Source organism: Carassius auratus, chromosome 32 (genome assembly GCF_003368295.1).
Source record: "Carassius auratus strain Wakin chromosome 32, ASM336829v1, whole genome shotgun sequence".
NCBI classification, from domain to species: domain Eukaryota; kingdom Metazoa; phylum Chordata; class Actinopteri; order Cypriniformes; family Cyprinidae; genus Carassius; species Carassius auratus.
Genome location: NC_039274.1, coordinates 27219765 through 27280712, shown reverse-complemented (window position 1 = coordinate 27280712; position 60948 = coordinate 27219765). Strand labels below are relative to the sequence as shown.

The window sequence follows — 60948 nt, the reverse complement described above, 5'->3', positions numbered from 1 at the left end:
CAGTTTGTTTGAAATAACACACCTGTTCACCTGAAGGAAAACTCGACGAAGTGCTATTAGAAAACATCCTGTCAAAGCTTTTTGGTACATATCGCCTACCGTAGATGCAACGCGCATTTGAAAAAGCGAGGCGCTGGAGAGCAAAATTAGTTTGAATGCAAAATACAATTTCACCACTAGATGGGAGTAATTCCTACTCAGTGTCCCTTTAATTAAAAGAAGGCAGGGTCAAGGGTAATAAATAGAAAGCTGTGGTAATTCTCAGAACTGCAGCGGATCCGCACCTGGCAAAATTCATGTCAACCAAAGGTCAGCTACAATCTTTGTCACAATAAAAAAGTTAGACTTAATTTGTTGCCCTCCTCACAGTGAGGATGTTAAGAGAGAAATGCAATATGGAGCAGGAGGCGGCAAATGGCATTTGAAAACAGCATCTGTGTCAGTCTTCAAATGATTTTATATATGTGCCATTTAAGACAATCTGAAGTTAATTTCATTAAGTTAATGAATACCAGATATGACACAATTTTTTTCATGTCTATATTGTTTTTTCCTTACAAAAATATTTTCGAGAACCCCTAATGCAGCTTTTTAGAAACACTGTGCCCCAAATTATCCATAGGCATGTCACAAATAAAAACAATTCACTAATGAATATTATTGTGTGATTATGATTTAAATTCGTCCTCCAGAAATTTAAATCAGTAACTAAACATCCTGAGGCAGGTTAAATTTGCTATGCAGGTAAGGAATATTTTTTGTATTTATTCTATGCTTAAAGAAGAAAAAGTGCCATTAGTTTCATTATTTCTTCTCACATCAAAGACATTCGAGACGAACCTTTATCCTGGATCCTTGTGGTTGTTTGATCTTTTCTGAAAATACAGTTCAAGGACAAGTTGGAAAGAGTGAGCTGAAAGGCAGAAAAACTCTCAAAGCTTCAAAAGCTGTCCAACAACAGCACATTACTTATTATCATACCATCGTCAAAAATTCAGACATTTCATACATCATCAGCAATTCAGATATTTAATTGCATCATATGAGTTCAGCCCTACATTCATTAGAAACAGTATGATGGGATGCATTTAGATTTTGTTTCAAGTGGATGACATAAATGTCAGAATATGAAATTAATGATCACAACCAACAAAATAAAAGTTTACAGTTTAAATTTGTCATACCTTTAATTCTTCTGAATTAGGTTGTATAATGTTTGAAAACTAGATACTTTACATAAAAGGAAGTTTTAACCTTTTTGTCATCATGCTTATATATGAGATGCTTGGAAATAAAATCTAAATTAGTTAGAGATGCACTGATATTAAAATTCTGGATGATAGTGTAATGCTGTTATTTTATTTTATTTATTTTTTTACACTGAAAAAAATATGTTGAAAGTACACTGCTAGTACATTTTACAAACTATTACAAAAGAGGAAAGGAACACATGTAATTAAACATTTAAAATAGATTTTAAAAAATCAATTGTATTTTTTGTAGAACTCCAATTTAAAAAAAAAAAAAATATATTCAAAGTGTACTATTACCGATAAATAATAAATAAATGGCCTACTATTTTGTCAAAATTGTAAAAAAAAAAAAAATTGAACGATAAAAACTCAAGTAAATAATTTCATAGGGTACTAGCGAATTACAACATTGCAACATTATAATGTGGTATAATGATATTTGCTAAAGCTTACATTTAAAGGGATAGTTCACCCGAAACGCTACTAACCCTAATGTCATCTTTTTGGAATAACATGAGTGTGAGTAAATGATTGAACTTTCATTTTTGGGGTGAACTTTCCCTTAAGTGAATATTAGATGACAATAAATCTAACCTGAAATGTAAAAAATGGGGGTAATGAGAATACATAATTAAGTAGATATCAAATATTTATAAAATCTTTAAAATTCTTTATTATTAGTCAATGACAAATCTGTATACTGTGCATCCCTAATGACAGTACCAACATTACATACACAGATGTACCAGAAATGTCCTTGAAGCCAAACATTAAATATTAAGTTAACATGACAAAGGAGGAATACCACTTACCAGCCTAACACAGAGAACAAACACTGAGCCAAATATTGCATTACTAATAGCCAAGAGAAAGATGAATGTGTTCCAAAATACCAGAGATTGAACACACCGCCCTCTGACATCAACAACAGAAGATCTGAGAAGTGCTTTCTCCTCTCTTATAACAGTTGATAAGCTATAAATTATATTATAAATGTGAGGTTTGAAGCCGAAGGCTGTGCAGTAAGAATTTATCAGATAGAAAAATGGCATGGCCTATTCTTTTAAGATTCCCCTGAGAATTAAAACTACAAAGTATCCCAGTTTTCAGTCATAAGCCAGCACGATTTTGTGATCATTATGCTATAATTAATTTAGAATAATTAATGGGGTGGATCGTGCTGTAGCTCCAAGGTGGATTTGAACTTTGGGCATGAGACTTTGAGATTTGCCAAGAGGGCAGGCGTCCAGCTCACCGAGCGGAGAGCAGTTTAAAGCTCCAGAGAGATGCACGCAGTTACATTAACACTAATCAGAGTTTTGTGATGATGTCATTATGCATATTTTCTTAATGTGGGCTTTTATCATTGGAAATATATGTCATGTTAAACCGACATATGTTGACTCCTTTCTGTTTTTTAGAATTTGTCCAGCCTCCAGTCTACTGTCATTCAAAAATGACAGTAGAATTTTACATTTTTACAATATATATATATATATATATATATATATATATATATATATATATATATATATATATATATATATATATATATATATTTACAATATAATATATATATATATAGAATATATATATAGTTCTATATATATATATGTAATATATATATAGAACTTGCCAACACAATGCAAATCCATGAGATTTTAAGTCTTTTTATGAATTATTATTTTCAAAAATGACAGTATACATACATACATATTGTAACAATGTAAAAGTCTACTGTCATTTTTGAAAATAATAATTCATAAAAAGACTTAAAATCTCATGGATTTGCATTGTGTTGGCAAGTTCTTCATGAGCAAAGAAAAAATACTTACTTCCTTTATTAATATTTATCCCCCAAATGATGCCTAATAAAATTATATCTACTTTCATGTTGATGTTCCCAGTGAAGATGGTGCGAAAAGCATCAAAAAGAGAGCAGAATAATTGTAGTTATTTACAATCCCTGTTTCATGTTCTATGAGACATGTTTTGAAATAAAAAAAACTGTCTGAAAAACATCAAGCGCAGGTGTTTTTTGTCAGTAAGGGTAAATAATGTGGGATGAAAGTGCCATCTCAGTTATTGTGTATGTCACACAATGGCAGAGAGAGTAGCGCACAGGTGAAGATGCTGCTGATCAACAGAAGTAAAGGGAAGAAGAGAGATATGTGAGAGGAGAGACGTGTGTGTGAGGGGTGATAAACATGAGAGAATCTGTGTTAGCTTGGAGACCATGTGTGAATGATGTTTTCTGTCACCTTTCTCAACTCTTGCACTTAGTAAAGGTAAAGACAGAGAGAGAAACAAAAAGAAAAAGATCTCAAATCTCAGTCTTCCATATCTGCATAACATCTCTGCCAGCCATGGTTCATATGTTGAATCTATACATACATATATATCTACTCCAAAAATTGACATAGGGGAGTATGGGAGTAAAAAGCCATTTCCACCATGTTCCACAGGTATAATGTTACAGTTCATTAAACATAAAGACAACATGCCTCAACAGCATAGCATAATGTAACGGTATAAGGGTTGTCACAATAGGAAACTGATAACAAATTGAATTTATTGTTTATTTATTGCTTTTTTTTGAGCAAAACAATATAAAATAATTACAAAACATTAAACAGAAAAAAGTTTTTTTTAAACCATTCTTGTTTCATTTTGAATAGTTGTTAGTATTCCTGTTTTTTTTTTTTTTTTTTTTCGCGGCTATGGAAATTGCCGCTCGTTTCATTGGCCTAGCTCGCCAAGATCTCCTGCTGGTGGAGTATTCATGGGAGTTCTGCAGGCTTGCCATGGCCCTCAACAACGGCACCATATGCTCACTCTTCTGGCACATGGCCAACTACCATCACCCCTTGGACACCACGGGACTAAGCTGGAGGGAAGGAATCCTCCAGTGTCTGGAGAGCGCACTCTCCTTAGCCAGAACCAGCCTGCCGGCCATGGTGAAGTCAAACCCGCCACCATCTGCGGCTCACCCAAGTCAGCCAGCAGTTCTCGAGTCAAGTCAGCCTGCAGTTCATGAGTCAAGCCCGCTGGTCGTTAATTTGTCAAGCCCGCCAGCCCCAAATCTCCATATTCAATCTCCCTCCAGTGCCTGCTTCTCGAAAGCGCCTACCAGAGTTCCCTCAAGTACCTGCTCCACCAGAGTTCGCACCAATGTCTGCCCATAGCCCAGAGTTCGCTCCAGTGTCGGCACAGACCACGTCTTCATATATATATATATATGTGTGTGTGTGTGTGTGTGTACTGTATGTAAATCATTATCAAGGACTAATCATCTGAGCTCCTTTTTTGGACATTCATTAAATGAACGAATGCGCTGGCTTGTACATGTGGATGAGTCAGGGACCAAGGCTTGTGTTTAATTTCACAGGTGTATCAGAGGCCTTGACAGTCAACAAGTGTAGTCACAGAGTGCTACCGACTTTTCCCCTGACACTCATGACACCTCCAAGGACACCATTCAGTTCTGCTCTATTACTGTGAAAATGCGTCAGCCAGCAAAGCCAAGTACTGAGCAACTTCCTGTTGCTCAAGTCACGATGATGAAAAAGGAAATATTGTCACTCCATTATTTGCCATGGAGATACAATCAATTGAAATAAAAGAGCGGAAGCAGCCACTCCAGTCCATTTTTGATGTCTCCAGAAGTGAGTCATCTCTAAAATGTGATTCACTCACTGAGACATACAGCAAATATTATCTGTGTGAAACAAAGCGACTATTTGACCAGCTCTGAACCCTGATTATCTGGTGCCTTTTATTAAAAGAGAATATAATTGCATAAGCGGTGCATCTTCATTTTTGGTATCACTAGGTTTTTTTTTTGTTTGTTTGTTTTTTCACACAGACATATAGATGTAAAGTCTGATCAAAGGCAGAGCCTGCAAAGTATAAAGCATTATTTTATGCAGGTTAAGGTCATATCTGTGGTGGAAACGCCGATGCATTTCTTAAGTCTCAAAGCACTGAATGGAAATGTTAGCGAAGTGCTAAACAGACAGAAATCAACCTCTGTCACTACACGGTCAAAGAAGCAGCACATTTTGTGCTGGGAGAAATTCTGAACACCTTATGTGCCATGCGGACCAGGAGAACATTACCATTACTATTTATGGAATGTAATGCATTATATTACTTTAGGGTTACTTTTTCTCATATGGACTGGGCTTGCTTGTTCATCTCATTAAGTTTTCATTCATTCATTGTATATCTCTCTGTACACTCGGGACAATTGGCAAAATGTTTCAGTGATTTTTTTTTTGTCATGGCAATTTAAATGATTCAAGGGCAATAGCAGAAGAGTACAGTACTTGCACACTTTCTGAGAATGGTTTACTGTAACCACACACCCAAAACACGTACACATAAAGCAGTTTCTCAGATAGCACGCAAGTACAGAATTGAATTATTTTCTAGACTTATTGTGTAAATGTTCTGATACATATAAAATTATGTCAAAATGCCCGTCTATATATACGTATTGTGCTGAATCGGTTGATTATCTGATCATGCTCCTCCCAAACCTTGTTAATAAAACATAATTTAACCCCTGATGACAATGAACCTGTTACCTACACCCATATATCCCTGTTTATTTGTCAGCAAAAGTCCATCGGATGATGCAAAACAGTTTTTTGTGATCATTTAAGATGTTTCTAATATTTGAATATTATTCTAATTAACTGTTACTTTAAAGTGGATGCACAGGAGGTTATTGAAGCATTGCAGAGCTGTGATACAGATTCAGAGCTTCAACAAAGGTAGACCAATCAAATCAAATTATTTCTATTCAATCTTTCAAGCTTTGATCTTCAGGCAATGCCTAGAATCAACAATTCTCAGTTTATTTCATAAACAAGAATAGGAAGGCTTTCAGCTGCTGCGAGAAATGTTGGTTGCATTTCAAGTAAGGTTATCATGTCAAACATCTCATGAACTGATCCTGGTATAATAGACAGCAGACATATGCAACAACAAACCATGCATTCTGATATTAGATGTTAATCTATGGAGTAGAATTCAAAGATGAGCCTGATTTTGCCACCTAATATTATCAACACAAACAAGACATGACATTTCATAGATAACAGTTCACTATGCATTAAACATGATTTCACAGATCAGTTTGTATACATATCCATCAAAGCAGCCAGTGCACATACAAGAAAGATGTGATTAAATACAAATTATCGAAGATGAAGGAACCAATAGATAGGCAAAGAAATCCATTATTTGTTCTCCTCTAATGTTTAATTAAAAGGCTACAGCAAGCTACTAACAATTAGCTCTGTGGATTATGCTTGCAAAGCAACGCTGCATACCTATTAGTGAGGTCATTATGGTTGTTCAAAGACCTTTCATTTATATGAAATTTTATTAGCCAACTAAACCACAAAAGAATACAAATGATATATATCTATTTTATTATTATTATTATTATTATTAATTAAAATTAATTCATAAACAACAAATTGTCCTGTGAGTGCATCATGATGAAGTAATTATAAAAATAGACTTTTAAATAAAATGTGCTTTCACTGGGGCTTTCATTTATCAAAAGCCTTTCTAGCAAACTTAGAAAACTCATGGCCATGTCATTATGTAAGAGGCAGTGAAGGTTGAGTTGTGCTGGTCTGCAATGCTAAGACATGAGATGATAGATGACCATCCAGTAAGATGACAGTATAAACTGTTTGCTCATACCAAAGGCTTGAGGAAGATAGATGGTAGACTACAAAAATGCAGCAAAAGCTTTCAGGTCATTCATTCATAGCTCGATTCCCATTTATGACACAATCTTAATGATTTTAGACATTTTCATATGCATATATATATATATATATATATATATATATATATATATATATATATATATATATATATATATATATATATATGCATATATATATATATATATATATATATATATATATATATATATATACACCAATGGAGAATTAAAGAATTTCCTATGAATGTATGACACTTCATAGCCACTATAGTTAAATAAGAACAACACAGTGCAGTAAACAGTAAATTATTAAATGTACATGTAAACATCATTATACAGTGTGCAATATATTTGTCTTTTGTAATTCAAATTATAATTTGACATCAACAACACTTTTAGCTTAATGACATTTACCTAAAATACAAAAGAATCATTCCGTGTCAAATCAGCCAAATTTCAGAAAATTACCCAGCTAAACTTTTGTATTTTGTTAATATATTTTTTTTTCCTAAAGAAAGACAAACATAAAAAGTGAGGAAGGGGCAAAATAGTTTGTCCACTGAAAAATTGCCAATTGAGCCACATTTAGACCTCCATAACTACTTAGATACGTCAAGTCAAGTCAAGTGTGCTTTATTGTCAATTCTTCCACATGTTCAGTACATACATACAGAGAATCGAAATTGCGTTACTCACAGACCCCCGGTGCATACAGATAGCATTAACTGTAGAGCCTAAAAATCTACATCAAATATAAAATATAAGATACAGCTATACAATAAGGGAATCTAAAAAAGACATGTAATAAAATTAAAAATAAAGTTAAATAAAGCAGCGCAAGGCACATGGCAAATAGAATGCAAACTAGTGAAATGAACAAACAGTGCAGATAAAAAGATTTTTAGTGCAAAAAGAAGCTTATTCAGTCTAATTAAAGTGACAAAGTGACAAAGGGCTCAAGAGCAGTTGTTTCGTTTAACTGACTGAAGAGGTAGTAGAGTGACATCAGTTCCATGCTGAGTGATGTAGTGAGCAGACCAATGCTGCACAAAGTGACAGGTGCATGTCAATGTATGTTAGTTGGGGGGGAGGGTGTAAGGACCAGGGGATGTGGGATCTGGTCCGGGGTTTCATAGTTCAGTGGTCCCTGGGGCAGAAGAGGGAAGGGAAGGGGGGGGGCAAAAGCCCTTGAAAAGTCTGGAATACATATGTTCTCGGGGGGGGGGGGGGGTTACTGCCTATGCATAGGGCCCGGGATCTTGTGCAGCGCCCCTGTTCCCAGCACCCTTTTAAAAATTACTTGTAGATCTCTAATTATGCTATCTCCAAATCTTGGATTCAGTCTTTTTGTCAACTGTTAATTCCTTCAATTTGAACAGGTTTTGATTCTCTTTTTGGAACTGACTGACTGTAGGCCTCATTTATCTGAGTAGGTTTTAGTCCAATGGGAACATTTTCAGGAAATAAGAAAATCCTCCAAAGGTCAGAATGAGGACTAGATATGTATCTCCTTCAGTGCAAGTCTTCTTTTCACACCAGGTGAAAACCAGGCCACTTGAAAGTAATATCACACCTTTCCTCAACAAGCCACACAATTAATCATCATGACCATTCATGTATCACTCATGTCCATAGCACGAATCCCTAACCAGCAGATAGTAACAGTGATAGATTAAGTACAAAACAGCATTTTCCCTGAATGCTTATAAAAAAAACACCCATTGTAATAAAAGTTTTTGTATTGAATATATCTCGTAACTATTCTATTGGACAAAAAAATTACCTACAGAAGACAAATAACAGTACAACCAAAACTACAACCTTCAGAAACTTCTAAACCTTAGTCTACTTAATTGTTATATTATGTAAACCACAATTGTCTCATAAAATCATTAAAAGAAAAAGGTGAAAAGTATAATTGCAGAATTGTTCTTTTCAGAACATCTCTTTGCTGGCGTCCACTTTACCACCAGGGGCCGTAAAAACACCTAACAGAGCAATAAATCTATCCAGGTCAGACACACAGACAAATCTGAGGTTCTCGCAAAAGCTCTTTGCCATACACAAAAAAATGGAAGCCTTTAAATGTAAGGTGTCTCGTTTAATACAGTTATGAGACACATTTTAACACTACTGATCATTTCTCTCGAATTACTCTCCAGACAAATGGTTTCCAGTAACCAAAACAGCCTTTATCAGCATTTTTCAATCTGATCAAAACCATTAATGTGAGTGTTTTGCATGCTATTGACTGCATCAGTAAGTCTGTAAGTTTATTAGGTTATGTTAGGTGAAATATATTTGTAGTAAGTTAATCTTCCCCTCTCTAATGTGTTTTGGTACGTCTAATGTTTGCTAAAGTGCTGAGTTGCTGTTTCCTACTTTAAAGAAAGGCGTTAAATTGATTACAAATATATTGTGTCACCATGGCATCAATTAGTGGTTACTTATTTGAGGAGACAAGGATATTTATGGTAGCTGTGTAGATTTATGTTGGACTCCAAAGCAGATGTTGTTCTGAACAACAAAAAAGAGACAATATGTTATATGTTTGTACAATAAATTATATCCAAATATTAAATCCTGTGTATGTCATGGAAATCCTGAATGATGCTCAATGTCTTCAACAAAAAACTGTTCCATTGTAATAAAAATTTTATTTGTTATATTGTTGGAAATGTATCTGTGTTCATGTACTCAAATTTGTAGCATACTTACAAGATAGTGGCTTAATACTAACTTGGCAGTAAATACAATGTTGCAAAAAATCCCTATGCTGTGGAAACTGGCCTAGCCACTGAAGATAAGCCCACACACTATAGAAGCAAAAAGGTTAAATCTAGGATTTTTTATCCTCATGTTTGTGGTCTATCACATTTTCAAAATCTTATAAAATGTAAAAAATCTTTTGGTGTGTACCCAGCATTACGGTGTAAATGTTTTAAAACCCACACAAATGCACACAGCAATCTACAAATGTTCAAGATGCGATTCACAAATCAATGTGTTTTGTGACATAAACAGATTTTTTTTTTTTTCAATTTATTTGTCAACATTTTTGAAAACACCTTTACATTAAGGCTATTCAGGATCATAATCTATTAAATTTAGAATTATGAATCAATCCTATCGCCATAGTCCATCTAATCCTTTTAAACTGAGGACTCCAGCAGGACTCAAACCTGCAGTCTTCTGATCTGAAGTCAGACACCTTATCCATTAGGTCACAAGGTCGGCGAGTTACTCAACTGCCTTTGATTTTGGAAAACGCACCCTCGGGACAGTTCACATAAGCACATTAATGATCATTTAGAATGAACGGAGGATTTTATTGACGTGGTAATGATTCATTTTTTTTATTAAATGTGCTTACAGTAAAAATCATTTGAAAGAAATTTCACTGTTGTTTGATGATTAGGTTGTATTTAAGTTATTAATACTTCGTGTTTGAGCTGAATCCTGCACCAAACTGAAATTGATCTCTTGAAATTGCCATCTGAAATTTCAATATAAACTCTTCCAGTGTTTATTATTTGTAAAAGAATTAAGATGCTGGGCAGAGACACGTAACAACGCTGTCTTTGTGCTGCTTTAGGAACTCTGGGGCAAGGGCCGACACCCTTCTATAAACCCCAGTTTCCACTGCTAGGTGGCATTGTAATTGAGACCTCGTGGCCTAATGGATAAGGTGTCTGACTTCGGATCAGAAGATTGCAGGTTCGAGTCCTGCCGGGGTTGTGGTCTTGTAAAGTTATTGGCTGCAACACGGCCCATTAAGATGTCCTGGTAGTTATACGGTAAGTGATCTGTGGAAATAGGTATAAGTAAAGCTGTGGCTATTAAATTAATCCCTTGCATAGTAGCTGTACTTGTTCACAAATCACTCTGGACTAAAGCTGTACTAAATAAGCAGATGTAAATTCCAGTAGTGCACTATACACATAACCGCCTCCAGCATAACTTCATTGTTTGTTAGTCATGCAGAGTTCTGTTCCCCGCATTCGTGTGATCTATGACGGAAGCATTTTAGCAGAGCCTGCAATGGCAAAAAACAGCAAATTCTCATTTTTAAGAAAAAACTTTTATTCATCGACATAAATGTGACCCAGAAAAAATCTGAAGGTTTGTAAATGAATAAACAATGCAAAAATATAGTTTATTATCTATAGGATGTCCTTTATGTTGATTCTGCTCATTTAAGCAAAAGATTCAATGATATTATATAGGCCTACAGGCCTGTGAATGTAAAATAAAGCAGATGTTATGTCAATGAGATCGCTCTCAGCTGAAGTGAGAGTGGATCATATAAAGACATCACTGCAGGATTTAGGATGCCAGACATTGAGATTTAAATAATCTATAATCTGAATAAAGCCATTTACATGAATTAAATGACAATAAAATGTACCATCTGGATTCATTGCATGATTTTGTTCAAAATTCTTCTGTAGGGAATACATCAGCATTGACATTCAGATATGACCAGTTTGACTTATGTGTATATAACATATGCACATTTCCCCTGGCTTTAAAGTTAATGGACAGTGGATGGTGCCAAGCTGCAACTCATCCAGACTTGTGGGTTATTGATACCTGATTCCATATGAAGTCAGTTCGCTACCTATGGATCATTTGTATTATCTCAGTAAAGTAAAATACTTAGTTTAAAATGTCCGTTAGGTTATCTGTTAACTGAAACATAACACCCATCCACATGATATATTCTCGTTTTCAGGAGTGTCAATATATTTAGAAAAAATTGCTTAAAATGTACCCACCCTAAGACCAGCCAAGATGTAGATGAGTTTGGTTCTTCATGGGAACAGATTTGGAGCAATTTAGCATTTCATCACTTTTAGTTATATCAACTGAAAATTAAAGCAATACTTTGCCAACAAATTACAATTTGCAGCAAATTTACTCTCTGTCTAGTCATAGATTAGTTTTTAACAGATATAGGGGAATTTAGTGTTTCATCACTTGCTCACCAAAGGATCCTCTGCAGTGAATGGGTGCCGTCAGAATAAGAGTCCAAACAGCTGATAAAAACATCACAATAATCCATACGTAAAGTATTTTATTTTTATCGGCTGTTTGGACTCTCATTCCGACGGCACAAATGCAATCCAAAGGATCCATTGGTGAGCAAGTGATATAATGGTAAATTTCTCCAGATCAGTTTTGATGAAGAAACACATTTACATCTTGAATGGCCTGAGGGTGAGTAAATTTTCAGCCAATTTCCATTTTTGGGCAAATTATTTCTCTAAAACTATAAATGACAATGATTCAGTAATTGACAGAATGTAGAGTTTTATGACACATAATTGGGTCATTAGCTTGTCAAAGATATATAGGCCTCAGGAAAAAGCTGACACAAAACAGGAAGAGCGCCAGTCCAGTGATGCCAAAAGACAATCTGCCAGAAAGAGATTGTCTATATTACATTGGAACTATATTATTAATCTATCTACAGTGTTATTACACTGAACAAAATTATAAACGCAGCACCTTTGTTTTTGCACCCATTTTTCATGAGCTGAACTCAAAGATCTACGACTTTTTCAATGTACACAAAAAGCCCATTTCTCTCTAATATTGTTCACAGATCTGTCTAAATCTGTGTTAGTGAGCACTTCTCCTTTGCCGAGATAATCCATCCACCTCACAGGTGTGGTATATCAAGATGCTGATTAGACAGCATGATTATTGCACAGGTGTGCCTTAGGCTGGCCACAATAAAAGGCCACTCTAAAATGTGCAGTTTTATCACACAGCACAATGCCACAGATGTCGCAAGTTTTGAGGGAGTGTGCACTTGGCCGTGTGCAGGAATGTCCACCAGAGCTGTTGCCCGTGAATTGAATGTTCATTTCTCTACCATAAGCTGTCTACAAAGGCGAGAATTTGGCAGTACATCCAACTGGCCTTACAACTGCAGACCACGTGTACCCACTCTAGCCCAGGCTCCACATCCAGCATCTTCACCTCCAAGATCATCTGAGACCAGCCACCCAGACAGCTGCTGCAACAATCGGTTTGCCTAATCAAAGAATTTCTGCACAAACTGTCAGAAACCGTCTCAGGGAAGCTCATCTGCATGCTCGTCGTCATCATCGGGGTCTCGACCTGATTGCAGTTCGTTGTTGTAACCAACTTGAGTGGACAAATGCGCACATTCGATGGCATCTGGCACTTTGGAGAGGTGTTTTCTCATCATGCTGTCTAATCAGCATCTTGATATGCCACACCTGGTGGCATGGATTATCTCGGCAAAGGAGAAGTGCTCACTAACACAGATTTAGACAGATTTGTGAGCAATATTTGGTTGAAATAGGCCTTTTGTGTACATAAAAAAGTCTTAGATCCTAGATTTCAGCTCGTGAAAACTGGGGGCAAAAAACAAAAGTGTCATGTTTATAATTTTGTTCAGTATAGGTAGTGCATAAAATTAAAAAGTGAGTGCAAGTTTTATTCAAACACAATGAGTTTAATGAAATACAATACATAAATGCGACCAGGAATGTGCAATGATGAAAATCCTACAAAATCAGTAGCAGTTCAGTACTTTTATGATTTAATAAGGAGTGTGTTCATACCAGTTCCATCTTTTCCCATTTCACAGTCTAGATTGAAACACTGCTTTCACACCAACTGATCTTACTGAAGTCAAACACACTGCTCTGGAAAGCTGTAGTGTGAAGTGCATATTGATTCCATGTCACCTAGAAACAAGGCCCAGCAGTTTCAGGCAAAGTGATGGAGCAGTGGCTAAGAGAGCTACACAGCAATCATTCAAATCTATAGCAATCTATTGACTCACAAATGCCACCTAATCGATAACACCGTATGGGAAAAGGCAGGAAAAGAAGACCACAAAAGAAAATAATCCATTTAAAAAGACACCAAGAAGCACATTCTGTGATTACGTGTACACAGTTTTAACACCTCATGCCATCTCTATCATGAATGCATTAAGACAGATCTAATTATGTGATCTCCTTCTAGTGAGAGTGGATTTCTCAAGGACTTAGGGACAAGATGATATTGAAGTGAAAAGCGGTTATTAGTGTTATCACAGTAGATTTTGGAGGTGATTAAAAACTAGAATTGTACATTAAATTGTAGGAAGGGTAATGTCGGTAAACTTTCAATTAACCTGTGAAATTGCTTTGGTCGTTTCATATTCCAGTATTTACTGATCTATGACAACAAATCCAACAGTAGTGGTGGGTAATCACACCTTCAAAGAGGCTGCATGTGATTTGATTTAGTTTCAGCGGTGCACTATTGTAACAAATCATAGGTTGCAAACCTTGTGCTTTGATGTCTAATGTTCCATACTGAGTACTCATTATATCATCCTGACCAGCAAAATGCATTAAAATTCATAAAAGCATATGAGGGTTTAAACACCAAGACCAATTGCTTTCATTAATCCATGTGGGCTGTCAAATTATGGATAACAGTACATAATACCTTTGTTAATGGCTCAGTCATTTGAGGTAAGGCATGATTTAAAACATCGTATCAATCTGAGGTGAGAAGATTTCTCTTTTTGGCAGCTGCTTTTGTTCAAAGGTTGCTTTAAAAATTGTTATCTTAGAGACCCAACACAACATCGAAAAACTCTTTCTCTATACCTCTTATTTAGCCTCCTTTACGAGGGAAATGCGTGTACATCTTTACAAATGTGCTTATTTGGCAATCCACTGGGTGTGTGGGAGGATATAAGGAAGTTAGTTTAAATTAAATGCAGATTTTTGCAGGTAACCGTATCGCAAATTAAAGCCAACAGGTTTTTACTCTTTTTCATGAATCTACAATTAGGAGAAGGAGTGCATGTATCAGCTTTTTCAGGAAATGTTGGTTATGTGTTAAAAGGCAGTCTGATAATGTAATAGTTTTACTCGCCACAATCAATTTTGTAATTTCTACTCAACTTTATTCATTTAGTGAGTTTCAACTTGAGTTCACAGGTACATTCAAACTGATTGTGTTACGTATGATGAATGTATCACTCTAAATTGTACTACTTGATTTTACAGCATGCACATATGTGTGATGGTGTATTTTTCACAGTTTTTACTATCTGTGACCCTGGCCCAAGAAACTAGTCACAAGAGTACATTTTTCGAAATTGAGATTAATATATCATCTGGTAGCTGAATAGATACGCTGTCCATTGATGTATGATGATGATGATAGGATAGGACAGTATTTGAAAATCTGGAATCTGAGGGTGCAAAAAAATCGAAATACTGAGAAAATCACCTATAAAGTTGTCCAAATGAAGTTCTTAGCAATGCATATTACTAATCAAAATTAAGTTTTAATATATTTACAGTAGGAAATGTACAAAAAAAATTCATGGAACATGATCTTTACTTACTATCCTAATGATTTTTGGCATTAAAGAAAAATCTATAATTTTGACCCATACAATGTATTTTTGGCTAGCTAAAAATATACTCCAGTGCCTTAAGACTGGTTTTGTCTTGCTGTTATATTTACCTTCACATTTATATTTGGTACACACTTTTATCCAAAGTGACTTAGATTGCATTCAAAGCATACAGTTTATCAGTTAATGCATTCCCTGGGAACATGCTGTTTCTAGTACATTGCCCTACTGTTTAAACTACAGGAACACTGTAGTTAACCTTGTCTGATAGGATAGACCACCTTGGAAAACACTCAGATGTCAGAGTCATCAGAATGAGAGTTCAGTCAGTTGATAAAAGCATCACAATAATCCACAAGCAATCCACACGACAGGTTTTTATCACCTGTTTGGACTCTCATTCTGACGGCACCCATTGACTGTGGAGGATACTTTGGTGAGCAAGTGATGTAATGCTACAAGTGATGTAAAGCTTGGATGTACTGTTCAATATGGAGTTCAAATAATGAAAATCAAACCATTTTCACTGAACTTAAATCTCGGGTTTAAGGGACTTGACTCATGTTGTAGCTGACCGTAAATTAATTGTTCTAGTGTTTCTTCCTTTCACACTAGTGCACTTCCAACCTTGTACTAAAAAGCTAAATTCAAATGAAGTTAGTTTTAAAGTCTATTGGGTCAAATGCAAAAGTTAAATACAATTACTAACTACTTACATTACCTAAAATGCTTTCTCCTATTACATGCAGAAGGAAAAATGCTGTGTTGCATTAGTTGAATGTGTTCGGCTTCCCAAAAAGTGTACGTAAACATTTCATATACTTATTTCCTGTGGAGGGACTAGACACAGTAAGCTGAGCCAAGCAAAGTCATACATGATGAAGCCATATGTTTCTCACTAATTATGCATTTTTTTGTTGCACCACAGTGTTTTTGAATGGTAATGTGAATTGCACGTTAATTGATTAATGACCCTCTGTGCCTTTTCCTGGCTTCTATGGCATAATTTAAACAAAACAAACAAATGCAAAAGAAATTGCTTCATTTGGCAGGCCAGTGTGGAGCAATTGCTTTAAAAAATGTGCATCTATTGTGGTTCATAGTGTTTTAACAAAGTTCATTCCTGCAACGCTGACACTATTTCAACTATTTCAGATGCAAACATTTTAAATCTACCAACAGTTTTCAAAATAGCATCTGCTATTAACACATTATAGATAGATTGTCTTGAAAGAAGCTTGAGAGGGAGACAACGAAGCAGTAAATAGATGGTAGGGTATCAATCAAGAACATCGCATGGATGCTATGGAGATAGATAATAAAGGGAAATGTCCTAAAACGATGTAAAATGTAGTTCTCGCCTTACAGGGACTTCTTCAACCCTCTATTTCCCCCAAAGGGATTTCAGTCTTCCCATTCTCCGAATCCGTGCCAGGTCAGAAAAGGGGCTCGCTCCCCCTGTCTTCCTTAGCGCTGCCCAAAAGGTGTAATTATGATGGATGGGGCAATTTCCAGTAGCTCTTTTTTTGCCAAGAGGGTCATACCCATCTTGGTTTCTCACAAATGTAATGACTCTTCAAAGGAGCGCACTCACAAAAGTGCATCCAAAGCACAGTGTTTGAGAGCTGACCTAAGGCCAGGTATGAAAAAGCAACAAATCACTGACTGTAACTGGTAATGACACTTAATGACACCATTTGCTTTGTGCTCAAGGAACCCATATTCAATGACACGTTAGTTTTTTTCAGTGAAGGATATTCAGTAGCACAAGGGACACAAAGGGGTGCTAAAGGATCTGCGGAAATTTTGAGAAGGAAAAAAATGTGTATTCATATGGCTGTAGAAGTTAAAACATATATGAAGATTATATTAAAAAAAATAAAAAATAAATCCTAACTCCTATTATTATTATTAAATTAAATTATTAAAATATAAAATGTTATTCGCTTTTTACAAAATTTTAAATCTATTTTTTTATTATTATATTTTTATAAGACAACAATAGTGTAACAGTGAAAATGGTTCTAAAATATTTTCTTATACACACACACACACACACACACACACACGCACACATATATATATATATATATATTACTTAAGCAGTGACAAGGTCACTGAAGGTCAGTTATTTAATTTGCCTTACACTTCTCACACAGTAAAAATAAAGTTTTTTTTTTTTTTTTTCTGAAGTATTATAGAGTTACTGCTTGTTCAGTAAAATTTGCTTTTCCGGATAAAAAAAAAAAGAACACACATGGAAGCAGTGTTAGGTTAACTGGGGTTAAATTTCTCCTTTGGGACTTCAATAAAAATATTTTCCATTGTACTCTGCACTTTATAAATGGTTGATTGTTTGTAGGCTTTGTTTTTTAGCACAGTCTTTCACTTTAATTTGAAATGGGACTTGGTGTCTAAAACCAAACAAATATGAGAGGACAAAGTGCAGAGAAAATATCAATTCTAATATCGTCAAAGGGTGTTTAATCCTTTCAGACATGACAAAGCATTGTGATAGAGATGTGAGACGTGAGCGAGGACAAAACATGCTGATCAGCTAATTGTGGTACATGCCCTCAATAACTTCACCTGATCTCATACAGCTGAGCTCAGCACTGTAGGTCTTTGAAGGGAGGGAAGGTTTGGACTCGCACCCATTTATTTCTTTCCCAGCTCCATTTAGCTGTCTCCGAAGACATCGGAGCCTCCGTCTTAACCTTCAATTATGAATTAAGCTGTTGAGGTAAAGCATGTTTATGGGATAAATGTGGCCAATTTAATTTGAAATGGGATTTGGGTTAAAGTGTCTTAACAGCAAACATGCATAATGTTTTTTATTCGCACCGTTATTAGGTTAGACATTAGCGTATTGAGTACGCTTAGGTGCAGAGAGCACTGTATGTTTACATGAACTAATAAAACTAGAACAATATGCCAATATCTGGATTAATGTTAGAGTTGAGATACAGTTCCAATAAAATACTTTTGTAGCTTTACAGCAATGAATCACAGCAGACTTCCTTTGGCTTTTTTGACACTAATCAACAGAAAACACTCTATAAAGGGATTTAAATAATATGGAGTATAAAATCCAAACTAATTAACTTCATAAGTATTCACCCCCTTTAACATGACATAAATAATCTTAAGTTGATAGTTAATTTACTTGTAGTCAGAGAGTTTCAATTGATAGTATAAAAATGACTCAATCTGGGAGATCCAACTCCCAATATCATTATTAAGACAAAAAAAAAAAAAAAAACTCCAAACAATTCTGCAGAAAAGTAACTGAAAAGCTAAAGTCATGGGACGGCAACAAGAAGACTTCAAGAAGTCATTAAATTTCCCTTGGAGTATAGTTAAATCAATAATTAAGTAATGGAAAGAGCATGGCAGTACTGTAAATCTACTAGAGCTGGCTATCTTAAAAAAAAACAAGTGACCATTGAGGACACTAGTGAAGGAGGTCACCAAGACCAGTTGGAAGACGTGGTTTTGAGATGGAGACCAAAATGTTTTTAGCCATCAAACTAAATGCACGTCAGACAAGCAAAACATATATTTTGGGAAGCATGGTGATGGTAGTATCATGCTGTTGGGAAGCTTTTCTAGAGCAAGACCTTGAAGGCTTGTGAGGGTATGAAAACAGCTGAATGCAGGAAAATCCTGTTGGAAAACTGCAAGACTCCTGTGACTTGACACAATTATTTGTTTTCCAGCAAGACAACAACCCAAAGCTACACAGGAATGGCTTAAATAGACAATGCAATGTTAATGTCCTTGAGTGGCAAGATCAATCTCAATCCAGTTGAGAATTTATGGCTGGACTTGAAAATAGCAGTTTTGCTGAAAGAAAAGCATTGCATTGCAGTAACCAAACTATCCACATAAAATCAAGTCAACTATTTAATGCCGACTTGACTGGGATGGATATTCATGGCTAAAATGTATGGTGTTATTGTCCTGGAATGACCAGATCAGTCGTATTGAGAATTTATGGATGGAAACATGAAAGTGAAAAGGATGAAGAAAGATGAATATTTATGAAAAGCACATAGAAACATTCAAAAATGTCAACGCTGTCCCTTAAGGGGGTCAGGATGTCTCTAAAAAGAACATTATTTTGTGTATTTGGTGTAATGAAATGGGTTTTTGCGGTTTAAGGTTAAAAAAAAACATTACTTCCCACATACTGTACATTGTTGTTGCTCCTCTATTTCCTGCCTTTCTGAAACTCATCGATTTTTACAAAGCTCATTGGTCTGAAAAGCGAGTTGTGCTCTGATTTGCCAGCTATCCAGTGCATTGTGATTGGGTGAATACCTCAAGCGTGTGACGGAAAAGTAACACCCCTCACCATAGTTTGATGCAGTGTGTCAGTGCGAAAAGACAAAAAAAATTAAACCAATTATAAACGAGGAATTTGTTGCATCCAGTGGGGACATCATTAAAGATTATAATGACTTATACTGTATTTTTACACGTTGCATCGCATTGTGCAAACATAAAACCATTTGTGATTGAGAAACGACAACCACCAAACGCTACTGTACACTGCTCAGAACTCACGTTTGATTCATCAGTGGCATCTTTGAACATTTGGGCAGCGTTATGCAAATCTTCCCACATCGTGACATAGATATGTCAGTCTGCACAGTCTGACAATAAAGTATAAAGTAAGTAAGATATGTAAGGACGTGTTTAAACAAGGCATTTTAGGAGGACATGGACAAGGCTGAACTTTTAAAAAGAAGATCTCTTTGGGTTTGAGACATTAGTCTTTACAACTTCATGGATCTTATCTATTAACGAACAGCTTGAAACACTCCAAAGAGAAAGAAAGACTTGAAATTGCATTATATGACCCCTGGAAAAGTTACAGCATATTCTTTCTGTTTCTGAAGTAGGTACAACCCTCAGCATCACAAAAGTAGAGTAACGCTGCACAGACAAGTGAGTTAAAGTCAGTTAATATAGATTTGGACTTATAGTGTTCCAATAAACCACGTTAAAACTTTTCTTGAAGTATTGTGTATTTATTTTTCATTTAATATAAGTTCTAAACTGAATCACGATGCCAGCTCAACATTGTGATGTCTGTCAGCCATCGGCAATTGCATTATCTATCAGCCAAACCCTAATACATAGAAAATCTGGGTCATATTTTATTCCCAAAACAAAACGAGAAAAAAAACGTTGGATAAAGAAAAATAAAGTCTGTTTTTAGTACCACTGAGGTTTTTCGAAGAAGTCATACATCACTTATCCTTATGAAAACTGGCTAGGCCCTTTCTCAAGTGAGTGTTCTTTAAAAAAAAATCTCCCTCTGCAAAGCCCGAAGCCCACAGCTGCACTATTTATGAGGAATTTCAAAAGTAATTTCTCTTCCAAATCCCAAAACGCTGGCAGAAATGACTGTCTACAGCCAATTTTCAGAGGCCTACATAATCAAGGTGCCTAAATAATTCATAGTATTACTAATCCCCATTTCCACCAGCACAGCACAAAAGTCAATGACTATTTGACAACTGTGCATGCGGGAGAGACATAAAAGAGCAGAAGAGAAACCCCAAGTACAAGGCATTTAAATTTGACAAGACAGCAATATACCGGCCAAAAGCATAATTGGAGATCCTTTGTGTTTTCATAAAGGGGGATGAGGGTCCGTTGGATTGTCTGTCCTCCATTCTTTGTCCATCTACTGCCCTCAAGTGGTAGTATTTTAGAGGACAAAATATTTGCACGCATAAAGAAGTGAGGGTGAAGTATAGGAAAAGCAAACAAATATACAATTTCCACCCTGCTGGAAACATGATTTCATGCTACATTTAAAAATACTTTAAAAAAGATGAAATCACATGCTATAAAGCCAAAACCGGACCTTTTTATAGAAGTTTTCATTTACAAGCAGGATAAATACATAATGACAGGTGATAATATAGTGTATGGAACATACTGTATAACATCTAAATGACAATCTGAACGTCACTCATTGCATTTTACGGTCATCAGGTGGATTAGGGTCCAAACTCATGGAATCATAGTCCAAAAAAATATAAAAAACATAAATCTGTGCTCTGTTTTCCAACATATTCTCCATCATGTCCATGTCTTCCCATATTAAAGTGCCATAATGAAGCGTCTGACTTGTTTCAGGTACTCTGGCTTCAGGAAGTCCTGGAGTTCCTCCTTTTTAACCCAAGCAAATAAATTCTTTTCTAGGGGTAAGTGCTTATGGCTGGGCAGCACAGCTTTGAAGAAGAACACCTTGGCTCCAACACTGCCCTCTTTCTGAATGTGCTTTGGGTATTTATACTTGTAAAATCCACAGGGTGCATTGCCAAGGAAGGTGGCCTTTATATCAGCCCCTACAGAGGACAAATTAAAGAGAAGCGTAATCATGTAACCTGCAGAGAAGTACGGTCTTGTTATATCATCACTGCCATGCTGAATGATGCCTAATGTGATTTTGTTAGGGAGTAAGAAGAAACTTACAGTTTTTAAACACTGTGGACCAAATCTTTCCACTAGTCCTCAAAAGCATAAACCAAAACATAACTTTTCTTTTACCAGAAAATGGTTTCTTTCCCTGATTGTGATGTGGGGTTAAAACAGCTTTTTTATATATATATATATATATATATATATATATATATATATATATATATATATATATATATATATATATATAAAGCTGACATCAACTCCACAATAAAAACAGACCGACCTGAAGCTGTCTGAATGGATATTACAATATAAGCATTACCTGGAAGACTTGCAAGGGCACGTTCGGCCGTCTGTCGAAGCGTCTCTCCCGTCTGCCACTGTATCTGAGGCAGGAGCCAAAGCTTTTGACTGCCAACATCCTTCTTCACCAACAAGATTAAGCTGTCTGCTAAACAACGCTCTGAAGAACCCATGTCTTTCTCATCAACACCTGTGGAGTAATTTGTGAATATTCTACATGTTTTATAACTCTTAAAAACATGACTAGAATCAAAAACTATATCACTGCCTAAATAATGCTTACCTTGTGACCTCGGAGCTGGTTGAAATAGCTTCAGTTTCTGTTCCCAAATATCTTCCAGATCTTGAGCTGTAACAATTTCTTTATCTCTATAATCCTCCTCCTCCTCATCTGAATCATAATCCTCTTCCTGTTTCCGGCTCATCCGTGCAGCATCCTCCAGGAGCCTCAGCTCGTGGTCTGAGAGCAGACTTCTCTCTAACTCCATCTGAAACAATAAGCAATATTAATACATGGGCAGCATTATAAAGGGATGCTGGCAGACCAGAGCCAAATATTAGAATACACAGGACAGACCACAGACACACTAGTTTAAAATACACTTCACGGCACACTAAAATTATTATATATTTAATCTGCAATACAGATATATTTTTTAACCTGGTGCATTAGCTCCATGAACTCTTCCTCTATAGGGCTCCTGTCTTGAGAGACCACAGGTAACCGCTGCAGGCATACAGCTCCATGCAGCGCCCACGGAGACGCAACACCCGCAGTTTTGACATTTTGTTGCCTAGAGGACGAAACATTTCGCACGCCTTTGTTTAATGTACCTGTAGTTGTTATTCTCCACAATGGTCGACAAAGTCTACTGAGGGGCGCCGCCATGTTGACCGCACGTGTTCCCGTCGTGCTTAGCGGAATTTGTGAAATAGACGCGACTATTTCGAAAATAGGGGGAACCAGTTAAAGAGAAAAGTTGTTTGTGGGTGTTTACAAATGCAATTAATGAAAATAAATACCTATTATAGGTATACAATGTATTATTACTTTTATCAATATAAAAAAATAATAATTTACGTCACATTCGATACACTGGCGTCTAAAGTATAAGTACAACACCCCTCTGAAATATAGCATCATTGTGACGTTCCGGTTAAACACACTTTACACGAGTCGACCCTTGTGTCCGCCAAGCTACCTGAAGTCATGAGTGTGTGTGTTCGTGAATAAACTGCATGATTTAAAACACACACTATGTATCTTAGGCTGTACAGCTTCATTCGAGGTTCGTGCCAGCAGCTTTTTGAGTCATTTAATTCAGCTGGACGGTTAATGTAAGTAGCTCGTGTGTTTATTATAGCAGCACATCTGATAAAGTGTTTGTCGCATATCCTTCTCTGTAATGCTGTGTGTGTGTGTGTTTAGGCTATATTTTAGTCAACAAAACAATCATATATTTAAAATGCTGAGATAACATTAATCTGGTTTTTGGCTGTGGTTCAATGGTATTGTCTTTTAATACACGTATAATATTTTTAGGTCATGTGAAATAAATGTGCTTTTTTTGACAATGCATTGTAGTAAAACCATGTTTTCCTGGTAATATACCATACTAATACTGTTTCCCCCTTATCTAACATGATTATACTGTTACTGTTCTATGAAGCACCTCCTAAATGCCATATTCACTGTCAGTGAAAAGTTTGGAGATGCATACTTATTCTTTATTACTACTGTTTTCCACATGTTACACATGTTACAGTAAAAGTGAAGTCATCAAAACTATTAAATGACAGAAGATAAAATGTCTTCTATTTGAGCTTCTTCAAAGTCGTGACCATTCATCTAAACACCAGCTTTGCACACTCAGGACGGTTTTTGGTACTGATGTTTATAATTGGTTGTTGTCTCCTGCAGTGGTGGAAATGTGGGTCTTCAGCGTCCGCTGTCACACAGTGCCATCCGATTACAAGATACTGACACAAAACCAGTGGAAACCAAGAGCTCATCAGCTTCTGTCAGAAGATTGAAAGAGTATGACAGAAACACTGACAAACACCTGATTTCAAATATGGCCTTAATCCATGGGCTCCCGAACCTTTTTGTCCATTATCACATAAATTAACCCCAGAGATTACAAATAATAAATAGATTGTAATAGATTTTGGATTCTTTAATGATTAGAAAGTTCCAAATCATTTGTTTAAAACAGATAAATACTTTTGAAATGTCTTTCCTGTGCCTTTAATCAATGTAATGCATCCATGCTGAGTAAAACAATTAATACATTTTTTTTTTAAAGTAGCAAAACCTGTTTTGAACATTAATAGTAGGGCTGCACGATTTTGACAAAAAAATTCTGAATTGTCAATTATTCCCATAAAAATTGTTAATGCGATTTATTAATTACGATTATCACCATTTACATTGAATGATGTCTATACCATTGTTTGATGCATCTGCATGCTGTTTTTTTTTATATGAAAATAAATAAGCTGAAAACACTCTAACTTAACTTTTACTGCTTTTCTATAATATTAAGCCTCAAACGTCAACTAGACATCGGATCTTTAAATTATAAAAAAGTACAAATATTAATGGTATTATAATGTTATACTAAAAATAAATTATAATAATAAGAGCATATAGAAAGAAAAAAAATGCATCTTAACACGCCAAATGACTTTGAACGATTAATTGCCGCTTCGAATGATTATGTACTTGGCATTTATAATTGTAATCGCGATTAAAAAATGTGATTAATTGTGCAGCCCTAATTGATAGTAACAGTTATCATTGATAATAACATATATCTATATAAAGTATTGCTATATAGATAGAAAAATAGATAAATTCTACAGTAGATTTCATGGTGAAATGTTTGTTATTGTTGTTGCTTTATATTCTGTTCTCTGTGTAGTCTCTTCCCTCCATTTCCGGGTGAGGAGAGCTCCCTGACATGGGACAGCAAGAAGTTTGAAGAGTTACCGATAGCACACATAAAAGCCACATATAACAAGTTAGTTGATTCACAAAAATTAAACTGTTGTGATTGACAAATTAAAATGGAATTAGTCCAGATATATTTTGCTTGCTGTGTGCATGCAGCTATAGCGTGACTTATTTCAGCTCTTACTTATGTTTGACATTTATCCATCTATTGTGTTTGTCAAGGTGCTTTTGTTGCATATCATGTACATATAAATATACGCATCATGCCTTTTAGTTTGCATATGTGGAGTGAAATTACAGTATTTTCTGTGTTTTTCTGAGAGCTACAGATGTCCATAGTTGCAGTATGTGCATTATAATTATTATTTATACTGTACGTAATTCTGCATGTTAACTCGGCCCACATTCACACAGACTTCTCTTGTCTAATAATAATTTCAGCATTGATGCATACCTGTTCACAGCCTGTGATTTATCCTCCATCTCTCCAAAAATAGTGGGCTTTCATAGTCAGGAGTCCATAAAAGCTGCAGGCTGACAACATATTGTCCTTATGTTCTTGCTGTAGCACACACATCCAGGTCACAGATTGTCTGGGCCAGTACATGATCCGAACCTCGTGTGGATCAGAGGGCTTCAAGAATGTGAAGAAATCCACTCCCATTGCAGCACAGACTGCTGGGATTTCAGCTGCTGCGGTAAGATGGACCATCATATTGATAGTTACAAGGTTATTGATAACTTATACTGAGATATAATGTGTCAAGGATTGTTTAAGCCAATTTTTGTGGTTGGAGTACAATACAATGTAATAAAAATATAGTTGTCAATTAATAGTTGTAATTTTGTGTCTGTCATTTGGATGTTGTCCACTTGATGGCAGCACATTTCTTTGTAGTAATTTACCACACCCTGCTTAATTGTTAAAGTACCCTTCTTTACTGTAGATTGTAGATTTTAAATTTAAAATCATGCTGAAAAATTCTGAATGAAGAACTTCCGAAAGGTGTTTTATTTATTTGTTTTTGTAAAATATGTTATGTGCATGTATCCTCAGGTCTGAGAATATCAGCAGTACCTCACTGAACGTTTCAGTGTAGTTTATACTAATAATTTGACCGGACAAGAGAAATAGAAAAAATAAAAATAGCATTTCGAATCTTCGGGTTTCTTGTTTATTCATCTCTTTGGTTACTTCCACGCTATTTGTTTGTAATTTCATCAGCATGTGTTGTGAAGAGTCTAATGACAACCCTGAGTCACAGCGGGCTGTATAATCAGTATATGGCTTCCCACTGATAACCATTCATTTGCTGTATGGACACAAGCGTTGTGATCTAAATTGGTAGTTTCGGACAGACCTCAGATTCTAGGCTCCTGCAATTTTGTGTTTCCTCAGTGATTCATTAGTTTTTATTATGCTAAATGTTCTAAATGTATGTATGTTTGTCTTGAGCAGAAGGCGAGGGCAAAGGGGGTCACATATGTCCGTGTGCTGGTGAAGGGACTCGGTCCGGGGCGCTTGGTGAGTAGCTTACTAATGCCTTGCATGATGCCTATAAAGATTTACAGCAACAACAACAAAAAAGTGTTCTGAAAAAATCTGCAGTTCCTCGTGGATTAAACTACATTGTAGGTGAGAATATCCCCATAGTTCCAGGGAAGTTTTTATTTATTGTAACATTTTCCATTTACCTATATTTTATATGATTGCAGTAAGATTTTCAAATGACGGCTTATCTGTAACTGTGTGAAAACCAAAGTGAACCTTTGTATGCAAATGAGGGTTTTTACTCTGTACAGCCGTCGACAACATAATTTACCTCCACTCCCAAATTAGACAAACATTATGTTGCTGTTTTCTAATAAACTAGGCAGTGAATTTTGCAGTAAATACCAATTTTTTTTAATGCAAAATAGTGATAATTAAAATATTTGTAAAGGGTCCACCTTGGTTATTCACCACTTATTTGTTTGCACAATAGAGAATAAAAGAGCAAACAAAACATAGAAAAGGCATAGAGAGATCAGGGAGCTATTGCATAAAATAATACTAAAATAAAATAATTTTTATGTTTTGGAAAGAAGTTTCTTGTGCTCACCAAGGCAGCATTTATTTGATCAAAAATACAGTAAAAACAGTAATATTGTGAAATAATGTTACAATATACAATTTAAAATAGTTTATATTTATAATAGTTTATATTTTAAAATGTAATTTATTCCTGTGATGCAAAGCTGTATTTCCAGCATCATTACTCCAGTCTTCAGTGTCACATGATCCTTCAGAAATCATTCTGATATAATGATTTGATGCTAATATTTTGTCACGTTCAAAAACAGTTTCTTCTTCTTCTTTTTTTTTTTAAACAGTTGTGCTGAATAATTTTTGTGCAAGACATTTTTGAAAAGAAAGATTTTTTTTTCTACACCGTTAACCATGTGCAAGTTGAAAATCTAAAAGAAAAACTAAAGACTAGTGCAGATAAGTGATGCTAAACACTGTTGCATGGCATGCATATGGGAATTTAAAGCTTCTGTTCGCAGCTTGAGGTCCACAGATGTGCAAATGAGTAAAACCAAACATAAGATTTAATTTAAATTTGAAGTAAAAGTAGTCTTATTACTATCACCTTTTCTGCACGGTTTGAGGTGTGCCGTTACCCTTTAGAGGGGCCTAAGCCATGTCATTAAGACTTAGGGGAGGACTTTTTTTTACTTTATATGGCCCATCCACCCAGAAGCCTTATGAGGTTATTCTGGTGCAAGTTCAAAAAACCAACAAGGTGTGTGGAAAAAGCAAAAAAAGTACTTATAAAGCCAGCAACACATGTGGAGTGTAGAAATAAAAGAAATAAAAAAGAGCTATAGAAAATCAGTCCTTTATTGTGCCACCTCGTTTCTGCACACAGGTCTTCATCAGCACTTAATGATTGCAAATTAAAAAAGCAAAAAACTCTTAAATGCAAACAAAGAGCAAATTCAAACTCAAATTCAAATCTGTTTGATTTCCAGCAATCACAAGACACATCAGAAGACAAGCTAATAAGATGCAATGATATGGTGACCAGTAATCAGATATGTAACCAGTATTTTGTAAGCATTAAAAATTATTCAAAATTAATTGCATCACCCAAAACATATTTAGAACTGTATAGAGGCATAGTGTCAGCTACTTTTGCTACTGAAGACATGGGAGGACATTAAGAGCTGCTGGCAACAGGGGGCCTTTAAAGTGCCCCTATTATGGGTAATGAAAGGTTCATATTTTGGTTTTGGGAATCGCCAACAACAGGTTGACATGCATGCAAGGTCAAAAAACACTTTCATTGTCTTAAAATGTGCAGTTTTTTTTTTTTTACTCAATGACTCCCAAACGATTTGTTTAATTATATTTATTATATTTCAATCAATATTGTTCCAAACTCCTCCTTTGTGTGACGCTAAACTGCGGTGATTGGTCTGATGACCCAGTCTGTTGTGATTGGTCTACTGCGTGCAGCGCATGTCAATAACAGTAAGCCCATCACCATTACTTAACCCACAGATCGGTGGTAAACACCTAAACAGCCATGTTATATGTGTTATCCCCATTGCAGAAACGTATTGATAAAGTACTGCAGTTTGTACACTAACGTATTGCTCTGTTCTTTATCAGAACTAGAAATAAAAACAACAACAAACATTTAATATTCATCCATACATTTCTAGGCAATTGTGAGTAAACCGATATTGCTGTTACAGAGACCTACAAGCTGCGCATAGCGAACACAACTAAATCCGTATTTTGCATGCTACAGTAGACTTCAGATTGCATGACAGCATGTTTTTAAAAGAATTACTCCGCTTTCACACAACTTACTCACCCCCATGTCACCCAAAATGTTCATGTCTCCCTTTCTTCAGTTGCAAATAATTTATCGTTCACAACTTATATAACGAAACGATCTGTAATTTTCTTCGTCGTTTTTTTTTTTTTTTTGAAAGACTGTTTGACCATACTTGCACATTCACTTTGTAAATACTGGGTCGGTGCTTCTGCAGCGATAGCGGATGATTTTGAAGTTGGAGTAAAAAATAAGTTGGGAGTTTTTCCAGATTTCGCCTATTCTCCACAGGAATCCGACACGGTGTTTGAGGGAGGGGGGGTTCAAGTTTTCCCGGGTCTGCGCGCACAACAAATGAGTGGGCATAAATATGCTAATGTTTCATTTTGACGTCATCTTGAAACAGCTAAACATTTAAAAATTAATGGACTGCAGACATTCACTGCAGAGAATCCTCTGGTGAGCAAGTGAATTTTTGAAAAAAACTGTTCTTTTAAATTAAATTTCAGGTGACCATAAGATGACCGCAAAGTTACATAACATTTATAATATCCTCCAGTAACAAACAATATGGTGCAGATATAATGTTCATCCCTATTAGAAATAGTACAATTTTCTTTTCTTTTTTTTTGGTCCAAAACAGCACATTTCAAAATGTAGTTCAAGAGTATTAGGCTTCATCGGATCATTATGTCACTGGAGTCACTCCTATTCCTCTTCTAGAGAGAGTGTATTGTTGTGAACTGTATCTGGTGGCTGACTTGGATTATATTGATTTTGCTCCCCCGTGTGTAGTCTGCCATTAAAGGGTTAACCATGGGAGGACTTGAGGTTGTTTCCATCACCGACAACACCCCAGTGCCGCACAATGGCTGTCGCCCTCGCAAAGCACGAAGGATGTGAGGAGGAAGAAACCCCATGAACCCCGAAGTCCTGTTTGTCTTTCTCTATTCATTATCATCGACCATCCAGTCTGAATATAGAGGTTGAATGTTCAATTATTCACCTCAGCGCTGTCGGAGAGTAATGCTTTATTCCTATTTGTAGCGGCAAAGCTATGTATATGTATTTACCTTTTTAATAATTATTAAAGGTGTGAAACGTTTTACTCATGTCGGTTTTCAATTCTTATTAGTGCATGTGCATCTTTCAGCTACGCGTGGCTGTGTAATTTTAGAAAGCAACTCTGTAATACGAAATCTAAATGAAACCTAGAAATAAACAGACAGTGATCGTGCTGGATAACATGGATCATCAGGTTTTCAACTTGTGCAGTTCATTCAGCTTCAGTGATGATATCTTTAAAGTACAAGGGGAGCAACCCAAATACTAAAACATTTATTTATTCATTCATTTAAACTTTTAACCACATATGGTTATGTTGATCTTAAATAATACAAATATAAATACAATTGTATTAAAAAACAAAAAGGAGAAGCATTTTCACTTGTGGTCTCAGATTTTAGGATCCAACTGCATTTTGTGATGAATTTAAGTGTTTTACGTGGTGGTTGTTGTTGTTTTTCAGGAAATTGCACAAAATCATTACCCTGTGTGTGTTCTCGAACATACGCTTTATTTTTTTTCTTTTTAATAATCATTATTGTTCAATATGTTATCACTTAATCTGAGTCTGTTTCCAAGTTGACAGGCACAAGGTGGAATAGCTCCCTATAAATAAATGGACCCTTGTAAGATTATTGCCCTTTCCTACCATTACATCAGGTGCTTCGTTGCTATAACAACAGCAATTAGCGGGAACTCAGGCAGGCGGTTGAATGCAAGTCTGTCCCTAGTACCCATAGCAACCAAGGTCAGGCCTGCAACGCACATCTGCTTTTATTCCAGCGTTAGTGCATGCTATTGCTCGAGGACTGGAGAAAGACAATGAAAATAGGAAATTATTCCATGCTAATCATTTAGAAGCTCGCTGGACCTCTGTGGTTCATTCTTACAGTTTTGATTTATAAGGAAAACATTTCATGGTAGAAAACCGGTTTCGTGCTTTATGCAGGAACTGTTTTTCTGTGGCTCTCTGGCAACAGCTGTCCTTTTCCCAGTCTCCTTTCACACCAAGCGTCAGAGCCACCACAAAACACATCTCATCAGCGACAAGGCGTGAATCCTACCAACGTTTAACCCAGATGGCCGGGCATCTCAGATGTCCTCTCATAGCCTGTGCATCCGGTGGAAGCTCTGACATGCCACCTGAGTATCCCTGGTGGGATTTTGTGGGCAATGATTAGCAACCGGAGCCAGACTCATTTTCATTCCTGTAAAAATTAAATATGGCGCCACCCTGACTAAGATCTATTAAGCCCTGTTCACACCACTAAAACAATAATATGATGCTATAGTGCGGACTATTTTTATATCCACACCAAGGCATTAGCGTTCTGTTGAGGTGTGGACTCTGCTATTCTTTTAAGTTTTTAAAAACTATATCATTATCTGTTGCTGTAATTGCTAAAGCTCCTTAAAGTCGAGTGAATTCTAATTGGCTGTTGGGGTTTTTTTATTCATCAGCTGGGAAAGATTGTTTTGAAAGTGATTCAAACGATAATGTTCTTCAGTAAGCCGTTTTCTGTGTGCGAGAATATTAAATAGGTGCCATAAAAGGATTAAACTGTTTACACCACAAACCAGTGTGTTCATAATTAAAATAATATATTGAAATAATATGATAAGACACATGTTGCAAAATTCATCAAAATGAGGAAAAAAAACATTTAGTTTTAACAAGGTTTTTTTTTTTTTTTTTACTTGTTTTTAAAGATAATGCACATGCAACTTGTCGCAACGAATGCACATGCAACAACCCACATGATTTGACTAGGTATACAAATAATACTTAAGGCTAGAGGTTTGTTCACATTAATACAAACTAGTGATATTTGTGTTAACAACAAGCATTAACATTAATGATAAAAAAATGTATCATTGTGAACAGCAAATAATAGAGACTTGGTTAATTGCAGCATGGCCGTTTTGCCATGCAAGACTTAAAACTTGATTATTTTGAACTGTGGGTTGCATTTTAAACAACATTGTTCTCAAATCAACAAATGCACTTGGAAATTGCTGAGAGTTTGAAAGATATAACGGGTTACTGTGAAATTACTTAAAGATGCAATTTGTTCCTAATTAAAGCACCACACAAATCTCACCTTTTCCTATTGTGACAGCGCTGAATTGATTGCACTGAAATTATAACTTCCACTGGGGATTTTGTTCGATTAGTCTGGTTTTGACATTCATGTGTCACTGGATGGAGTGGAAACATATAACAACGGGCTTACTCAAACTAACACATTTATATATACACATGTTCTGCGGCTGCTGTTTGTGTACAAGATAATAATTTGTTATAATGTGGCATTCTCTTGAAATGGATATTTTACTCAAATGCTATTTTGCCTTTACTTAAGTTTCCTTCGAGATCAAGGGTTAAACGGGCAGTAAATATTGCAGATGGATATGGAAGCGTTCACGACCTAGACCCAAGTAACCCTGGGAACCATATAATGAGAGCTACTCAGGCATCCATTTGCACATATTAGTAGCATACACTTTCATACGCTGCAGGGATATATGCCGCTGGATATCTGCATAGATTTTGCAATCATAATGTGCATTCTCTATTTAATTGCAGACTTATTTAAAGGATATAATCATATGGAAACCACATACATATTGTATCTTGAACAATTTATCTGAAAATGTTAGCACTTACACGTTCTGTAACCCTGTTGTGAACACCGTCTTCTCATTTAACCGACTTCCCACAAGCTGTCAGGCTACTCAACAACTCCATGTGACAACCCACCCAACTAACCTTTCAGGTAGACCTCCTCCTATGCACCTGTACATTTCCCAAACCCCTAATTCTGTTCTGTAACTAGTGTAATTTTGCAGCACTATTTTAAAAGCACTATATACTTTTATACACAATAATGGACCTACAGCCTTTCAATTGACATGCATTGTACATTTTTGTATGGCACTGTATGTATTATTCTTGCTTTTATTGTTTAGCCATTTAGTCTAGGGTCAGCGGTCATTATGGGTTATTTTTTCAATTTTGGCACCGTGATTCTATTGTACATGGGTTAATCTCGCTAAAACCTGTGAGGAAAATATCTAGGGCTTATTTCACCTCAAAATCAAAAGTATGAAGAATTTTATTTTTTATTAAATGATAGGCTTTTTTATGACAATAATTTAAAATGTCCCAAAATCATTAGCACTAGAAGCCCCTTCTTTTCTGTTCTGAATATCCCAAAATCATTTTAATGACCATAAACATTCCTGCATTCTTTTCAATTATGTTGATTCTCAAAATCCAATTGCAAATAAAATCATATGGTGAAAAAAAAACTGTATTATGCACTTGAAATTGTCAAGTATTTATACTTTATTTGTTGTATTGTCTATGCTGATTTAATTTTAAAACAAGGTTTCAACCACATTGGACATGGAATCAGAAATAATTGACCTCACCAGGGTTGTTTTTTTTTGTTTTTTTTATTCTTTTCTGCTTAGCGGACTAATGCACTAAGTTCCACCAAAAAAGACGAGAGTCCTACGACTCGAATTCTTGCTGATGAACACATAATTTCGACTAACATCTTTTTCTTTCTTCTGTTTTACTGTATTCATATTTTTTAAAGCCAAAAATTAAAGCAGGAAAGAGTAAGAGTAATAAAAGCAGAAAATACAGCTCCATGCATGACTTGAGTGCTTGATAATGGGCCTCCGTCCAATTATCCACTCTCAAGAATGTAGACATATAAGTTGTAATTTTCTGTAATGGCAGGCTGTGGACCAGGGGGTTGCAAAAAGCAGAAAAGTGAAAAAAAAAAGAGAAGATGTCAGAAAAAGCATGAAATGAGCATCGCTGAATATTTTTCTAATTTTGTGGAATTTTTGGACCACAGGAGCTGGTCTTAATGTGCTGCCCTTTAGAAAATGTTGAAGTGTAATATGCCTGCTCCGGCTCTGCAGAAGCATCTTGAAGACGACCTCTTTCGTCTTTTGTTTTCATCCAAAAATTTCCTGTAATACCCCTCCCTCTCCTCGCTCAGGCTTTTAGCAGCTGCTGGCGATGGTACATTATCAAAATGGAATAGGAGGCAGAGAATGGAAGATTAGAAAGCTCATTGGCTATTTAGTCAAGGAGCCTAGTGCCCACTTGAGCTCCATTTGGGTGCTCTTACCTGTCCTGCTGCACTGAATAGCACCTTTGTTCTAAAGCCGAAGAGCAGGGGAAGATTGGAGAGCCACTGGGGTTTACAGTAGTGAATGTATACAGCAGCACAAAGCAATATGAAACACAACAGCGGCTAATATATTTTGTAGAGGATACTATGAAGCATATATAAAAACCTGAAACAAGTGCTAATTGTTAGAGCATTATATTAATGAATATTTTTTAGGTACTGCCTTTAGCTCCCTCCCCTTTTTAAGTTGTACACAGAAAAACATGTTTGGATTAATGTGGATTCATGAATAACTATTTTCAAAGGTGGATGAGTGTCTGTGAGTGTGATTTTCAGAGATATCCACAAGCAATTTCCTAATGGGTTCCAAATGTTTATAGAACTTTATTTTACAAGAATTCCAAATGTCCCAAAATCACTATCACTCTGTTAGAAATGTAGATGTATTCAGACCCTAACTGAATATGAGAAAATTATACATTTTGAATTATATTACAAATAAATAAAATGTAAATACATTTTATTATATATTTCACATGAATTTCAAATGTCCCAAAATCATTATCACTATACACCATTAGAAATATAAATGGATTCAGATTGGAGGCCAGGGAGGCGACGACAGCACAGGAGGAGTGTATTGGAAGCTATTAGCAAAGGTGATACCAAAAGTGCCAGTAGAGAGATGGACATCTTCAATGCCGGTGGCACAGATGACCTCTGGTCGGCCGGCAGGTCTGATGACCTCTGGAGGACCAGGAGACTCGATGACTTTGGACGGTTAGGCTGTGAGATGGGGAAACAGAAAACACCCTCCATGGCCTTGAAGAATGAGCAGGGAGCTGCTTCCGTGGCCGTGAAAAAGGAGCTAGGGCCACTGGTATTGCGAGCGGCCTCTGTGGCCGAGACAAGGGAACTAGGAACACTGGAGATCTGAACGGTCTCACGAGCGAGACTATATGCTGAGCTCCAGGACTTGAGTGGACTCCCAACTTGAACTCTCGGGCTGGAGCAGGTTCCGGTGCAGACTTATGGGCAGGAACAGGCTTGTGATTGAGCTCTGAGGTTGGGGCGGACTCTGGTGCGGATTTGGTTACTATGCACTCTTGAGTAGACTAGATTGGAGTCTTTGCTCTTTGGAACAGACTTGTGACCAATTTATGAACTGGCACAACTTCTGGACCAAAAAGGACTCAGGACTTGGGACTCTTGAGTTATGAGGACTGATGATGGGACCTGATCTGGGAGCTGTTCTAAGACAAGTTAAAGTATTGGTGATGTTGGTATCCCACGACATAATGGCTCATCCAGGCCCCCATGGAATCTAATCATTAGCAGCTCATTGTCAAGATAAACTGTAGAGGCCAGCCTAGATAATTCCTTAGCATATACCTCAATCCGTCAGTCATTTTGGCAGACGTGATGGAATTGAATGCTCATGGTTGTTGCTTCAGTCAGGGTCTGGTCTTCTGTCAGAAGATCACGGACTCAGAGGAAACAGGGGAATATTCTCAATGAAACAGTAGTGAGATACATGCAACAACCAGTGAAGAGGTGAAGATGACAATCCAGGTGAGTAGTAGCATATACACCTTTGATGCAAAGGGAGAGATGACTATTATAGTCTTCTTGTCTTACAGGTATAGAGGATTTGAACAGGGATTAGAGCCAGGAGTCAGGGCACACAGGAGAAGGAGACAGGAGATTTACAGGGTGGTAGATATTCACTGACCTGTGAATATCTACCACCACATAATTACATTCGACGTTTAGGCAATCCTAGTCATACACCAGACCATGAAGGTCTGTGTGGTGTGGGCTTAAATGCTGGGAAATGTATAACCACAAAGAGTTTCCTAATGGTATACAAATATTTTATTGCAAGAATTTCAAATGTCCCAAAATCATTATAACCTTACTCTGTTAGAAATGCTAATTAATTCAGAACCAGATTTCCCATAGTTTGCTTTATGATTCTCAGTTTCAAGTACCTTCGGACTTGTTAAAGAGTGCCAAGTTTCAAGTCCCTGTACCCATGCAAAAAACCTGAGTAAATGACTGTCAGAATCCTGCACACATCAGTTCAGTAAATTGGCAGCAAAACAAACTCTCCACATGCAGCATTTGGTTTGTCTAAAAGGTCCAACGAGGGATTGCTTGGATGATTAGCCATCAAAATGACAGGTCTCTGTTGCTTAGGAACATGACTAGACTGCATGAATTGTTGCATCGCTTGATCTACTTTAGGCAGACTCGCCGTGACGGCACTTGTAGTTCCCTCTTCAAATATGTGTGTTTACATACAATTGATGCACACAATCTTATGCAGACCCTTTTTTGAATTCTTTATTATGCAGCACAGACCACTGAGGACTCGCCTTGTGCCGTATCACTTTGAAAGCTGTCAATATCATTTTTTGTGCTGTGAGACAAATCTTTGGTTTTGTATGGTAGACTATCCTTACAGTCACTTGTAGACATTTCTTAAAGTACTGGTTGCTTTATGATGCTGGTTGCTATGGTTACTTCTAGGAAGCAAACAAAAGGGGAAACAGGAAGGGGATGGGAACCCCGATGCAAGCGGGTTACTGCCCCTTGTGCTCTGTGCTAAATTTTGTTAACAGAACTGTGTGTATTTGGCCACGGAGTTGTGTGTTTATGTGGATATATGAGCATGTGAGCTTTTAAATATGCCTGCTTATTTTACTTTGTTTTCCCCTTATATTTCAAGCAAGTGTTTCAAAAGAAGATTTCTATTTTCTCTTTTTTTATGTTTACTGTGACCTGCATGTCAGTGTTGCACTCATTCAGAGTGAATGAACATCTTAGCCAGCACAACAGCCTAGATCCTTGGTCTTGTGTTCATTCTACTTCAGCTGCATATCATTACTTGTTTTTTTTTTTTTTTTTTTTTTTTTTTTTTTTTATAATGCATCATTCTATTTATGTTTATTTGAATACTTTATTTATCTATTTATTTATCTTCTTATAGAACTTCTCTGTGCTTAGATTAAGTTAATGGGATGTAACTGAAAAATCTTTGGGGGCATAAAGGTAATTAGTGGATTATTGGTAGATTAAAGCAGCCCTGCTTATTTCCAGAGCAAAAACAAACTTACAGAACACCTATTGAAATGCTTCACAGAATTAATGGCATTAAAATTACCAAGCAATAATAAAACCTTATCTCAGTTAGTACTCAGGGTAAAATGTTTTGTGCACACAGTTGGACTGTTAAATATTCACATTTTGTGGCACAGAAATAACACCATTTCTTTCTTCATCTTCATTTTAGATACAAATTCTTCATGAGAATCTAATAATGTGTTGTATATTGTAATCATCTTCAAATGTTATTTTTTTTATTATTATATTATAATAAGAAAATATTATAATCGTGTAATACTGCATACTAATTTTCTGTAGCCTACATTAATGTGGTGCAAATAAAAATACTGGTATTTAAGTTAATAATGTTTGTTAATGTTTTTATGTTTTGAATGAATGTATATGTAATGAAAAAAAATAATTTCAAAGAAAACTTGCCTACCAAGTGTTCTTATTATGAAGTATGTTAATATTTCTATATTATGTATATTATAATTTACATTCAAATTATAATGCAGTTTTAGTAGCGTATTTATTATATACACAAATGTTTTGCATTTTAGAATAATAGTGAAATCATAAAAATTATGAAAACAGGTATTTTACAGTGACCAAAAATGATAACAAACCAAAACTACCATGCCCATTATTATTATAATTATTTATTTATTATTATTATTATTAAATTTTATTTTCTCTAAAAGGCTAAAAAAAACCCATTAAAAATGCAAAAAGAAAACATGTTATCAAAACAATTTAAGAAAACTAAAATAACTACAAAAAATTTAATAATAATAATAATAATAATAATGAAACTTGTATTTTAGTTTTTCTGTCACTGCATATACATTTTTGTCTTGTTTGCGCGCGTGTGTATATATATATATATATATATATATATATATATATATATATATATATATACATATATATATATTAAATAAAAATATAAATATAATGCAATGTCATATAATACAAATATTTGTTGTTCCCTATTCCTAATTTTGGTGACGTAATAGGCGTACGGATTTCACCTCGTTCCGATCACGGTGACGTCATCGACGCTGGTAAAATTGCCGGGCCACCTGTCGGTGGAAGGGACCTCGCCTTTAAGAAGCTCCAGCAGGATGAAAACCGGAGCTGTTCACAACACATGGTGCTGAACGACGCCGAAACACGCTGAGACATTAGAGAGAGCGAAGACAACGCCGCAGCAGCACTGTTTATCCCGGAGAACATCCGAATAGTTTGACGATCCACTGCTGGGAAGCGGAATCGATGGAGCAAGACATCGTTTTCACAGTGTGTAGCTTTCACATGCTCTCACTTTAATAACCATGTTGATCAAATGTCATTTGTGTGTGCTGGCGTGGGAGTGAGTGTCATCGACAGCACTGGACGACGCAACAGGTAGTTTCAGTTGTTAATAACAATTTAACATTTGTTTCAGGCTTGATTTGTTTTTGTTTTTTTATGTTGTCAGGAGAAACGATGTGGAATATTTTACGGCATGAGCGGACTAAATCGAGAGCTATAGCTCAGTATTATTTCTTCCGCTTGTTCTTTATTTTCCTCTTTCATTTCGGGAAGTTTTCAGCATAACTATTTGAGACCTGTTGACTGCAAATAAGTGTTTAATATTTCAATGTTTATCATCGTGTTTGACGCGACGCCTGTCACTCCCATTGCACAGATCGAGTGATTCTGTCATTGTGTATTTAAATAGCGACTGCTTGTTGTTCCTCTTGGTTTGAATTTCGAAACACTTTATTATTATTATTATGCTTTGCTTGTGCTGGTGTTTTTAGTTTGGTCATTTGCACTCATTTGCATAATATTCTTATTTTTTGTGTGTGTGTTTGCAGTTTTTCCATTCTGTGAGGTAGTTTTGGCAAGCAAATTTTGTGCATGAACACCATAATTGTTAGCATACTTGTGCTTTATTTATAAGCTCTTTGTTAAAGTGCCAGTTTGGCTTGTGGAGGCCCACAGTGATTTCTAATTTCTAGGATATTTAAGCTCTGTTCAAGTGTGTGCTCCATAAGTGGCCTCGTGTTCATAATACAATATTAAATCAAACCAATACCAATGTATAAATACAATATTTTAATATGCAATATTTTTTAGAATGATAAGATGTTCTGGTCCATTTAAATAACAAAAACTATGCTGTTAGCACAGCTTGTTATTTTGTCAAATATGCATGCTTGGCTACTTATGTTTTGTTAAATCTATCTTCTCTGCAAATCGATTCTCATGATCATCTGACATCATATATGCATGTATACCCTCATGCATTTCTGTTATCGTCAAATAACAAATGCTTGTGCTTTATATGTTTTGCATGCCATTCAGCTACTGTAGCTTGACTCCAACTGGACAGATAAGTGATTAGAAAATAGCTGGGTTCACATATGGCATCGGCATGAATGTGCACACAACTTTGAAGGGGACCTGCTTTTGAAGGAGCAGGCCTTTTGAAGCCCCACATGGCTTTGAAAAAAAAGAAGATCAAAACTTGATAGAATGTGCACAAACAGGGGCACATTTGATGTGTCATTACAATCAGGCCTGGAGGAAGACCCAAGCTTGCCCTATAGTCCCCACAGGCATCAGGGAGCAAGGACAGTATTTGATCTAGCGTTTCATGGACACAGGTGCTGGTGGTAAAAAATAGCATACTTACAAGGGCATGTAATGAACGCTATAAGTCCTAGGCGGTTTGCACTACTGTTTTTTATTGGATTTCAAAAGCAAAATTTTTGCTTAAAGATACAGAAAATATTTTCTTTAAAAAAAAAAAAAAAAAAAAGGAGACAAAAGAGGATGTGAATCTTTATATGTGACTGTAACCAGTCCAAATAAATCAGTATTATAGCCTATATTTTGGTGACGTTTGTAATCTTATGACAAAGATTGGTCGGTCAATTTATGGCCATGTATGATTTGCACCTTCCTGGGTTTCATCTCGGTCTTAAAGGCCAATTAAAAACTATGCAATGGATAAATAGGGTTATAACACTAAATAAGGTTAACTCACAAAAATTGTCATATAATGTGATCATACAGAGTTTATTTCAGGGTCAGATCTGGTGTGTTACACAGCAAGAGGCTTTAATGAGGAGACGTGTCATAGGAGAACCTGCTCCATTCGAGTCTCGTAGCACAGGTGACACCCAGATGAGGAGAACCGTTCTCGCCTCTCCTCATCAGATGAAGGTACACAATATGACTCATACAACAGAGCTCACCTGAAAAAAAAGAGGAAATTACGAGATATAAAACTAAAACTTATATATTGCTGTTGATGCGATCACATGAAAAAATAAGAAATTATTTTTTAAACTTGTAAACAAAAAATAAGCTATTAGAGCACATTTTACAAGAAAATATATTTCAGTCAGTCAAAATTTCATTTACTTCAATGTGTTACTTAGCATTTCTTAGTAATTATTTGTGAAAATGTACGTGTAATTCCTGATATGTTGAAAATGGTTTCAAAGTACATCCTACAGCTTTTTATTTTCAGTTTATAAAACAGATACTGTAGAAGAACAATATTTTCCCTTTAATAGACATATTTTTATGTAACACTTTACAATAAAGTCCTATTAGTTAATGCATTAACTAACATTGAGATATACATAACATTATTTATTTTTGTTAATGTTATTTAATAAAAATACACTTGTTCATTGTTAGTTCATGTTAGCTTAGGTCTATTAAATAATTAACAAATGCTATAAAAGTACTCGTTTTTGTTAACTGATGTAGTTAATGTTAACAAATGAACCCTTATTCTAAAGTGTTACCAATGTATGATATGTTTGCAATGATTACATGCATTTCTGATTTTTTTTTAGCAAAATCAAAGATGTAGTTTTAGTTATGAATACTGTAAGACTAAAGATTGTATAACAAATATTAATGTTAAGATGTTAATATACTCAGTATTTCCCCTTTATGAATGTTCACAATATATTGTTCAGCTAACAATATATGATTCAGCAAGATCACAGTGTTATATTTGTGATTTGAAACATGATATTGTGTGTGTGTGTGTGTGTGTGTGTGTGTGTGTGTGTGTATGTATGTATATATATATATATATATATATATATATATATATATATATATATATATATATATATATATATATATATATATATAATTTTAACTTTTAAATCAATCTACTGTTTAAAAAAGGTAAAACTTACAGCAAGGTCTCATTTGTTAACATTAGTTATTAACAATAACAATTAATGTTTTTACAGCATTAACTTTTTAATGTTAGTTAATATAGTTTATGTTAGTTCAGAGTGCATTATGTAATGTTAAGAGATAAACATTTTGATTTATATAATATATTGGTAAATGCTGAACTTAACATTAACTAAGATTAATAAATGCTATATAAATTTTGTTCATGTTAACTAATAACCACAAATGAAATGTTATTGTAAAATATAGTTAATTAATCTGTCAGTCAGTACAGAATATTGCATGTTTGAACAGCACATTCAGTTTATTTACTGGCATTATGACATACAATATGTTTAAGAATAGGGACATGCTTTCCCTTTATTGATCAGGTCTGAGCTGTTTGCTTCCATAACAATCCAAACACAGAGGATCAGTATTTGAATAAGTCATTTTGCCAACAAGGGTATCTAGATGTTTGTTCTTATTATGCATCCACACTAATTGACTATATGAGGTTTTATTGCATGATCAACCTCTGATTAGTTTCCCTAAAGAGCTCTGACAGTCTCCTGTTAAAACAAACAACCAAACAAGACAGTCCAGCCATGTTATTGGTGTATTTCTGAATGTGATTGTGTTTCTCTGTTAGTGAAGGAACAGACTGGGGTAGGGGGGGAAATAGACTAAAGCATTGCCAAGCATTTTAGTTCAGTGCTCATGCTCAGTGAGGAGGAAATTAATCAAATTTTTATGAATAATTAAAAAAAGAATATTAGACCTTCCTGTCGCACTCTGAGTAACAAGCTTGCTTGATTGGGCATCATAATAAAATTACAGAACAGAGAACTCTGCTTCAACTTACAGACATGATTTTTAAGAAAATGCAATTAGAATATATGCAACTTCGAAATAATGTTATTTTTCACATACAGAATTATTTATCTAAGCATATTCCTTTCATAATTTTTTTGTTAAATCAGAACAGATTACATTGTTTAAAAAAAAAACACATGAAGCACATTTTTTTGGTTACATTTGTTTTTCAGTGTGTGCAGTATTCAGTTCACAGCTAAGAAAAACAATAAATAATATAAACTAAATCAGATATGCATGTTCCGATGATGAACAAAATATTAAGCAAAAATATATAACAAATATTTAATACACTGAAAAAATTACTTTGAAACAGTTTTGACCAACCCGATCTCACGGTAATTCGTACATTTTTCACATGGTGGCTTATTCGTACGAATTCATACGACCTCACTCGTACAAATTCATACGATTGTTACAAAAACGTACGTATTTTACGAGTTGCACAATTCGTATGAATTTGTACAAATGAAATACACCTAACCCCGCCCCTAAACCAAACCGTCACTGGGGTTTAGACAAATCGTATAAAATCGTACGAGTGAGGTCGTACAAATTCGTACGAATAAGCCACCTCGTAAAATACGTACGAATTGGCCGTGAGATAGCGTTGGTTTTGACTCAGAAATTGCTTGCAAATTTCACAAACAATTTCAAATAAACTCATTGAATTAAACATGACATTTAGAAGTACAATAACTGAAATAGTATTTTCTTGTACAACGTAATCCAGTTATCTTTGTTTTATTTACAGCTTCGAAAATGTTTTTTTACAGCATGTAATGCATTTCACCATATTCATTAAGCCAATTTTACATCACATGAATACAATAGAAAGCAAACGGCAACCATCAAAAAGAAAATTAACACTGTACAGTGTTGAAAATTCTCGGAAAAATATGATCTGTGAATTTCCTCCCTATTCTTACGTCTGTCACTCACCGAAACATAAGTGGTTCTAGAGAGCTGTATTCTCCCCACAAAACCGACTAATTAAGTTATACTTTTGGAAATGTTAGTCCGGTTGTTTATTTCAACGATGGGCACAATTTCTCACAAAAATATTTCTGTTGTTCACATTGTTTGCCCCCTCATTTCAGACTGTCAATGAAAATGGTTCATGAGTGGCAAGTCAAGCAAGTTGCACAAGTGATTATTATGACCATTTGTGTCCATTCAAACTGCACAAGGACACACTAACCACCACATCCACTTATACCCACAATGCTTCAGTGGAAATTGTACAAAATGTAAGACCCTCTTTGCAACTAGAGGACATGATTTCTTAAGATTTTAATAATGCATTACTATTCAACCATTATATATCTGCCAAGAGGTTGATTGGATAGCCCACAGTAAAAGAGACCTTTTTCATGAGATGAGTCTTTTGATAAATGCCTGAATGCATGCGGATGTGCAGAATGGTTAGAAAGGACCTCTCTTTGGGCAGAATCTCCACTATTATGACAGTCTGTATCATCACAGTGAGATTTTGCAATGTGATGTACAGTATGCACAGATGGATGGAGTTCTGTCCAATAACCTATATTTTAAATCCCAAGAGAGTCAAATTTATGCAGCATAATTGTTCAGAGAGAGCCAGTAAACATTTTATGAGGGTGGCCCATGTGCAAGCACATTTAAACTGAGAGCCAATGTTGAAATGTTATAAAGGATCAGTGTAAGAGGCTTGAGTAATGAGGAGTCAGTTGATGACCTGTGGATATAAAGACGGATATGGACAGCAGAGACTGCATCTGAAAAGGGCAGGGGGATTCAATGGCTTGACATTATTAACTTGAGACATTTTTTCCTTTTTCAGAATGTGTCTTCAAGTCTCTTTATATTAAACAATGGTTTTATTGGCTTTCTGGTCTTTTTTATTTGGATCTGAAATGTTTCAAATCCATGTGACTGATCAACTCTTCCTGTAATATTTATTTATTCATTCATCCATGTATACAAAGACTCTATTTATTTTTAATTTTAAAATGAATAAATATAGTCATGGTGTTCGTCCTGACAAGTAACAACTTCAAATATGATTAGAAACTTTATTTTAATTATTTGAATGCATGCTTTTGTTACAGTGACAAGTCAGCATGTGCGATGGGATGAATCAGCCTAGTTCTGGACAATCTCATTGCAGTGTTAAACTGAGAGTAATCAATAAATGCATTGTAAATATTGTGCCTAAATTCTTCACATTCACGTATTTTGGGCACCATGGAAGACTAGTGATTTTGTTGTTGTGAAGTCACCGGTACTGACAACAAGTCACAGTCTGCCTCAGTGACCAGAATCCACTCAGCGTGAACTTCACCGCCGGACTTTGATTGACAGGTCATCACTTTCCAGCAACAAAGATCACACCAATGCTGTGCATTAAGGAGCAAGAGGTTCTTCAGGCAAAATGTTTATGATGACAACCCAGTATTCTGTTACATACATAGAACATTTATAAAAACATTCTAATTCTTGTTTAACACTTTAAATAATGTAATATACTACTACTCTTATGTGTACTCTGTTCACCAAATAAATCAATAAAATAAATGACTTTTTATTTGTCTATTTGCCAATGAAAGTTGTTTGATAAAAATTGAGACAATTGATTGAAAATACATTTAAAAATGCAATATATCAGATTAAATTAATTAAATTTAAAGCTATTCGCTTTCTAGCACATAAAGGAAACTGACACTAGTAGTCACTTATAGAGGGCTATAACTAAGTAAAAGTACAGTTAGCCTACACAAATTAGCTTTGTGTCTTTTCTCTGTTGTATTTAAATCATCATTTTAAATTATATATTTAAATAAAAAATTCCTTAAGCTATATTTGGTGCAAAAATGAAAACCATAACATGTGACAAGTGTAGGACAAATTCAAGTGTTAAATGTTTCTTTCTACCTCCATAATAATGCCTAGGAATTTATGACATTGACTTTCAAATATAAACCTATATTTGTCTAAATAAATAAATAACAAAATAGATAAATACATTTAAAATGGCTAATTTTCTGCAGTATAAACTGTGACAACTATCCCCAGTTGCTCCTGTAAGAATAAGATGTGAGTGTGGCTATAAATCACAGCCAATAGATGCAAACAAAAACAACTATTTAATGTTGTGTTTATCCTCCAAATATAGAAAATGGAAAGACAATGGTTAAGTCAAAATATTACAACAAGAACAACAAAACTAAAAGGATTTTACTCTGGCATTTGAGAAGCCGACTGAATGACATCACTGCTTCGAGCAGTGCTCGTCGTGGGCTGCTCTGGATCCAGGGAAATTGAGGGAACTGGCTCTGGGAATGGGATTGGGAATGTGATGTTCCCCGCTGAGTCGGATTGATGGATTCGAAAACAACAGTAAGTCTGAAAGTTATATATAACGTTATATAAATAAAAAACAAGAAACATCCAAAACTTGACATGGCATAAGCGGTTTGAGAGCGTGTTTTTCTGTGCTTTGTGTCTGTTGTGTGTTGTTAGTGTTAGAGAGATTTAAACTTTTAATGAGTTTGCTAGCGGCTAGCGTTTGTAGCGGCTCGGCTAAACCAAGTTTAGGGGAAGAGTTAAACGCATTCCTCTGCAGTTATGAGACATCTCGTCATTATTGTCAGTTTTACGTGCTCGAAAGTTGTTCTGGACAGGTTTAAACTCAACTAATGTTAGCAATTTTCTCCTAAACTAGTTGTAGCTGCGAGCATTAAAGGGATATTTCCCCCAAAATGAAAAATGTATCATCATTTACTCACCGTCATGTCATTCCAAACCCGTATAAATTTATTTCTTATGTTAGACACAAAAGAAGATATCTCGAAGAATGCTGGTAACCAAAAAGTATTTCTTTACCTACTAAGGAACTCAATGGGGACCGTCAACTGTTACTGTTTGGTTTTTCAAAATATCTTCTTTTGTATTCAACATAAGAAAAATAAATTCAAACAGGTTTTTAATGACATTAGGGTTAGTAAATGATGACATACATTAAATTTTTGGTGAACTATTTCTTTAAAACTTGTTGGTTTATAGTTTCTTTTCTCTTATGTAGTTTGTGATTGCAAGATATGCTTTATAAATATCGTCATGATTCACCAGTTCAATTGCCCTGCTGTAGTGTACACATGTGATCTCGGTTAATAATAATAAAAAAAAAAAACTTTTATAGTAACTTAAGAATAATTTATATCATAGTTTTAGAATAAATAGCCTTGCACTGCAAAAACTGCTAAATTTATTTTCAAGGCTTTAATTAAATTTTTATTATAGTATTTTGATACTATATTATAATATAGTGCTAATCTAACTAAATCAGTTATTTTATATTTCTAGTAGAATTGAAGTGTTGCTTATGATTCCTATTTGTATTATATTTCCTTATTTTTTACTATTCCTTTATCAAGAAACTTTTTATTATTATCATTTTTATTAATAATATATATAATTATATCTTTTTTTTTTTTTTTTGGCCTAGAGGCTATTTGATATGTCTCTGAAATCCATAGGAAAACTGAAAATGTCCTGGCAGAAAATTACCAATATATTATACATTTATTGAAATTTCCTTTAGCCCTTAAACATAAACACAATTTAATGCAGAATTCAAAATATGGGTAATTGTATTGAACTGTATTCCGAAAAATCAACGCAGAAAATTCCTTATATTAACAGTACATTTGGGTGTATTTTTTACAGACTTTATTTTGAGTGTGTCAAATGTTTTGCCCTATATTCTTTCAGTTCATAACTGGTGCTTATTTAATACAGTGGCCATAGGAAGCGGTATCACAGCCCCGCAAAAGTAATGAGGGACCAATAATCAGCTCAGCAATGTCTCCCAAAGGAGTCAGCCAAAGTAAGGTGGAGGAAACCACTGTACAGGTGGCTGTCCGGGTGCGTCCACTGCTTCCCAAAGAGATTTTACACAACCATGAGAGCTGCATCACTGCGGACCCAGAGGAGAAGAGCGTCACTCTGGGTAATGACCGCCACTTCCACTGTGACTTTGTGTTTGAGGAGAACTCTACGCAGGAGGATGTGTACACAGAGTGCGTTCAACCCCTCATCGAGGCCTTCTTTCATGGTTTCAATGCCACGGTTTTCGCCTATGGGCAGACCGGCTCGGGCAAAACCTACACCATTGGAGAATCCAACATTTGTAAGTCTTTTGAACATAAGTCAAACCATTTATTTATATAGTGCGTTATAGGTGTGGGCGATATGCAAAAATATCATATCACTATTTTTTTTTAGGAAGGTTCACAATCATTTGTTGTTTTATTAAGGCTATTTTGCATGTTACTGAACTGTAAAAACTAGTAGGCTTTTAAGCTTAATTGAAGATGAGTAAATATGCAGAACGAAGAAACAAATGACAAGCAATAGAACAAATATACAAATGAAGGAAACATGTTTTCATTTTTTCAGGTAAGTCTATCTAATAGATAAGCAATTTCAGATAAGAAATACTATTGAAAAGGAATAACGTAATCATGTAAAATGCAATTTATTAAAGCTACAAAAATGATAAGGAGCACTTAGTGATTTTCTCTTTTTCTGTGGTTTTTTTTTTTTACCCTAATGACACACAGCAGCAGGTTTATTAGGCTGCTGTCACTTTAAGATTTAAGATTTGCTGTCACTTGAGGACTTCTCCCAATCAAATGCATTTATGTAAATACTCCCCAAGGCAGGCATTTTATTTTTGTGTGTTTCTGAAACTAAAAGATACGCCGATATATTTTCATACAGACATAAATAGGAAACATTTGGTCACGATCTCTTCCATGAGTTAGAAAAGTAGATCATGGACATCTTCAAGATAAATCACGGTGCAAATCGTCAGATCGCCCACCCCGAGCGCTCTAAACCATACAGATTGCTTCAAAGCAGCTTCATAGTAAATCTATGTTGTAAAATTCAACAGTATATAAAAGTGCAATGTTGTTGTTCTTTTTTTAAATTGGAGGTATATTGAGTAATGTATATTTAGTAACTGATTTGTTGATTGTTAAATGGATCAGAAGCACACCTGAGTTCAGTTCCTTACTGCATATTATTAATTGGACTTTATCTAAACCAGACATGATTCACAAGGCTAGTATAGACTTTGTCTGTGTCTTAATGCTTCCACGAGTTTGCACGTTCGTGCTGCCAGCAACACCTCCCCCGGTTCATTTGCCACTGCTCCACTTGCAATCTGAGATCTTGCGTCTTAGCATTCTGCCTCAGAGAGTCATTCATTAACCTGCTGTTGGTTTTTTTGGCCGCAGCTGCTTTTAGGGATGACGAGCAGGGCATCATTCCCAGAGCCGTGGCTGAGATCTTCAAACTGCTGGACGAGAATGACCTCAATGACTTCTCCATCCGAGTGTCGTACATGGAGGTTTACAAAGAGGTCTTCAGAGACCTTTTGGAAGTTGAGACGGCCAGTAAAGACATACATATTCGAGAGGATGAAAAGGGCAACCTAGGTAAGTTTTTGAGGGAAAACTCTTTTTTTTTAGTGCAGAACAAGTAGGAATGTACGAAATATACACCCGTTCATTAAGATTTTGAAACGTTTATGAAAGTCTTTCAGACCAAAAACCAAAAAAATTGTGAAATATTATCAGAATTTAAAATAAATATTCTATTTTAATACATTTTAAAATGTATTTTTTTCCTGTGATTCAAGTGTCACACTCTTAGATATCATCCTGATATGCTGCTTTGTTGATCGAGAAACATTCCTTATTATTATCAATGTTAAAAACAGCTGTGCTGCTTCATACTTTCAGGATTTCTTTGATAAATAGAAAATAAGCATATATTTAAAATATAAATATTTTGTAACATTACATTTGCTGTCACCTTTGATCATTATAATGCATCTTTGCTGCATCAAAGTATTACTTTCTTTAAAAAACAGCAACAAAAAAAAACTTATGGAACACACAATTGTTATAATAATTATTATATAGCTATTTTTAAATTAAACTATATAATTCTGTATTTTTAATTAGAATTTTTTTTTTTTTTTTTAACTGGTTTTAAACTAATTACAGCATGTAATAGCACTGCAGGTAAAACTTAATCATGTGAGCTGCTCATAGATTGACAAAATCCTGTCAGCATTTGTTTATTTTTCAGTCATTTTTTAGTTTTAATATGCTTCTCCTCTTTTAAAATGCTTTATTGTCTGTATACTTAGTGTTTTGTGTTGTGACTCGCAGTGTTTTTGCACTATGTGACTGTTCGGAAAAAGAAAGACATCATTTGTGTTTACCCACAGTGCTTTCCGGTGTGAAAGAATGTGAAGTGGAGGGACTTGATGAGGTGCTGAGTCTCTTAGAGTCAGGAAAGACGTCCCGTCACACTGGGGCCACGCAGATGAACCCCCACTCCAGTCGCTCTCACACCATCTTCACGGTGCTCATGGAACAGAGGCGTGGAGGTTCTAGAGCAGCGGCCGGGACTGTGCAGATCCTTTCTTCCAAATTTAATTTTGTGGACCTGGCTGGATCAGAGCGCGTCCTCAAAACCGGGAACACTGGTGAACGGCTCAAGGAGAGCATTCAGATCAACAGTGGGCTTCTAGCTCTTGGAAATGTCATTGGAGCTCTTGGGGACCCCAAAAGAAAAGGCACTCATATCCCATACAGAGATTCCAAAATTACCAGGTACAGATCATTTTACTTTTTACTTTTTTTTTTTAAATGCTGATTACAGCATAATTGCAAGAAAGACTAGACCTTATCAGTTACTATTGCTTACTCTTAAAGACAAAAATTTTTTTTTTTTAGTGGAGTGTAAATTATTGTTTTAATTATTTAAATGTTTATTTATTTAAACTGTTTTTGTCAGGAAAAATAGATGGTAAAACCAAGCATCACTGACCTTTTTATTTTAATAGTTTTAGTTTGACATTCATTACTGTGCTAAAGTTTAGGGTTGGTAGGAAGATTTTTGTTTTTGAATGTCTTTCCAAGGGCGTTCACAAAGGCTGCATTTATTTGAACAAAACATTAACATTGTGAAATATAATTGTTCTGTATTTCTACACCACTGTTCACTTGTGTTTTTTTTTTTTTTCTTTAAGAAAAAAAATCACAGTTTCCATAAAAAATGTGAAGCATTAAATTTGATTTCAACATTAATAATAAATGTTTCTTGAGCAGCAAATCGAATTATCACAATTATTTCTGAAGTATCATGTGACACTGAAGACTGGAGTAATGATGCTGAAAATTCAGCTTTGCCATCACAGAAATAAATTACATTTTAAAAGATGTTAAAATAGAAAACATTTATTTTAAATGCTTATAATAGTTCTGTTTTTACTGTATTTTTCATCAAATAAATGCAGCCTTGATGAGCATTTCATACTTATTTTAAAAACATAAATCTTACTGACCACCATCTTTTGAACAGTTGTGTATATATTGTTAGCCTGTTTTCTAAAAATGTAATTTTATCTTTTACATCTCTGATTGAAATGCTGGTGTTGTGTGGTGTTGTGTAACATCCTTTAGTTAGTCTAAAGGTGTTTAATATGTGTCAATCTTTGTTGCATCTTTGTATCAGGATCTTAAAGGACTCTCTTGGAGGCAATGCCAAAACCCTCATGATTGCCTGCATAAGCCCTTCCTCCTCAGATTTTGATGAGAGCCTAAACACACACAACTATTCAAAGCGGGCTCGTAACATCCAAAACCGGGCTACAGTCAACTGCCGGGGGGAACCAGACCGTGTTGAGGGACTTGAACTCCAGATCAAAGCACTAAGACGAGCTCTTGAAAACCGCCAGCGCTCTGAAACCCGCATTATCACTCGCTCCGACCCCGAGAAGAGACTTCGGCCCTTTGACCTGGACGTGAGGAAGTTGCAAGCAGAGAGCGCCCATTACAGGACGTGCACGGACTCAGCCTACAGGCTTTTGACAGAGCTCCAGGGCGAGGGATCTCTGAATGCCGGTCAGCTCCTGCGGGTGAAAGAGTGGCTTTGCGCCGTTGAGGAGGAACGCAGCGGTTTGACCTCAGCGTCAGGGCTGGACAGCGGCATCGAGAGCGGCTCTACTGAGGTCAGCACCGCGCTCAAAAGAGGGCGGGCGGCACCGAACAACCAGGTTGGCTGCAGGCCATCCATTTTCAAATATGAATATTTTATGTTTAACAATTCATCATCAAAAAGGAAATAATGTTTCTTGTCAGGTCAATATTTCTAAAGCATTAATTTCAGATATGCTCAGATTTCATGATGTGATTATCAGCGTAATTCTCACGGCAGTGGGACTTTTTATGCCAAAGGATCCAGACCATGTGAAAGAGGATTGGAGCGGAGACCGCAAGGACTTCATTTCCCAGCTGCAAGCCCAGATAGAGCAACTAGAACAAGAAAACACAGACTTCTTAGCTGCCCTGGAAGATGCCATGGAACAATATAAACAACAGGTTAGAGAGTTGAAATCTTTACCTAGTGTTTTTGAATGAAGATTTAATTATGCTATTTTTCAGAGTCTGGGGGAAAACTGTTTCCATAGTAAAAAATATTATAATATGATAATAATAAATAAATAATAAATGTCATTTATTTATACCAATTTATATAATATATTTATTATTTTATACATATATTTATATGTATTTATATATTTATATGATTTTTTCAGCAGCCATTATTGCAGTCTTTAATTTATGAAAATAAAGTTAAACAGAACAGCATTTATTTGAAATAAATATTTTATAACAACATGCAAGTCTTTACTGTCACTTCTGATCAATTTACTTTGTCCTTGCTGATTTTTATTTTTATTTTTTCAGAAGAAAAAAAAAACAAAGCTAAATTTTACTGAACTTTTGAATTTTACAGACTTTTGAGCAATAGTGAAAGTATTTCCTAAGGGAGTGATGGTAAATTTGATACTTTTCCCATAATTTATCTCTTCTTTTGGAAAGCTGTTGAAACGCTTTTGTGGATGTAAAAGTGTGAGAACCCTGTTTGTTTACAAAAATGGTATTGTGAAATAGATTTGCTGTCTTAGAATATCTGCACGTCATTGAGCTGTTTGTCTGTTTTTGTATATTTTACAGACAGTATTTTACCCACAGCCATAAAAACAGACAACAAAGCTAAGCAGTCAGGTTTTATAAATGGATGATAGATCTGAGCACAGCTCAATTGTTGAGTTATTCAGCATGCCCAATAGACATGGTTTCTGTTTTTTAAATGTTGAATCATATAATAGATATGTCCTCACAAAAACACTTAAATCAAGAGACACCATGTTGTGCTAATTATCTGAGCACTGATCAATTAAATTGTTTATGGCAGGCGCCTGTCTTTTCTATTGAATTCATATTGAATTTCAAAAATTAAAAAAATTTACAGTATGGTCTAAGACAAATATTACTCTTACTATTATTTTGCTTTTTTTTTTAAACCCCTTAGTTTAATTTGTACATTTCTTTACACAAGCTATTATCTGTCTGTCTGTCATTCTAGAATTCTAGCATTCTATTGTTCTGTCTAAATATCGTTCTGCCACTCTATTCATTCTAACGTTCTATTTATCATTCTAGCTATTGTTCTATCATTGTTGTTATAGTTAAAACTAAAACTAATATAATAATTATTGTTAATTGAAATAAAGCTAATAGAAAATATAAATATAGGATGAAAAAAAACGAAATGAAAGTTAGACATAATAATAATACAATAAGTTTAAGTTGAAGCTGAAGTGATAAAATAAAAATAAAACTGAGATTTAAGCTAAACAGAAATAAGTAAACCTCAAACTAATGAAAGTGTCTACAGCACAACAAAATTACTGAAACCAAAATTGAGATGATTAAAATATATTAAAATTGAAATATCTGTCTGTGTTGTTGTTAACTAAAACTATTCAAAATAATTTTCCTTAATTGAAATAAAGCTGATGGAAATCTTAAACTAGTTTAAGTACATATGAAATCGATCTGCCTTTTCTATCATCAAATTGAAAATTCTAAATCTTCTGTATTTCTGTATTATGTGGTTGTAACTGGATGTGATTTTCTCTCGCTCCTAGAGTGATAAGCTACAGGAGCAGCAGGATCTAATAGTGGAGCTTCACAGTCTTTTAGCTCGGCCTGGAGGAGAAGGGCTGCTCCACCTGAAACAGAGACCTCACACGGCTCCTAACAACTCACTACTGCAGACATCAGACACCGCCGGCCGCCTCTCTCCTCCCTGTGACAGTGATGTGGGCAGAAGCCTCATCAGACAGGTAAACTGATATGTTTTGATTTGTCTCACAGGCAGCGTCCTCGACCACAAACACACATCACCTTTTATTCAGGATACAATCCACAGCTGCCACCACCTGTGTTGAGCTGCTGTTAGTAGTGCACAAACATCTTCAAACACTTCACCCACATACTTTCAGATGCAAACAGATTCAGCTAATTGCCAAGGTAACATTGTAATGTCTTAACGGACAATTATACCCCCTAAACCCACGTTTGATGTTTATTTTTATGTATGACAAAATGACATTTGATGCATTGTCTGAAAACAGGGTTATTTGTTAAAGCTATAAGCTATGAGCGGCTGTGTGCTAAACTTATTTTCAACCACTGCACTGTTCTCCAAAATAATAGATGGCAGCACGGAAAAGAAATAGCAGTGAAGAAGCACCTTACTGATTTGTATGTTTTCCTGGCTTTGTATGATGTTATTAATTTATGTTAATTGAACAGTAATTAATTGCAAAAGGTGGATAAACAACAGAAACACTGCGTTTACAGTGACGGTGAGTTTATATTTTACAACATTGATAATAATAGGAAATGTTTCTTACGTAGCAAATCAGAATATCAGAATGATTTCTGAAGAATCATGTAACACTGAAGACAGCTTTGCCATCACATGAATAAATGAAATGTATTTTATAAATTACATAACAGTTTTCATCTAAATAATATCATTCATTAGCATTGTTATTGGTGAAATTGTTAGAAATGATTTGTGACTGTGTGTGTTTATCAGATATTTTATGGTAGATAAGGTGCCCCTAACGAAACCAAAACTATTATTAAAATGTAATTGCTCCAAATGAAATGTTATAATATTGTTAATTATTATTAGAGCTTTCTGTTCTGGGTAAAGGCTGAGAAATATTTACTAAATACTTTTTGAAATCCACATGGAGAAAATTAATAGTATTTATTAAGTAGCATTATAATGCATGTTTTCACCTTTATGTGAACTGTTTTAGGTTGACTTGGATGCCTCAGTAGACAACAGCTCATTTTCAGACCAGACCCAGTGGAACAGCGGATGTGGAAACACTCACTATGAAACCTCTGGGAAAGGAGATGAAGATGGCCATGTTCAAACTGCAAGAGATATACGGTATTTAATATATAAGTATACATAATATATAATATACATATAAGTATGTACAATTATTTTTAATCAGTTCTAATAAGAAGGTTCATTGAGATTAAATGTCTAATCTATTCAGCATTGCCATCATTCTTGACAGATCCATCAATGTAACCCGGACAAAGAAAGATGCTACATTGCTCCAAGGGTCTTGTGCTGGGACCAGTGCAACCCTGTCCCATACGCTCGGACTTGGCCATCCTCCGGGTCTACTATGCACCAGACGCACATGTGGGTTAAACATCCTTGAAAACATTTGACAAGGGTCTCAGTGTTTGATGGAAATGCACCGGCCCACATTAGTTTCTTTCCAATATTCAGTCAGTTGGCATTGATTGGTTTTGATTGGTTCTCCAGCTAACAGCAGCTTTGGCGAGAGCTCGGTGTGGGAGAGCGTGAGAGGTTTTGGAGGGGAGTTCTGCTCAGAGAGAGGGCTTCTCCAGGCACAGCAGAAGATCAGAGAGCTGTCCATCACCATCCGCATGAAGGAGGAACTCATTAAAGAGCTGGTCAAGACAGGTGAGAAAACCTGCTGGGCAGAGGTACCAGTATTAAAATGACAAAAAAATAAAAAAGTGTGTTCTGAAAAATATCTGCCACAGAGTACAGACTAAAAAAACCTGAAAATATTTGTGTGCACCTGTTATGATAATTTAATTAATCTCCACTAGAAGAGCAGTTTATTTCATTTGTATCTTTGTTCTGTTGTTTCTAAACTATTCTTTATTTTATTAATGCCTGTTAACTTAATTTACTGAATGATTTAGAGAAGGCTGGTTGTTCTTTTATTGAAACATACAATTATACAATGTTTTTTAATTATATTACAAAATATAAAGCCAATACAGTGTTGCAGTTATGAGTCTTTTGCCAAAAGTCTGTATTCTTATTTTTTTTATTTCAATGCCTGAAATAAGGTCTATGGTGAAAACAAACTCAGGATATTTTCACATTTTATTCTACGACGTAAAATTACCTGTTTTGAAAAAGGTGGTTGCTTACAATTAAATAGCATGACAACAGAAGCTGTTGGGGATATTACATTTTTCATGAAAGAGATTATTTTTATGAAAAAAAGAACATGTAAGAATCATAAACTTTTGTTGGTCGCAGATCTTATTTTCTGCAAATCCAAAAGCCAGTGGAAGAATCATATTGGGTTTTTGTCAGTGGAACCAGGTTAACGTGTACTACTAAGCTTACAAAATTACGTCATCCCTGCAGCACTTTTTGTGTCCCTACCAGTGTGCAATGACTAATCAATAAAAACTTTAATAATGGATAATGAAAATGATTGGCAACCAGTTTCATCATCTGTTAGTCGAGTCTTTGTGTTATGCAATGAGGAACCTTCATCAGTTGTGCTAATATAAGTAAGTCGCCTTGGATAAAAGCGTCTGCTAATGAATAAATTTAAATGTAATATACAGCAGTGAAAAACAGTTCTGTGAAACAAAATGGCAAGCTCACAGAGCTAGCATGCATGATATAAGTTGTCCAAAGCATAGGAGCATATTATATTAAATGCTTCATAGAGTATTATGTGCCCAGTGTTTTGTGACATGTCTGTAAATGTTAGAAATTCACTTTTATTTGGTGTAAAGACACCCCATCTCAATTTATGCACACAGAATTTAGCAGATGACATAATCTAATGGTTTGATTCCTATTTTCATAAAGAAATGTATTGAATTTGCCATAAAACTGTATTAGTTTCACAGTGTATTTTTCTTTGCACATTACCATTCAAATGTTTGTTTATTAATGTTTGTCTCTCATGCTCACCAATGCTGCATTTATTTGATCAGAAATATTGTCATGTTCAGTGATTATCGTGTCCTCTCTAGGTAAGGATGCCCAGGCCATGAACAGGCAGTACAGTCATAAGATATCTGAGCTGGAAGCCGAGGCGGAGCAGGCCCGTGTGGAGCTCACAGATGCACAAAAGCAGCTGCAGGACCTGGAGGCTCAGGGCAGTCGTGACGCTGCTCACCGCTCCAAGGCTCAGGAGTGCAGGAGGAAAATCGCAGCTGCACAGAGCAAAGTTCAGGTCTGTGTCTGGCTGCTTTGGCTTGCGAAAGGCGTCATTATGTAAATCCCTTTTGAGTGGTGTTTCTCTAGAATGGTTTAAGGGTTGTCACAATACCAACATTTCACCCTTGAATACCACAGCATGAATTGATACAATGGCATAGGAGTTTCTCCCTACTGAAAGTTTTTTTGGGCGAAAATATGTTTAGTCAGCTGAACAATCATAATATTAAACTCCATGTGAACCAGAAGTTGCGACCACCTTTACTTCCGGTGTTTCATTCAGAAGAACACTGAAGCTCAAGCCCAAGCCATCAAACTGACATCGTTTCATCAGGGGAGGTGCATTTTCAGATTTGGTTTCAAGATCACGAAGGCTAGCAATTATTTTTTGTGGATTGAGTTGAGATCATAACAAAAATAACAAAATATGTGCTAAAAAAAAAAATATATAGTCAATTTGAATTTCTTGTGTACTTTAAACAACAGTGCACGCTGTACTTCTATCACTCACAACTTTTTTTTCATTCCTTTTAAAAATTAAATATGGTTATAAAGAGACTTAAATGATATGTGAAACAGCCCTTATAGCAGTGGGCAGCCATTTATGCTGCGGCACCCGGGGAGCAGTTGGGGTTCGATGCCTTGCTCAAGGGCACCTCAGTCATGGTATTGAAGGTGGAGAGAGAACTGTTCATGCCCTCCCCCCACCCACAATTCCTGCTGGCTCGAGACTAGAATTCACAACCCTTCAATTGCGAGTCCGACTCTCTAACCATTAGGCCACGACTTCCCCTAAAAAGGTTTAGTTTTCAGGTGTGAAGAATCTTTGAAGAACATAATTGAAGCATTAAGAAATGTGTTCCTTTTTCAGTAATTATACTATTCGTATATATATATTATATACTAACTTATAGTACATTTTCCGTAGATTGAGGCAGTTAAAATTCAATGCAAATCTATATTCTGGCAGTAACATATATAGCTCTTAACACGTGCTGTGCTTTCAGGTGTTGAAGCAGAAGCAGCGGGACACTGCACAGCTGGCATCGCTGTCTGCGCAGAGCGAGCGGCGTGTGCAGGAACTCGAGAGGAACGTGCAGATCATGAAGCAGCAGCAGGACCTTCTGCAGCGCCGTCTGCGAGAGGAGAGCCAGCAGAAGAGACGGCTGGAGGGTGAGATGCAGAAAGGAAAGCACAGAGTCAAGGTGAGCCGAGTGTTGCATTCAGACTTTTATCAGTGAATGTGGGGAAACGGAGCCTGAGAGAAATACAGAGTCAAGTCAAGTTACCTTTATTTATTTAGCACTCAAAGCAGCTTTAGTGTTAAACAGGAAAAATATGTGCTGATAATGCAAGGGGACAATAGAAAACAGTCAGTTAATCAGTTACAGTCAGTTTATTGTTGATTTAGTGATGTCTTTATCCAGCTCAGTTTAGTTCTGAGGACTGAGGACAAATCTTGTGGTCTTGTGCCGATGGCCGACGAGGTCTTCACCGGGGATCTTTCTCTAGGGTTTGTCTGTTTGACCTGGTCTCCGCTGACATTATGGGCTGTAGATGTTAACTGTAGTAGCTGATCCACCATCTGATCTGGATGCGGACTGTATCTGGGTGGCTACGGTGACCTCAGAATAAGAATAAAACAGAATAAAATTAGCGTAGATGCCATTCTTCTTACGATGTAACAAGTACACATCGAGTGTCGTGTGAAGTGTTCCTGGTTTCAAAGAAAATGCAGATTTGAGATCGGTCTGTAATTAACGAATTCTCCAGGATCAATAATAAAAGGCTTTTGGTACATATCTTAATGATAATGATGAATTAATTATATTAAATAAGAGGATCTATGACTTCTGGAGCGTAGATGGTATATGATCTACCATACATATTGTTGGTTTAGATGATTTAACAAACTTGTACAACTCTTCCAGGTCCTGTAGTAGAGAACGGGTGGAATTGTTCCTTATATAGGAATATATAGTTCACTGTCTGATGCAATACTGTTGCTGAGTGCTGCATGGTTATAATTTTATTTCTAATTCTATCAATCTTGGAAGTAAAAAAGTTCATAAAGTCTGGCCGTGTGTAGATAATATATTTATACAGTACATCCCCATTTTTAATTTATATGATAAAAGAACAAGGCCTATTTGATTTTCATGCAAATCTTTCCACTGATTGGTTTCATAAATTGTTTTTCAACTTTTTAAATGTTTCTCGCTCACACAGAGCTGAGATTGCTCTGTGCAAAAAGTAACATCCAGAAGCTCATAAACTTGTCAGTGCTGCCAAGTGACTTTTTTTAATCCATACTGAATCGCTACATTATATTTCTATGCATGCTACTGTTGGCACGTGTGCCAAAGGTTGCCAACATTGATTGTTGAACATTTAAAACATTGATAATAATAAGAAATGTGTTTTTTGAGCTGCAAATCAGACACTGAAGAGTGAAATAATCAAAGCCTTGGTGAGCATAAGAGACTTCTTTCAGAAACATTGCACTTTTGAACAGTAGTGTATAAAATATAAAACAGTAAATGTGCTCGCACATTTTCTTCATAAAATATAGAAATTAAGCTATGTTTCGGTCTTGTTTGCTACAGATCACATCTTTCTTTGTATGGTGCTGCGACTGTTGCAGACATTTCACATTTAATGGTTTTTTGGAGTGTTCATCACTGTTTTTTTCAGGGAACTGTGTTCTGTTCTGTAAGGGCCAGCATTAGTCATCTGCGTTTCTGTATTCTGAACAATAATAATCTGCAGAGAAACCTCAGCCTCTCAGTTATTCTTGTTGTTCAATAGAGAATAATTTACCAGACAGCCTCTTTCTCTTTCTCAAAGGAGCTGGAGATAAAGAACGAACAGCAGCAGAAAATACTGAGGATTAAGACGGAGGAAATCGCTGCCTTCCAGCGCCAGAGGAGGAGTGGAAGTAACGGCTCGGTCGTATCACTAGAGGAACAGCAGGTGGGTTGAGACAGAAAATCAAAATCGTGCTCCTTTTTATCAAACCCCTCCCACATTGCTATTACTCAGCAATAACATTTTTTTTTTTAGATCTCTTTACTCTGTCATACTGTTTAACTAAAGTTTGAAGGAGTTTTATTATTGTTTTCTTGTGGCTGAGGGTATGTTTCAATGGCTTGTCTCAACAGAAATTCCCTCTCAGCCTGGTATTGATATGTGTTTTATGTTATTTATCTTGGAGCAATGCATTTGCTATTTCCAAGGTCATGGTTGTGGGTTTGATTCCCAGGGAATTAACGTATAGTTCAAATGTATCCCTTGAATTCTGTTCCATCCAGTATCTGATGAATACTTTCAAAACACTTGACTTCATTTTAGAAGCATATATTTAATAAGTAAACAAATGCATTCAAAACATCTATGGTTGAGCAGAAGATAGAGGAGCAGAAACGCTGGCTTGATGAGGAAATGGAGAAGGTTTTGGAACAACGACGGGGTCTTGATGACCTGGAGGGAGAGCTGACCAAGAGAGAAGAAATCTTAGCCAAAAAGGAGGCCTTGCTCCTGGAACGCAGCGGCCTGGAATCCAAAAAGCTTCGCTCTAGTCAGGTCTGAATAAACTTGCCGGCTTTGCTTTGTCCCATTGTCCACCCTGTTATGAGTCTTTACAAGTTGTGCTATGTTTTGTTCTCTCTGCAGGCTCTAAGTAAAGACCTGTTGACCTTGTCGAGCCAAATTGAGTCTCTGGAACGGGAGCTGATGGAGAGGAACGGTCTGCTGCGTAGTAGCAGTGCTCAGGACTCCGAGCAGATCAGACAGGAGATCTCCAGCCTCCGGCAGGAGAAGGAGCTCCTCCTCAAACAAAGGGTGGAGCTGGACGACAGATTGAGGCAGGGCAACCTGCTCTCTCCTGAGGTGAAAAATCTGAACTTTTAGAAGTGTTAACATTCAGAACTGCACCGTGTATAGACAAGACACACAACAACAGCTTGAGGAGCTCTACACTGGACAAAGTGGCAATTTGTGTGAATGAAATTCATGTGTCCTTCATGTCAGAAGTAGCAAAGGCATTTGGAGGACGTCAAAAATAGAACCGGGCATCAGCAGTATGTCCCACCACATCCAGTTTAGACAAAATCGCTGTTTGTACTTGGTTAAATATGTATTTTATTATTGTTGTAGACA

General features: G+C 35.8%; 3 protein-coding genes and 1 non-coding gene across 5 annotated transcripts in view; 3 read left to right on the top strand and 1 right to left on the bottom strand.

Moving 5' to 3' along the window:
• Nucleotides 1-10667: 10667 nt before the first annotated feature.
• Nucleotides 10668-10740, top strand: trnar-ucg (transfer RNA arginine (anticodon UCG)). Its single transcript has one exon. It is a non-coding gene; the product is annotated as a tRNA-Arg (tRNA).
• Nucleotides 10741-21270: 10530 nt separating this feature from the next.
• Nucleotides 21271-23077, bottom strand: LOC113051984 (39S ribosomal protein L46, mitochondrial). The gene is made up of 4 exons (XM_026216195.1): nucleotides 22815-23077; nucleotides 22437-22641; nucleotides 22173-22343; nucleotides 21271-21774 (listed from the first exon to the last, which is right to left on the bottom strand). The coding sequence occupies exons 1-4, from the start codon at nucleotides 23040-23042 to the stop codon at nucleotides 21527-21529; spliced, it is 852 nt and encodes a 283-aa protein (XP_026071980.1). The 5' UTR covers nucleotides 23043-23077; the 3' UTR covers nucleotides 21271-21526.
• Nucleotides 23078-23312: 235 nt separating this feature from the next.
• On the top strand, nucleotides 23313-30184 carry LOC113051983 (28S ribosomal protein S11, mitochondrial). Its single transcript, XM_026216194.1, has 6 exons — nucleotides 23313-23491; nucleotides 24075-24191; nucleotides 25078-25176; nucleotides 25678-25807; nucleotides 26569-26634; nucleotides 29732-30184. Exons 1-6 carry the CDS (start codon nucleotides 23412-23414, stop codon nucleotides 29837-29839), a joined length of 600 nt encoding a protein of 199 aa, XP_026071979.1. The 5' UTR covers nucleotides 23313-23411; the 3' UTR covers nucleotides 29840-30184.
• Nucleotides 30185-45593: 15409 nt separating this feature from the next.
• The window catches only part of LOC113051982 (kinesin-like protein kif7), a 19112-nt gene continuing 3757 nt past the window's right edge, over nucleotides 45594-60948 (top strand). Inside the window, exons 1-15 of one of the 2 annotated variants that reach the window (XM_026216191.1) lie at nucleotides 45594-45717; nucleotides 47119-47509; nucleotides 48624-48824; nucleotides 49625-50012; nucleotides 50917-51457; nucleotides 51639-51782; nucleotides 53399-53596; nucleotides 54587-54723; nucleotides 54857-54987; nucleotides 55114-55275; nucleotides 56604-56806; nucleotides 57798-57995; nucleotides 59638-59763; nucleotides 60196-60372; nucleotides 60463-60678. In XM_026216191.1, the coding sequence (XP_026071976.1) occupies nucleotides 47182-47509; nucleotides 48624-48824; nucleotides 49625-50012; nucleotides 50917-51457; nucleotides 51639-51782; nucleotides 53399-53596; nucleotides 54587-54723; nucleotides 54857-54987; nucleotides 55114-55275; nucleotides 56604-56806; nucleotides 57798-57995; nucleotides 59638-59763; nucleotides 60196-60372; nucleotides 60463-60678 (3150 nt within the window). In that variant the 5' untranslated portion in view covers nucleotides 45594-45717; nucleotides 47119-47181. Of the gene's footprint in view, nucleotides 45718-47091; nucleotides 47510-48623; nucleotides 48825-49624; nucleotides 50013-50916; nucleotides 51458-51638; nucleotides 51783-53398; nucleotides 53597-54586; nucleotides 54724-54856; nucleotides 54988-55113; nucleotides 55276-56603; nucleotides 56807-57797; nucleotides 57996-59637; nucleotides 59764-60195; nucleotides 60373-60462; nucleotides 60679-60948 lie in introns of both variants that reach the window. The other variant, XM_026216192.1, reaches the window with a different exon arrangement.

What these genes read in the sequence shown, in the direction of transcription:
- LOC113051984 (XM_026216195.1), bottom strand. Translation starts at nt 23,042, where the DNA reads ATGGCGGCGCCCCTCAGTAGACTTTGTCGACCATTGTGGAGAATAACA. An exon ending in ACCAGCTCCGAGGTCACAAG is followed by an intron (nt 22,344 to 22,436) that starts GTAAGCATTATT and finishes ATTACTCCACAG; the next exon opens with GTGTTGATGAGAAAGACATG. An exon ending in TGCCCTTGCAAGTCTTCCAG is followed by an intron (nt 21,775 to 22,172) that starts GTAATGCTTATA and finishes TGTCCTCTGTAG; the next exon opens with GGGCTGATATAAAGGCCACC.
- LOC113051983 (XM_026216194.1), top strand. Translation starts at nt 23,412, where the DNA reads ATGTATCTTAGGCTGTACAGCTTCATTCGAGGTTCGTGCCAGCAGCTT. An exon ending in AATTCAGCTGGACGGTTAAT is followed by an intron (nt 23,492 to 24,074) that starts GTAAGTAGCTCG and finishes TGTCTCCTGCAG; the next exon opens with TGGTGGAAATGTGGGTCTTC. An exon ending in ATAAAAGCCACATATAACAA is followed by an intron (nt 25,177 to 25,677) that starts GTTAGTTGATTC and finishes TTCTTGCTGTAG; the next exon opens with CACACACATCCAGGTCACAG.